The 72,089-nt window shown below is 38.7% G+C and overlaps 3 protein-coding genes across 6 annotated transcripts in view; 2 read left to right on the top strand and 1 right to left on the bottom strand.

Annotated features, from left to right (window-relative positions):
* The window catches only part of LOC113047966 (modulator of macroautophagy TMEM150B-like), a 7,988-nt gene extending 3,840 nt beyond the window's left edge, over positions 1–4,148 (top strand). The window contains exons 2-7 of one of the 2 annotated variants that reach the window (XM_026209430.1): positions 2,230–2,313; positions 2,403–2,462; positions 2,839–2,906; positions 3,315–3,442; positions 3,532–3,706; positions 3,833–4,148. In XM_026209430.1, coding sequence (XP_026065215.1) covers positions 2,249–2,313; positions 2,403–2,462; positions 2,839–2,906; positions 3,315–3,442; positions 3,532–3,706; positions 3,833–4,032 — 696 coding nt within the window. In that variant the 5' untranslated portion in view covers positions 2,230–2,248 and the 3' untranslated portion in view covers positions 4,033–4,148. Of the gene's footprint in view, positions 1–2,033; positions 2,314–2,402; positions 2,463–2,838; positions 2,907–3,314; positions 3,443–3,531; positions 3,707–3,832 lie in introns of those variants that run through there. The other variant, XM_026209438.1, reaches the window with a different exon arrangement.
* Positions 4,149–37,544: 33,396 nt separating this feature from the next.
* On the top strand, positions 37,545–47,428 carry LOC113047958 (uncharacterized). Of its 2 annotated transcripts, none has more exons than XM_026209418.1 (7): positions 37,545–38,431; positions 41,611–41,707; positions 42,440–42,502; positions 43,093–43,286; positions 43,386–44,295; positions 45,445–45,590; positions 45,708–46,332. In XM_026209418.1, exons 1-6 carry the CDS (start codon positions 38,363–38,365, stop codon positions 45,573–45,575), a joined length of 1,464 nt encoding a protein of 487 aa, XP_026065203.1. In that variant the 5' UTR covers positions 37,545–38,362; the 3' UTR covers positions 45,576–45,590; positions 45,708–46,332. The 2 variants fall into 2 exon arrangements, with proteins under 2 accessions (XP_026065203.1, XP_026065194.1); XM_026209409.1 differs by lacking the exon at positions 45,708–46,332 and adding an exon at positions 46,401–47,428 and having other exon boundaries at positions 37,547–38,431.
* Positions 47,429–55,343: 7,915 nt separating this feature from the next.
* Positions 55,344–66,860, bottom strand: LOC113047945 (cytokine receptor common subunit beta-like). 2 transcript variants are annotated; one of them, XM_026209388.1, is made up of 14 exons: positions 66,266–66,860; positions 64,006–64,182; positions 62,940–63,087; positions 62,667–62,836; positions 62,439–62,590; positions 59,977–60,121; positions 59,762–59,888; positions 59,516–59,667; positions 59,304–59,431; positions 59,033–59,207; positions 58,130–58,226; positions 57,860–57,929; positions 57,483–57,580; positions 55,344–57,001 (listed from the first exon to the last, which is right to left on the bottom strand). In XM_026209388.1, exons 2-14 carry the CDS (start codon positions 64,106–64,108, stop codon positions 56,572–56,574), a joined length of 1,995 nt encoding a protein of 664 aa, XP_026065173.1. In that variant the 5' UTR covers positions 64,109–64,182; positions 66,266–66,860; the 3' UTR covers positions 55,344–56,571. The 2 variants fall into 2 exon arrangements, with proteins under 2 accessions (XP_026065173.1, XP_026065181.1); XM_026209396.1 differs by lacking the exon at positions 66,266–66,860 and adding an exon at positions 64,848–65,977.
* Between the last annotated feature and the right edge of the window lie 5,229 nt (positions 66,861–72,089).

Genomic DNA, 72,089 nt, shown 5'->3' with positions numbered 1-72,089 from the left:
TTCCAGGCTGCAGCAAAGTCAGATTGTGCAGAAGAATCATCTGTTTCCTGTGGTCTTGTCCTGATGGTCCTCTGAGACAAGGTCTTTACAGGGGATCTGTATCTGGGGCTCTAGGTGTCCTGGTCTCCGCTGTCTTTCAGGGCTGTAGAGGTCCTTTCTAGGAGCTGATCCACCATCTGGTCTGGATACGTACTGGATCCGGGTGACTGCAGTGATCCTCTGATCTGGACACAGACTGTATCTGGTGGCCACAGTGACCTCGTGAACAAGAGAGAAACAGACAAATATTAGAGTAGATGCAATTCTTCTAATGATGTAGCAAGTACATAGGGTGTTATGTGAAGTGTTTCCGGTTCCGGTTTACCTAATTAATGCAGCCTAAAAATCATTTAACGGATTTGGATATTAAAAGCATATTAGTATGTTATGTGTAAGCCAGGTTAAAGAGATGGGTCTTTAATCTAGATTTAAACTGCAAGAGTGTGTCTGCCTCCCGAACAATGTTAGGTAGGTTATTCCAGAGTTTAGTCGCCAAATAGGAAAAGGATCTGCCGCCTGCAGTTGATTTTGATATTCTAGGTATTATCAAATTGCCTGAGTTTTGAGAACGTAGCGGACGTAGAGGAGTATAATGTAAAAGGAGCTCATTCAAATACTGAGGTGCTAAACCATTCAGGGCTTTATAAGTAATAAGCAATATTTTAAAATCTATACGATGTTTGATAGGGAGCCAGTGCAGTGTGGACAGGACCGGGCTAATATGGTCATACTTCCTGGTTCTAGTAAGAACTCTTGCTGCTGCATTTTGGACTAGCTGTAGTTTGTTTACCAAGCGTGCAGAACAACCACCCAATAAAGCATTACAATAGTCTAACCTTGAAGTCATAAATGCATGGATTAACATTTCTGCATTTTCAACATTTCGGCCAGTAGTGAACCCACGGACACAAACTCATCAGTTCTGAACTTACTCAGAGGATGCAGAGTGGTTATAATACCTTGAGCTACACCCTACATGCTCATAACAAAAACTGGATTTTTCTCTAACCATGAGAGCTACATTGTGTTAAGCCAGTGATAGTCAGAAATCAGAAGATTTCATCCATTGATGCGCTTCAGTATGATCTGTCCTGAATGCACATTTGCGGAAATAACACTACCACATTAATCTGCTTGAAAAAAAGGTTCCAGAAGAGATCAGAATAATGAGTCAAATGTAACAATTTATTAACTGTCAGGTAAATATGTATTATGCCAGTTACATAGTCAATTCAAAGATATCAAATCAATAAAAGACATCAAATTCGCAAAGATAAATCTAAGAGTAAAGGATGCATACCTGATCTCAGGGAAATGCATAGTATAGAGTGTGTGGGCATCCTTCATACTACGGGCTTTCTGGCTACAGAATCGCCAAGTGTTTTGTCACTTCCCTTATATACTCAGACCAGACAACAAAGACATCTTCAAATCAGTTGTACAAACATAAAATAGCTTTTAGTTGTTAGGTTCATGGTCAAGGGTCACACCTGGGTGGAGACAGATAAATAAAGATTCTAACAGACCCCTAAAGGGGAACACACCCCCTCCTCAGCAGAACAAAATTCTACAAAAGTTACAACCTTTCTTATAAGACATGTGACTACTGAAAATGAAAAAGAGGCCAATTTAAGAGATCAAAGCGCAGTGTTTTGTGCCATGGCCTTTTTCATTGCGAGAGTTTTGGCTTTATGAGGAGTTAATTTCATAAGTGAATAATTTCACTCCTTGCAGTTACAACCAGGACAGGTGTGTGGAGAAAAATGAGACACTCCCTCAAACACAATGGGTCTATGATTACTTATGTTGGTGGGGTTGTAAAAATCTGAGCAGATACATGCTAACTCTGTTTATCTAGACTTGAGTTCTGATTCATTTAGGTTCCCTATTTATAATGCATAATATACTATTGCTTCATAAATAAATGTATACAATATGTAATTAAAAAAAATCTAAAAAGTGTTTATTGAAGTATTAATTATTATTAATTTTTATATGTCTTAAGCTCTGTGTCTTGACACTTTTCTATGCCTTATTACATTTCAAACTGACTCACTTAAGATAGTTGAATATCCTGTGAAGACTTTATAGGGTACTGTTCGGTCACTGACATGTTTGTTAGGTAACAGCCAAATTTATACGTTAATAAATGTGCGTTTATATGTAAAGAGACACTAGGTCTTTCTGCAGGTGATCTGATTGGTCCATCATGTGGGCGTGGGCATTACTTCCTGTCACAATGGCAGTGTTTGGGATTATTGGGATGTGGGCTGTGTGAGTATTACTTCACGTTTCTCTTACTCTTTTTCATATATTATTTGGTTTTTATTTAGTTAACTCTTTCTGCATTTGTTTGTGTGCAGGTTTGCCATAGCAGTGTTCAATAACACTGTTAATATAAAGGAAGAATTCCCTTTCATCAGGTATTTATGCATTACATAATTCTGTCCTATCCATAATCATGAACCAAAACTGAATCAAACTGAATCTCATTTTTATACAGAATGAATTGTTCTCAATTAAAAAAAAATAAAAATAACTTTCTATCCAGAGATTCACATCCCTAGATGCCTCCCAACAGAGCACATCATAATTGGACACTATCTAAAATCCCCTGATTAAAATTGTTTAACTAACAGCTTGCTGATATCAGTGGATCTAAGCTTCCTCAAGAAGTGTTTACTGATGATTTTAACAACAGCACCCGTGTGTTTGTAAGACATTCCAGAGCCAGAAATGCATAAATGGATGTGAATTTGAAAACATGACATTGAAAGTCCATGAATATTTTTTCTCCAGCACATGTGGCTCATACAACCCCCAGAGCTGCCTGTTTTCTCAGATCTGCAACATATGCAGTGTGTTGGGTGAGTCCTCTTATCTTAAGTCTGAAGTCAAGGGGAAGTCGTGTCCTAATGGTTAGAGATTCGGATTTGTAATCCAAAGGTTGTGAGTTTGAGTCTCAGGCCGGCAGGAATTGTAGGTGGGGTGAGTGAATGTACAGCGCTCTCAACACCCTCAATACCACGACTGAGGTGCCCTTGAGCAAGGCACTGAACCCCCAACTGCTCCCCAGGTGCTTCAGCATTAAAAAATGGCTGCCCACTGCTCTGGGTGTGTGAGTGTGTGTGTGTGTGTGTGTGTGTGTGTTCACTGCTGTATGTGTTAAATACAGAGTAAAAATTCCAAGTATGGGTCACCATACTTGGCTGTATGTCATGTCACTTTTACTTAATATCTTAACTCGGTCCCCTGTACTGTACCTCTTTCCGTAGCTATGTGGATTGTCACAATTCGATTTCAGCAGGTCCGTGATTTGGGTTCTGGGTCCCGTTTAAACACAGCCAGTTTTGTGCTTGGCTTCATCTCTAGCATTGGGATTTCTATTATAGGAAACTTCCAGGTACAGTATATAGACTACATACAAATGGAAGTGACTTCTTTACTTGCAAATCGTGATGTGCTTATTTGTGGTTGCTTTTGTATTATTAGCAATCCATAGTGATGGGGGCTCATCTGCTCGGAGTGCTCTTAACCTTCTTCCTGGGATTGGCTTATTTCTGGGTCCAGGTGTGGCTTTCGTACTACAGACCGCTCTCACATCGCAAGTGGGTGGTGTCAGTGCGCATCATCCTCTGTTGCCAGTGTACTTTTTTGGTCATCTGCAGTATCCTTCAGCTCCAAGAGATGATACAATTTCATAATAACGGATATGAGTTATATGACGTTAATGCATTTTCACTTCCTATTATTATGTGGTAATTTTGTTGTCCTTAACCTTCTGTCTTCTCAGTTTTTGTTCTCTATACCACAGGGTTTCGCTCTGAAGCTGCCGTATGTGAGTGGATTCTAGTCATGTGTTTTTTTGCACTCTTTGCGATTTTTGCAGCAGAGTTCAGGCACATTGACTGCCACAAGCTCACCGTACAGTGCAAGGAAAGGAAAAGTGCCCGTGATGATTATTGTGTGTGGACGATACAGGAGATTCACTGAGGAGCAGCTGGCAAGTTGTGGCTGTGTGGTACTCGGACAGATACATACAAGTTGAACGAAATCACCATTTAGTGTGGAAAAAATGACCTACAACCTGCACAACTCAGCTAAATGCAGTAGAATATTTTCATGAACAAACAATTATACCTCAGCCTGGATCTCTTCAGTTTGATTTGTAGTGTTAAAAACTTTGTTTGCATAGTGTAATGAAATATGTTAAGTTATAAATATTTAATTTTATCTGACTATTATAAAAAAAAAAAAATTGACAACAATTGCAGATTAACAGTCTACAAGGTGAAAGTTAAAGTAAATAAATACGATGGTATAATGGTCTTTAACATTCAGTAATTCGAATGTAGTAGGCTTTCAGTTTTGATAGATGTTTGCATCACCTGCCCTAATGTAACTTGCTGTTAAGAATTGTGAATCATTTTGACAGATTGACGCCATTTCTGATTCATTTTAGTGTATTGCTATGTGATTGAGGTGGTTGTTCCAGAGAAACAAGTGTGCAGCCATCTTTAGAAACGTGTCTATAGCAGGGGATTCAACCTCAGGCCTTGTCCACACTAATACGTTTACATTTGAAAACGCATCTTTTTCTCTCCGTTTTGGCCTTCCGTCCACACTGAAACTGTGTTTTTGAAAACGGATGCTTTTGAAAGCGATGCCGCAATTATAGTCATGTGGCGTATATTATACCACTAGATATCCGTGTTTATACTGGTATTGTGCATGTTATGTGCTATGCAGTTTCTCACTATTGCTATAGATGTACACTCTTCATATCACAGTCCTGCAAAGGTGGAAGCAAATTTACTCATGAGACAAAACATGAGAGCAGTTGCATTTTAGATCAGACATACAATTGTGAGTGTGTGCGACCTGGACACGTCAGTGAATGATGGGTTCTTTTCATAAAAAAAAAAATCCTGTCAGAAGAACTGCATAAAATCTTATCCTATTTGTTCTGTGTGTATCATCTGCAGTGAGTTTTTTTTGAAGCAAATTTAACATTTTCTTATGTTTCAGTCTGGATGAGACAAGGTATGCAAAACAAAAAATGCTAGTGTGGACAGAGAGCGTTTTAAAATGAAAACACAGTTTTCAAATGCATCTGGATTAATGTAGATGTAGCCTCAATTCCTGGAGGGCCAGAGCCCTGCAGAGTTTAGATTCAACTCTAATTAAACACACCTGGATTTACTTCTTGTGGAGTTAACGAAAGTTATCACGTGCATTCTAAAGTTTGAAGTGAATTGTCAGGAGTCCAGGATGCTTTTAAAACCAACGGTTCATTCATAAATTTGTACGACCTTACCTTATGCTGTGGAAATACAAACCGGAAGACAAAAGACAATCAGCACAATGTTAAAAAGGGACAGGTCTACATAAAGGTCTACTGTACACATGACTCACGTTCCTCTGGTGTAGATAGTCTGAGTATGTCTGAGTGAGTATGTCTCAGGCTAGGCTATATCATTTACAAATGAAATAACTCTCCTCAACTGAACGTCTGAGGTTTGTTTGTAAGCAAGAGATTGCATATATACAAATGCTTATGTGATATATAGAATATTGAATACAAGTTATGTTTATGTGGTACATTTTTCTTTGAATCAATTTGATAAAATTGTTATTTTTCTAATGTTGCTAAAAACTGTTTAAATTCTTATTTGAGCTTAAAAGGTGTTATTCGCATTTATTGATTTATTTTCGCTTGGCATACCTGCGTCATGACGTCATCGTACGCCCCTGATGTGTGCATTCTGAATATCAGTTGACACATGCCTTTTTTTGAGACTATGAGCAGGGGAAATGTATAGAGTTTGTGAAATAACCTGTTGATTGTATTTTCTTATTTCTTTTATTGTAATGGAAAGTGTTTGAAATCACTCATGTTTACATTCAGTCATTACTGGGGAAGAGTAATTCATGTGTTGAGGCTGTAATTTGCTGAGCTTCTGTTATATGCTTTTATTATTCATTCAGAGTAAATACGCCATCATTGAAGCCGTCACTGCAGCGCTCTCTTTTTATTTTTATTTATTTATGTTTATTATACTTCTTTTCATAAGTAGCTACTACACCTAATTAAATTTGCAATTTGCAAAAGTAATAAACAAAAAATTACTACAAAGCAATTAAGCGTGACAGAAACGCCTAATGAAAGTGCTTTTACGTGAAACGAACACTAGAGGGAGCACTGGGTCGGAGGTTATCTTATTGGCTTGACTTGTGTGCAAAAAAAAGTTCATCTCGCAGGTAAATGTAAATTTTTATTTAGAAAGCCTTTATAAAGCCACATTAAAATAGTGTTTAAGTAATTTAGGTTAAATGTGAAAATGAGAAGTACTTCTTACTAATAGACTTACATATGACAACTGCCCAGCTTGTGCCATTCAGCAAATCAGTCCAGTAAGCCTGTGAATTTGGACACAACACAGTCGGACATGATTTTCAGATGGGAAACGGCAGTAGAGAGCAGTGTGTGTGTCTCAAGATGACATTCTTTCACATACACATTGCTCTCAATTGGAGGGGAAAAAACAACAAAAGAGAGAGAGAGAGGGACATGAGGGGGCAAATGAAGGGAACTTAAAGGCACGTTGTCCTGAGAATCTGTTTCTTTTTATTTTCTATTTTAAAATCCTTTCATGATCAGTGTTTTTCTCAAATCTGAGCATCCTTCTTTGGATATCTTTTTATTTTGGTTTTGGTATTTTTTTTTAGGGAACAGGGTCAAATGTAGTAATGCTGTCATCTAAACACTGACATACTCTATATCTATCTATCTATCTATCTATCTATCTATCTATCTATCTATCTATCTATCTATCTATCTATCTATCTATCTATCTATCTATCTATCTATCTATCTATCTATCTATCTTTTTGGTACTAATAATTCAAGTTTGGTGAAGCAAATCTAAATGTTGAAAAGACAATAGATAAGAAGTTAAGCTCAAAGACTATTGCGAGCGCTCCTTTACCCCTCTAGCCATCCTTATATCCACCATGAAATTCACACATGGCATATGTGACCTTTTAACAGACTTGAACAGCTATTTAATAACAGAAGTAAAGTCAAAGGGCTCTGGTGTTAGATATGTGGAAAGCGTGTGTTTGGCTAAAGTGCATCAAGTCTGGCTGGCTCTTATGTAATGCCACCTTGTGTCTGTATCAAGCGTGCGTTTCTTCTATCTTTGTTTTAAAAGTGCAGCAGGCCTCAGCTCCACCGGCCTTTCACCTCAACCGTAATCTCCTTTCACGCCTGCATTATTCCAGATTATTCTTATCCCTTGCACAGCTCCTGCTGGGCAACAATAGCACTACCGTACTATCTGCAAAGCAAATGGCCGGCCTGCCGCCTCATACACACACGGCTTATCAGAAAACAGCCAAATCCTGCCTCGGGAGAGAAAGCAAGCGTGCAGAAGAAAGAAAGCGAGTCGGTTCGTGGAGTTTAAAATGTTCCAGCTATGAGGACGCGAGCACAACAGAGGCATAAAATCTGATTTAGGCCTAAAAACCTTAATCCCCTCGATCCATAATCTAACAGGTCTGGAATTCCCCCAGCTGTTGGGAAAGAGGGAGTAAGGGGGCAGAAGACGAGCCGCTGTTTCCAGCGAGTGGGCATCTCCAGTCATGATCTCATCCCGCAGCGCTGGCACTCTCAAGCAGAGAGCTGCCCTTTCACTCAAAAATGCCAAGCGCACCACATTCCTACACTCTGAAAAGTCCCTAATTGCTGAGATACACATTCAAATGGCCCATTTGCCCTCTTATAGACAACAATCAGACAAGACTTAATTATATAATTATATGCCACCGGACCCCCACACAGACGACACACTTTGGGACGTTTGTGAGCGTGCACAAGGTTTATTTGAGGAGAGGAGAGTGCTGCTCTCATCTGCAACAAAATGATTTTTATCAGAGATCATTAAATGTCTCTGTTTGATCCTCTGTATCTGTGTGATATCACTCTGTACATGTTGCACTATAGCGTGCTGCTGGGATGGCATCATTTTGTCGGCCGATCTAAAAGTTAGCATGACAAAAACCCAATAGGAGATTGCATCGGTTTTTGGATTACTCCAGAAAATACGCTCTGTGACCAAACAAAATTTGGTGAATCTTACATGTTTTTTTTTTTACATCATAACAATACTCACAAATGAACACGTTTTATTAATTTGGAAGCCTTAATACAATCGCCAGTAGGCTACAAATGAACTACACCACTCTCATCTGACTCCACTAAACTTTGACAACTCTTTTAATGCTTATATAAAATCCACAAGTTGAAAAGTTTGAGTTAGACTTGGTGTAATTGTGAGTATAAATATTGGGCTGTAAAATAGGACTAGATGAGTTTTCTTGTTTGGTGTGGTGTTTAATGTCCCTGACAAATAAAGCCTGATAAATAAAGTCCCTGATAAAGCCGAGTTGTGTATTGCTGATGTAGTTTATGTCATAGAATATAAAGCAAAAATGTCTTGACCTAATTTCACGCATTTAATTAAAAACACATTAAAAACCTAAATTGATGGATCTGGGACTGCTAACATGCTACCATTTTCAGGTTTTGTTTCATTCCTAGAGTGCATTATTCATTCCTCTCTGTCTTCACCCTCTCCACTAAATTTTCTTGTGTTTTTTTTTCTCCTTTCTCTAGGCCCCAAAGCTTGTGCCGCCACTTGACCCAAAAAAATGCCCACTTCCCAGTCTAACACAATACCTCTCCTCCCTGAGGACTTCAGTTGAGTTTCTCAGCTCAGCAGATTTGAACTTCTGTTTAGCTGTGCCCAGCTCACCTCAACTGAGCGATGTACATCTGCAGCCCAAGTCAAGTCAACTAAAACAATCTCACCTGAAGTCATATCATTTTGTCAAATCAACTCAAGTCCACTCAGATCACCTGAAGTCAAGTCATCTTGTCTCATTCTCAAGCCTCATTTGTCTCGTTCTTGTCATCTCATCTTGTCAACTCAAATGAAGTGTTCTCAAATACAGTTACTTCATGTGAAATGAGTGGATTTTTGTGGAGTGGGTGAAAAGAGAGTTAGGATGAAATGCACAGAATGACATTATAATTATGATCATTGGCGTATGGGTAAAGATAATCACATATAGGCATGTATGACCTCTGTCACTGATAAAGATCCTTTCTGTTCCCTCACATGCAGATGAGACTGGCACATGCCACTGTTGACTGTTGGCTTGTGTCATATCTCCCAGTGTGAAGCTGGATGGATGTGCCTTTATAGGGCTATTAACAGGACACAGCAAGCTTTTATCATCACTTTTGGACTTCAGAGGAGAGTTGAAAGATTCAGTTCAAACTCAGCTCAAACAAGAGTCTCTTTCTGCTTTTTCTGGTGTTGTTGGCGCGATAAACAATAATTAACCAGAATATGGGAGTATCTGAAAAAGATATTCCTTTTTTAACATCTAAAGATCCATGCTTCTCTGGCTTGGGTGAAGCAGTCATGTGATTGATCAAAGTCCTCTGGGCTCTTGTTTAGTGGTAGACACAGGGTGCATGTGTGCTTTGAAACATCTGGGCCTCAGGCTCTTTGCGTTGATGTTTGATGTGCGGCATGGTGGTGGTCTCACATGGATCTTAGTGGCTTTGAATGAGCACATTTCACTCTCTGGGAAAATGGAACAGTTCACAGAAGTTTTACATTTTGTACTGTCCTGTTATTGAGAATGTGGTTGTGTTACTATCAACAGGTGTGCATGTAGACTGGTATGAAGATGTTGCCATTTGATGCCTTTCTTTTAATCATGTAAAAATACTTTAAGCTCCACACATTGCACACGACAGATGGTTGCGTTGTAAATGGATTTACTCTATAAAATAATACCCACATTGATTAAAAAGGTTACTTAATGAGAACTTTTTATTGGTTAGAATCCAAAACTGTTCATTTGAGTAATTTGATAAACCTGTACCAGGTTACGCGACTCCAAAAACAGTCCAAATGAATGTTCATCCGTTCTCTGATAACCTTTGCAAGATGCCACGCTGTGGTTGAGACCTTTTTCTTGAATACTGTGACCTTTTCCCCAGACCAGATGCCTTAAGGAACAGTTACTGGAAATCTCAAGCAAGGTGGATATTATAATAAGGAGCTATTCCATTATGTAACCATGATGGCATTTCAAAACCTGCTAGTGGGACATCGGCTCAAAAAATTTGACCTTTGTGTTCTGTCTACACAGTTGGTGTGATTAGGGTTAAGTCAGGTACACTTTTTTTTTTAAAAAAGGGGCCAAAAATCCTTTAGGTTAGTGCTTTTTGGGCCTTTTGGAAACATACAGTAGCAACATGCAGCATTAAAATAGGATGCATTTTTAAGTTAATCCTGTGATGATTCACCCTCAAGACATTCAGTCTGAGAACAAACCCCTGGGATTGTTGGAATACATTGCAGTTCTCCCAGGCCACAAACTGCTCACGTCATGTAAGCTTTCCTCCTTGTCCTAAAAAAGACAAGCTCCACTCTTATTAGTCGACTGCAGCTCGCTAAAGGATGATGTTGAGAATAATGAAATCTAGAGGTCTGACCTTTCTGAGCTAAACTTGGCCTGCCGGTGTGAATGTGCTCCTAGGGTCTATTGTGTTCACAGCCGTTATCATTGTATTGCAGTTTCCTCTGTTCAAGAGAGAAAGAAATGAAGATAAAGAGAAAGCCAAAGCTGCTGTGGGATCTTAGACATGCTGAGGTTGTTCGAAATCTGGAAACATAATTGATATTAATGAGATTATTGTAGATTCCTGAGGAAGACAGCAGGTTGGCTGATTTGAGCCAATACTGTCCTATGTAAAGTGACAAACCTGTGTAAGTAAACGGTTCAGATAATTTATGATCATTTAATGAGAAATCGTTAACTTTTGATTCCAGACTTTCCCATGTATCTTGGCAAACCTGAACCCATTTTTCTTAGACATTACGAGGATCTTTTTTTTAAGCCGCGTTTCCACCGCAGGAACTTTACCCAGGAACTAGGGACTTGGTCCGGTACTTGGTGTGTTTCCACCGCAGGAACCAGGAACTAAATAAAAGTTCCGGGTAAAAAAAATGCCCCCCAGAAAGTCCCTGCTGGCGAGGTGGTACTTTTTTAAAGTTCCGGAACTTTCGGGGGCGGGACTGTGGCGCTAAACATCCTGATTGGTTGAGTTCACGCAGCATTGGTTGAGTTCAACCACCATTTATTCGGATCAACATTTTCAAAATATTACTGTTATTGTGTCATGAAATGTAATTTTAAAAGTATTTCAGGCGAGAATGTAGTTGTTTGAAACTCAAATCTGTTGTTTATTTATAAAGACAGCGCCTATTTAAAAATGTGTTTCGCCGATCTCGTAGACGGTGAGCTCCACTCGATCAGCGGGAGCTCAGTCCTCATGTATCCGCAGAGAGCAGCCTCTCCTGGGATAGACCTTCTGATATGTGCCGCTGGCTCTGATGTGTCTTTAGTGGTTAAACATAAAATATAATTCAGCTGCGGGGTAAATCTAACAGGTTTTCTTTGGTCTGTATTCAATTTATCTATATGTTAAAATGAAAATAAAAAGCCAAGTCTATATAATATTTCTTTCATTGTAATGGCTGTATATAACGTTACACTTATCCCTGAACTAAGTAACGTTACATTTCTGCAGCTGTTATTATGTTTAAATGAAAATGAAAGGAGGCAGTGGTATTTTATATCCTATTTCGTTTCATTGTAAATATACTGAGGGGGAAATAACAGTAGCCAAAGCGATCTGAGTTCACGCAGCATTGGTTGAGTTCAACCACCATTTATTCGGATAATATTCAAATATTACTGTTATTGTGTCATGAAATGTAATTTTAAAAGTATTTCAGGCGAGAAGTAGTTGTTTAAAACTCAAATCTATGGTTTATTTATAAAGATCATGCCTATTTAAAAAATGTGTTTCGCCGATCTCTGCGACGGTGAGCTCCACTCGATCAGCGGGAGCTCAGTCCTCATGTATCCGCAGAGAGCAGCCTCTCCTGGGATAGACCTTCTGATATGTGCCGCTGGCTCTGATGTGTCTTTAGTGGTTAAACATAACATATAATTCAGCTGCGGGGTAAATCTAGCAGGTTTTCTTTGGTCTGTATTCAATTTATCTATATGTTAAAATGAAAATAAAAAAGGCAAATTTATATAATATTTCGTTTCATTGTAATGGCTGCATATACACATTTCCCTGAACTAAGTACATTTCTGCAGCTGTTATTATGCTTAAATGAAAACGAAAGGAGGCAGTGGTATTTGATATCATATTTCGTTTTATTGTAAATATACAGTAAGGAAAATTGCAGTAGCCAAGACGAGCTGACTGAAGTTATCAAGTACGCTGCTGTTTATAGATTTACCGGACTTGCGTAATCGCGGACATCACACTCCTGAGACAAATGCACAAAGTCTGAACCAACTACCTAGGATGCACGTTCAAAATCAGCGTACTTTTTTTTTTTTTTTTTATCAGCGGTACTTTGTATTGAGAAACGCGCGCAGACCTACGTCACCAGTCTATTTGCCTAATCTACCCGGTACTTTACACCGCGGTGGAAACACAGAAAGCAACAGGTCTGGGGGGAAAAAAGTTCCTGGGAAAAAAAGTTCCTGGTACAAATGTTCCGGGTAATTTTGGTGGAAAAGCGGCAATAGATTACAAATCTGTATTGGATTCAAAGGGACTCCATTTGTGCTCAATTTAACTGAGGACTAGATGAAATAAAGGTAACACTTTACAGTAAGGTTTATAATGTTTAAATTATGAATTCTTATGCAATTAAACAAATTAATTGTGGAGTTTCTTTGGATTAAAGCATCTGCTAAATGCTTTATTGCTAAATTGTGTGTTATAAACTAACAATGAACTTTTTTTTTAAAGCATTCATTAATGCAGTTTTAATTTCTAGATACACTACCATTCAAAAGTTTAGGGGTCTGTTGAAATAATAATTAAAAATAAATTAATTATTTTATTCAGCATAGATGAATTAAATTGACCAAAAGTAAAATGGAAAAACAGTAAAATGATTTGTAATGTTACAAAAGATTTTTGTTTTTAATAAATGGAATGAATTACATTTTCAAATATGTAATTAAATAGAAAACAGGGATTTCATTTGTAATATTTCTCAATATTTTTTACTTTATTTTTGATTAAATAAATGGAATCTTGGTGAGCATAAGATACTTATTTCAAAAACATTTGAAAAAACTATTCGGACCCAAAACATTTTAATGGCAGGGTATTTTATTGGTCGTTGAAAATTCATAATACGTCAATTTGTAAAGATCTTAAATGTTGAAAATGTTAATAGTATATTAACAAATACTGTAAAGTTTCATTCATCTTTGGCTTAATAAATTAGCTGATATTAATGAATTGTTTATTGCCAATTTCTGTTTATTGCTTCCATCTCTCTTGTGAGATAGAAAGAAACAAGAAACAGAGGCAGTGAGTGAGGAATTTTGGCACTGTGTGAGTCTGTGTCCACCTGCAGATTTGTCTCACAATCTGTTTCATTCACAATACGCCCACAGGCCTGCTCTCTCTGCTCCACCAACAGGGGGCGCACTTGTGCTCAGTGGCATTTGCGTGACTGATTTCACACTCTTTCCTCTGCCCACTCGTCTCTCAGTCAGATGCATGGACAAAAGACACGGTGTCAGAGAGTGGGTGAGATGATGGGACTGTTGCCATTGACATCCTGGATACCAACACAATGATGACCCAGGGAATACCCGGTGTCTAATGGAATAAATGGATGCATTGAGGGAGACAGAGAGAGAGAGTAAGAGGAAGAGAGAGAGAGAGTTTATGTCTGACACATCAGAAAGACTGTGTGAATTGAAGTCCACCATTGTCTGCTCAGAGATGACAAAGATGGACTGCTCTTAGACCTGTGCGAGTGTGTGTGGTCTTATATCTGTCAGCTGATCAAACTGACCTAACGTCGCAGTATTGGGCAGCCAGTTATATTCATTTTAAAGACAATCTTAAAATGACAACATAATTCAAGATGAACCCCATGTATTCAGTATGAGATTGTAGACATTGAAGTGTACGGGAGTTTTCTGAAGTCAAGGGGTGAGATTTACACCCATTCACAGCCAGCTGCCAAAATTACAGATTGTGCTTTTAACTGGAGGTCTTAATGCATTTGGGGGTGTTTAATGGGTTTGTGGCCTTTTTGACGCAGAACAGGAAAATGTAAGGATTTCTTGTCTAAGAACATTTGATGATTATACTTTTGTAGCTCCATACATCTCCATATAGATTTTATTTTTTAGATTTTCTCATTCATCAGAAAAGAGGAGCCTGTAAAGTATGTTGTGGTAATACATCCTCCTGACAGGTATCACAAACTCAGCAGGATGTGCTACCCCAATTTTTTTTTTTTTTTTACTCATTTATCCAAGCGGATGCACACCCTAACATGCATTTTCTGGTCAACCTCTATTCTAAAAGTGGTAGTATATTGTGTTAAGTGTTTCCTGTTGACAAGATGTTGCTACCCAGGTTGTGGCTCATTTTGAGAAAGAAGCCCATTTTGTCAGGCAAAAATGACAGCTTAAGCTATTGTTAGATCATCCTTAAAATTTCAGAACACTTGGAGCTTAATGTTAGGCTAAGAATAGTAAAAATAGGCTAGGAAGCTATTACAGTCAGCAGTAGAGATCACATGAGCTGCCAGAGTGAATTGTATACGTTACCACTGCTTTATCTTACTTTTTAAAAGACACCTTCTTTAAGAGATATCCTTTATGATTTACTTCATTCAGAAATTTACCTGAAAAATGAATGTGTTTTTTGATTCAGGAACACAGACCCTTCTCAATATGCTGCATGTGATTACAGGCTGACATAAAAGCACTCCTACGGCAAATTTGCACACGCCATCAAAGTTATCCTCCTATTGTTCCCCCAACACACAGGAAGCCAGCATGTTGTGTTATTGTTGGATGACAAGACGATAAGTGAGGGAGAGGAACCAAGTAGAATTACAAATGACCTGCTTCTTGCGTCAGACCAAGGCTACATCTCATTTCTAGTCTTACTTGATCTTAGTGCATCGTTCGACACCATAGATCATGACATACTCATAGATAGATTACAAAACTATACAGGTATTCAAGGGCAGGCTCTAAGATGGTTTAGATCCTACCTGTCCGATCGCTACCATTTTGTTTACTTAAATCGGGTGTCATCTCATTTATCATCAGTAAAATATGGAGTTCCACAAGGATCTGTACTAGGTCCTCTTCTATTTTCAATATACATGTTGCCCCTTGGTAATATTGTTAGAAAATACGGAATTAGCTTCCACTGTTATGCTGATGATACTCAGCTATATATCTCAATGAGACCAGATGAAACTTCCCAATTATCTAAGCTAACAGAGTGTGTTAAAAATGTAAAAGATTGGATGACAAATAATTTTCTACAATTAAATTTGGATAAGACAGAGATATTAATTATTGGACCAAAAAACACTACACAGAATCTTGTAGATTACAATTTGCAACTAGACAGATGTACTGTTATTTCCTCTAAAGTCAGAAATCTGGGTGTCATATTAGACAGCAACTTGTCTTTTGAAAATCATATTTCCAATGTTACAAAAACTGCATTCTTCCATCTTAGAAACATTGCCAAGCTACGAAACATGTTATCTGTTTCTGATGCAGATAAGCTAGTTCATGCATTCATGACCTCTAGACTGGACTATTGTAATGCACTTCTAGGTGGTTGTCCTGCTTCATCAATAAACAAGCTACAGGTAGTCCAAAATGCAGCAGCTAGAGTCCTTACCAGGTCAAGAAAATATGATCATATTACCCCAATTCTACAGTCTCTGCACTGGCTACCTATTAAGTTCCGTATCAGTTACAAATTATCATTACTTACCTATAAGGCTCTGAATGATTTAGCTCCTGCGTATCTAACTAGTCTTCTACCACGCTACAACCCATCACGCACCCTAAGGTCACAAAACGCTGGACTTTTGGTAGTTCCTAGGATAGCAAAGTCCACTAAAGGAGGTATAGTTTTTTTACATTTGGCTCCCAAACTCTGGAATAGCCTTCCTGATAATGTTCGGGGTTCAGACACACTATCTCTGTTTAAATCTAGATTGAAAACACATCTCTTTCGCCAAGCATTCGAATAATGTTTCTCTTAAATTGTGAGTGTAGTTGCATCTGATCAAATGTGCATTTTTATCCATTAGCTTGGGTTAAACTAATTTTAGTTAGTTGGAACAGCAGCTACGCTAATGATGTCTCTATTTGTTTCTATGTTTTGCCACGGCTAGGATTTACACAAGCTCCAGTCTGGATCCAGAACACTTGAGAAGAGATGATGCTGATCCTCAGAGGACCTCAGATGATGTTAACCATGAATCAACAACAGAACTAACAAATATTGCTACAAGTGTGACTCCATCATATAAAAATTATGAATTAGTAATATTAATAATGTTCATCGTCTAGCTGACTATGTCTTGTATTAATTTTTTTCTAAAAATCCTGTCAAACATGCACAAACTGACAGTCACCACCATAAGCTACTACTAAATATTGTAGAAACATAATTTTCTGTAAAGTTGCTTTGTAACGATTCGTATTGTAAAAAGCACTATACAAACAAACTTGAATTGAATTGAAAAGTAAAGAAGAAAGTAAGATTTGGGATGCAAGAGAGAGAAATTGGATCGATTCTGGCATCTGCTTCTGCAGTCGAACCAGCTCTTTGCAACTGAACCAGAGAGGACACTGATTCATAGCTGAACAGGAAGGTGCAAAGAATGATGGGAAAACCAGCGGCAGGGATAATGGCGAGGAGAGTGCCAAATATTGGCTGGTGTCAGACTTTTTGGATTGGTTGGAGGTTTTGATATTTCGTTACAATATTTAATTTGAGCCACCCTAAAGAAATCATAACGGATGTAAACCCAGGTGGAAGAAACACAAGATCACAGTGTGTTCTTTTTGTACTGTAGGCCTATGCACCTAAAGTTTAGCCCAAAAAAAGTAAAGTTACAGATATAATGCAATCAGTTGTAACACAACTTTCATCCTAATTCTCAACCTACTTGGATTCTTAGAATACTGTTTTGTAGTGGATTTGGAAAGGAAAGGCAAAATCTAGTGTATGTGTGTGTGTGTGAACCCAAGTTTGAGTCAAAGCCTCATCACAATCAAGTAGATCCTCAGTTATCAGAGGTCTTTCATACCCTGTTCCAGGAGACCAATGCTGCATCCAAAACCAAATACTTCCCTACTTTATAGTATACAAAAATCAGTGTGCCAAAAGAGTAGTATATTCAAATTCACAGTACTCAAAAAACAGTAGGCGAAAAGATGACCCAATACCTCAACCACATTCTGCTTAGCTCTAACCCGTACACATGCAAATCTCAGTAGAAATGTTGAAATGTATGAAAGACAAACAAATGTTGATCTCTTAGCCTGACATGTTTTACAACAAGGGAGTCCAATCCTGTTCTTGGAGGTCTACCTTCCTGTAAAATGCATCTCCAGCCCAGTCCAGCACATCTGTCTAGAAGATTTGAAGAGTACTGAACCTTGTTTACCTGGTTAATGTGATAAAAAAAAATTAGGACTAGAGCTAATATTGCTAGGAGCAAATTAGGACATTTTTGGGCAATGTTAACTTCAATAGTCCTGAAGATCTTGTCTGCATTTGATATTGCATACTTCCCTACTGTATATTAGGCAAAAAAATAGTAGGCATATGTGAAAAAGTAGTATGTCCAATTTCACAGTAGTCATACTAGTAGACCTACGAGATTCTGAAGTGCGCATCCAGTAGACAATTTATTATCCCATGAGGCCACGGGAGAGGATTTGTGAATGGCAGAAAAGTGATGCAAGATGTTGATAGGTCATGTGTCAATGGCAATGACACACATTCATACTACATACACCACACTTTTTCAAAAGAAGCAGCTACTCAGAGAGGGAGCAATTTCAGTCGTAGCCCTTGATTACTTGGTTCAGATAAGCACTGAATAATGAGGACTGGAGCTAAACTCTGCAGAAAGTTGAACCTCTAGGAGCAGGATTTGATGTCCATGGGGATTATTTCCTTTAGTCTTTTGTTCAAGGCCAGATCTTGAGTTTAGAAATGACAGAGAGAGGCTTGACCAACACAATGCCAAGGTTTCTTCTAGAACACCGGCCGGAAGGTGGACATGTCCAATGTGAGCACTTCCATGCTGCGCCACTTTGGAATTGTGAGTTTTTAAACCCATATCTAAGATGTCTGGAGATTATATTGTATATTATATTGAACTGTATTTTGCTCTATTGAAAACCATTGTCTGGCCATCTCAGGGTTGTCTCAGAGCTAAACTAGGCCAGTCAAGGCTTCTTGGCCCACCCTCCCTGAGACGGTCAGACAGCTAGCATTGTTTTCACTACAATTTGCTTTGTGTTTGAGTGTGAGACACCTCTGCAACCCCACCATGGAAAGCCTCAGAGAGAGCCCTGGCTTCAAGCTTCAAGTGAGCCCTTCCCTGCTGCTGGAAACCTCCGAGCGAGACCTGCTCTGTCTCCAGCTGACTCCGCTCTTTACTTCAGTCTACTTCCTATTAATCACCTATTCCTTTATCTCTAATTTCTTATATCCTGCCATTTTAAGCCAACGTGAATTCCATGCTAAACCCAGCTTTATGTGGCTTAGAGCTGGTTTAATGTTGGTCAAAACATAGTTGATCTGTTAGTAGTCAGTTAGTGATGATTGACCAAGAAATTCACGCTAATGTAGATAACAAAACCAGAGGGGACAATTAGCATACAAAACACAATGTAACAGGTCATTTGTATGTACTTGGACAAATAAAGTGTTAAGGTTGTACTAAACAGGAGAAACCATGAGGCAAGCGCACAAGACCATGCTATCCATCAACAGAACCGGACAAGTCACAGGAAGTTGTTGTGCAAACAGGAAGGACAGAATCAAGAGCGGGAGATGACGTCCACATCAGAGGAAATACAATGCACCTGTACAACACACACACACTTACTTGATGGACATTTTGATTTTGTCAAGTGTTGCAGAGCTGTTTTTGATATTTGATACCTGTTTGATATTTTGCAGTGGGCATCATGTGCAATCCAGAATCCAGTTATCATCGTCAAGCTAGGAACTGTATGTATGTGCATGTGTGTACAGTATACATCAGTGTGGAAGACGCGGGGCTCTTCAGGAGGTGTGCTGAGGTCATGTGTTTCCTGGCAGAGGAGTAACCCTGCAGGCATGGAGGCATGAGGATATTAATACCGCACAGTGTGGAAGTCCCCCTCCCACAAACACACACACACAGGAGAAAAGATGAAGATCACACATCCTCATTCGGTTTTGCACCACTGAAGTTGGTGCTAAACAAAGTCAAAGGTCACAGAGGTAAATGTGAGGTTTATGATAAACCTCACATTTTTATGTCAAGCAATGATGTATATAATTATTTTCACAAGCAAACCAACCATACATGCCTCCAGAGAGGCATTACCAATGTCCTAAAGTGAACACAATTTTCACTTCACGATTCGAGTGATAGATATGCATTTAGTTTACTGCAGCATTTTAGAAGCAGGCATGAAGATTGCAGTCTGTCTGAGGCAGTAGACAAACACACAATGGTTTTCAGAATATCTTTTGAAATGTTTCCTATTGTGTCAGTCGAGCGTTAGATTTTATCCACGTCACAATGATGGGAAACGCACAACAATGCACTGTAACTGGGTCGACGTAGACAGCTTAAAATAAGGATAGATTGCAAGACAGCACGTCTACAATTCTGGCCAACTTACAAAACTGAAATGAATTGGTTTGATTTAACAATCGACAATTAAGCAAACTCGGCTCTCACGTTTGTGTTACAGATATGAGTAACAGCTCAGACTTAAACTGAATTGAGCTGAATAAAGTACACTGTTGCCTTCTGCTTTATTAATAGATTAATAAACTGATTAATAGCAGAATTTGGCTTTGCCTCATTTTTGTAGTTTGCATGATTGATTCTGTTACTGTCCTTTTTAATTCTGCGAAGCTGCTTTGAAAACCTCTACTGTATAAGTGCTATACAAATAAAATTGACTTGACCTCAAATCATGCGGCATGTGAGGAAAAGTGTGCTATTACTTTTGTAAGTTCTCAGAATTGACTAGAATAGAATATCACAGAGACTTAGGATGTTATAGCCTCTTTTGACTTAAGCCAGTAATCAACCACCCTGAATACCCCAGAAACTGCATAGCAACATGATTGAACACACTCCAAAAGGCCTTAGGAACTGCATAGAAATGCAATTGCAACCATAACTTAGCCTTGTGGGAAAGCACTCATACTGTGTGATGTATAAATCCTGTGCTATGTATGCAGTTGTTGTTTTTATGTGTATTGTGTTGTTTAGAATTCAGAGCACTTCAAGAAAATATAAAGAGTGTGAGAAATCCCAAGAAGTATTAAACCATCAAACACATCTATATCTGCAATAGACACCAAAATCGAGGCCTGAGGGGTGGCTTTCGGGAATATTACTCTGAAAGCTTCTCAGTTACTGTGGTAAAATAATTTTTAATTTCACAGGGAGATAAAGCCACATTCCTCACATTAACAGAACCTGAGACGTGATAAAAAGAGAGCTAGTGATGAAGGGAGGAAAACAGCTTGTCATCCATTCTCTCAGATCAACTAATAACAGAGAGCACGTGCTGCAGGAAGCCTATAGCCAGAACTAATGGAAGCAGATAACTGAAAACCAGATCAAGTATGACATTTCTTTATTATCCTGTTTTGGGATAGTGTGATACAAAATACTGTTATGGAAACACCAATATGCTAAATAAAATGTAATGCAAAAAATGCATGCACTCGTCTTTAAGAAGATGTGCATATAAACAACAGTGGAAATACAGACTGAATTCAGAATAGAATACCAGGACTCTGAAAGATACGACTTAAAAGATATTCTGGATTAAAAAATAAATAAATGCACTTTTGGTTTCATCGTCCAGAAGTCAATGGTTTTCATGAATGGGTTTTGGTTAAATGGCTGAAATAAGGTCTGTGGTCAACACACATTCAAGATATATTTATGGTTTATTCAACAATGCAAAATGCATCAGTAATGTCTCATTTTGTTTTTTAAAGCTTTTACTTCACTGCAGCACCTATTACCTGTTAGAACTGCATGGCATACAGTTAGGGCATTTTTTTCTGCATTTTGCAGAATGTAAAAGACTTTATATTCTCTGTGTGTGCACGATAGGTAAGTGTAGTATTGTACATCATTCTATTGTGTATTGTCGCAGGCTGAAGAATCACATGACAGGCTGCAGTGAAAATGTAAAGCTCCGGAGGGTGTATTTTATTAGTGGTTGTGACCGTGAGGGTGCCAGGGGTGTCCGGTGCTCGTCCTCGGTGCTGCGTGATCCTGTTCGCCGGCCGGCTGAGTGTAAGGGGAATCGGTGTCTGGTGCTCAGGTGGCGGGCTGGTCAGTCAATCGCTTTCTGGAGAGACAAGAGACACAACATTAACTGGCTGTCTTCTGGAGAACTTTCTCACCCGTGTCTTCTCGGGTGCAGCTTTTGTAGTCCTCTCTTCAGCGTCTTCAGCTGGGACCGATCAGCCCGCGGTGATTGTGTGCAGGTCGATCTCTTCCGTTGCCAGGGCGACGCTGATAGGTGCCCGGGACACGGCGTTGGTGGTTCCAGCTCGATGTCGCACGTCGAAGTGGAAGTCCTGGAGCGCCATGAACCACCGCGTCACCCGGGCATTGGTATCTTTAGCCTGGGCCATCCATTGCAAAGGGGCGTGATCGGTGATGAGGGTGAACTTCCGTCCCAGTAGATAGTACTTCAGCTCCAGGACTGCCCACTTGATGGCCAGCGCCTCCTTCTCCACCGCCGCGTACCGTTGTTCCGTTGTGGACAGCTTTTGGCTGATGTAGACCACCGGGTGTTCCTCACCATCTTGTACTTGGGATAGCACGGCTCCCAACCCGGTGTCGGATGCGTCCGTCTGCAACAAGAAGGGACAGTTAAAATTGGGTGCGCGCAATACCGGCCAGACGTGAGCGCCGCTTTTATCCTCTTGAACGCCTTTTCTTCCTGGGTTCCCCTCCTCACTTTCTCCAGCTGTCCCTTCTTGGTGAGGTCTGTCAGGGTTGTCGCTAGGGAGGAGAAGTTAGGTATGAAGCACCTATAGTACCCAGTCAATCCCAAAAAGGCCCGTACCTGCTTCTTGGAGATGGGCCTTGGGGCCGAGAGAATGGCTGCCACTTTTCCCTCCTGCGGACGGATCAGACCCAGGCCCACCCGGAAACTGAGGTAGTTTGCTTCAGGTAGGGCAAGGTGGCATTTCTTGGGATTGGCGGTGAGCCCTGCCCGCCGCAGTTCAAGAAGCACCCTCCGGAGCTGCTCCAGGTGGTCCTCCCAGGTCTCCGAGTGGATGACGACATCATCGATGTAGGCCGCTGCATAAGCCTGATGGGGTGTCAGCACGAAGTCCATCATCCGTTGAAAGGTGGCTGGAACCCAGTGCAGCCCGAAGGGGAGAACACGGTACTGCCAGTGGCCACTGGGGGTGGAGAAGGTGGTCTTTGCTTTGGTGGATTCTGTTAACAGCACCTGCCAGTAGCCTTTGGTGAGGTCGAGCGTGGAAACGAACCGGGCTCTCCCCAGCCACTCCAGCAGCTCGTCAACATGGGGCATCGGGTATCCATCGAACTCGGAGACCTCGTTGAGGCGGCGAAAGTCGTTGAAGAACCAGAGGGTGCCATCCGGTTTTGGGACCATGACTATGGGACTGGACCAGAGACTGCCGGAGGGCTCGATGATCCCCAACTTCAGCATCTCCCGAACCTCCCCTTCGACTGCGTGTCGCCAGGCCTCGGTAGGGCCGCTGTCGCACGATGGTCCCTGGAGGTGTGCGTACGTCATGCTGAAGTATGCGGGTCCGCCCGGGACGTGGGGAGAACACATCAGAGAATTGACCAACCAGATGTTGGAGCTCCGTCCTCTGGGCGGCCGACAGTTGGGGGCTGATGTCAACAACCATGGGAAGGGTGGCGGCGAGCGAGGCGACTAGAGTCCTCATTCCCTCCCAGCGTTTCAGGAGATTAATGTGGTATAGTTGACTTTCCTTCCTCCGTCCAGGCTGGTGTACTCTGTAAGTCACGGGCCCCACTTTCTCCGTGACGATATACGGGCCTTGCCATTTAGCGAGGAATTTACATGCTGCCGTTGGGACTAGGACTAAAATGTAATCCCCTGGCTGGAATTCCCGTGGTTGGGCCACCCGGTCGTATCGTCGACGTTGGGCTTCTTGGGCTGCTGTCAGGTGTTCCCGAATGAGGGGCATGACGCAGGATCCTTTCCCTCGTCTCCCTCACGTATTCTATCGTGGTCCGATGGGTGGTCGGCTGCTGCTCCCAGGCCTCTTTGGCGACATCGAGCAGGCCACGGGGCTGCCGCCAAAACAGAAGCTCGAACGGTGTAAATCTTGTGGAAGCCTGGGGGACTTACCGGATGCCGAATAGGATGTACGGCAGCATTTGGTCCCAATCCCGTCGGTTGTCCGCAGCCACGCGATGGAGCATCTGCTTCGAACGTCTGATTGAACCTTTCGACCAGCTCATCGGTCTGAGGGTGGTAGACGGTGGTACAAAGCTGCTTTTCCTTGAGGAGGCTGCAGAGGTCAGCCATCGTCCGGGACATGAAGGGGGTGCCCTGGTCGGTCAATATCTATCGGGGAATGCCGACCCGGCTACACAGCAGGAAGAGCTCCTGGGCGATGGCTTTGGATGTAGCTTTGCGCAATGGAATGGCTTTGGGGTACCGGGTCGCATAGTCCACGATGACTAATATATGTTCTAATATATGTTCGTGTCCCCGGGCAGACTTTGGCAGCGGCCCTACTAAATCCATTCCTATTTGCTCAAAGGGCACCTCGATGATGGGCAGCGGAATTGGCGGAGCTGGGGGAGGTGTATGTGGCGATGTCCGTTGGCAGTCCGGACAAGCCTGACAAAATCGTTTGATCTCCGCCTCCTTGCCGGGCCAGTGGAATCTGTCTCGGATCCATTGGGTAGTATTCTGCGCCCCCAGGTGGCCAGCCATCAGATGGGAATGGGTGAGCTCAATGACCATCTGTGTCCTTGTATCTGGGACTACCAGCAGTTTCACCTCCTCCCCTCTCCGCTGCACGACACAGTACAGCAGGCCATTCTGGACCACGAAGTGTGGGGTCGGGTGCGGTGGTGGTTGGACCTCTTTTCCCTCAACCCCCCTTACTTGCTTCCAGCAGTGCTTCAGCAGATCGTCCCCGAGTTGCTCCTCCACAAATTTCCCCCCACCCCTAACCTGCTGAAAGACATCATAAAGGTTAGAATTTTTTGGGGTGGGGGGCTCACCATCTCGGGCGCTGTCCGATGCTAGGAGGGTAGGGCACCGTCGGGGAGCTTGGCTGAGGTTTTTTTTCTTCGGGTGGTTCCCGGCAGGGCTGGCAGGCTGGGTAACTCAGGTGAGTAGTTGGTCAAAGCTTGGCCAGTCTATCCCCAGCAGCACAGGTACCGGCAGGTCCTTGACCACGCCCATTTCCAGGGGCTAGGTGCCGGTTTTCGCGGAGATGGTCAACAGTCAGGTAGGTACGCTCTGGGTGTCACCGTGGACGCATGTGATGGATAGGTGGGCCTAGGTTCCCACCCGTGAGGGAAACATAGAGGACTGGACCAAAAAACATGATGCAGATGATTGAGTTAAAATGTGGAGTTAAAACAAGATATCATGGCCACAAATTAAGCATTTGTTTCAATGATTTACTAGTTTCTTTGATTATAATTAAAATGAAAATTTATAAAACATGAAAACACATTTTTTTTGTGCCCACAATAATTTAATTTAATTTAATTTAAATGTAATAAAAACAATTCTGCAGGTTAAGTTAAAACTATGCTAGTTACCACACAGGCAAATACACATTTGTAGTACAGTACTGTTTCATACAGTGTGCGTTGATGATCTTTTGCTCTTCAAGACAGAGCCAGCTTTAGCTGTGGCTGAATGTGAACTGCGGTCGCTGAAATATTTGAGATCTTTTAAGAGACTCAGAAGAGGTCAAAGGTTTTTTGGCTCTAACTTGCTATGGCACGAGTGAGTCACTTTTCAAACGCTGTTCCCAACAGAATCTAAAAACATCCTTGAAAACATCCAGCCACAAATAAAATATCTGTGTATAATTCAGATGTAAAAAAATGCAAACAGAAGATTTAATGTAATATTATTTCTTTGCGGTTGTGATGTTAAAGATCATAATATAAAACTGAAGCCAAGTTTGGCTTGGTTATATTTCTTTCCCATCCGTTTGTTTACAGGCGCATCATCAGAAGAGAAAGAAAAGGGGAATAAAGAGGAATGAAGGGGAAAGAAAATCATCGAGTCCCATGAACCTTGAATTAGGAGGTGAATCAGAGTGATTCTTGTGGCCAATTTTGGTGTCACAATAGTTCACCCCAAAAATGTTTAGCCTCCTGTGAAAAAGTGGTCTCATCTGAATCAGGAGAGAAATATGCACAGATGAAGCAGTGTAAGTGAAAACAGACCAAACAGTTTTAAATATATAGATATGGATTTTGATGTGAGAGCACAACAGAGGATGGACTTTTTTCACTGCAGGATATGGATTGCATTTTAGCTATAAGTGACAGTTTAGAATTATAATGCCTTAATGGATTTGTTCCTTACAAACACAACTTTTCTCTTCACAACACATTAATTGATGGATTGAGTCGTATGGACTACTTGTGGATTATTGTGAAGTTTTTATCAGCTGTTTGAACTCTTATTCTGATGGCTCCCTGTCACTGCAGAGCATTTGTTGGTGACTAATGGCTCGTTTCCACTGAGCGGGGGGTTTCAGTACAGTACAGTATGATGAACATCATTCTCACACAAATAAGAAAGTGCAACATTGTCTGTGAAAATATAAAATGCTGAAACACTGTATTATATTTGATTATATTATAATAGTTCCCTATTTTGGTACCATTGACAACTTCTGACAATGGAAACAGTAAATTAATTGCACACCGTAATCTAATGAACCATAGCGTTCAGTGGAAATGAGCCATCTGTAATCTAAGTATTTTTAAATTCACTATGAAATGTCAAATTATGGAAATAAAATGAGTTATGAATGGCGAGATCACTGTAATATTTATAAGTATGTTTAACATTTAGATAATATAAGTTAAAATAATAAAATGGAAATGGTGCACAAGTTAAAAATAATTTGCTATTATAATAAATAATTAATTATGGTGTTATGTGTTTTTTTTTTTGTATGCTTACTGTATTGCATCATTAGCTTAGCAACGTGTTGTGAGTCGAGTCTTCCTTGCACTATTTCTGTTCTGAAACACAAATGGTTTTGGGGACACATTGTCTGTTAAGAAGTAGAGCAACTAATGTGCTATTATTTCAGACAGGTTATGAGGAGGGTGTAGTCTTCAGGGTGTAATGTGGAAAGATTCCAGTGACACTGCAGTACTGTATGGCTTGAGGAAGCACAGTTCAGGTTAGGCTATGGAAAACTCAAGAGCTTGTTTGGTTTAAGAGGAGATGCACAAAACGTCACCAATTCGGCCGGAAGAGGACAACAGTAGCATGTTGTTTGATGAGAGCAAATCGATGAATAATCCAGAGGTCCAGTAGAAGCCTCTTCATCACAGCAGAGATGATGACAAATGGCCCATTTAAAATGCTCTGAAGCGAAAGGTTCAATGCAGAGGAGTGACCATTTGTCATAACTCATTACTTCATTGTGTTATCAGTGAATAGTATGATTTATTTCATCTCTCTCATTCTCAGTCTCAATCTTTGTTCTCTCATTTTAGAGTCTTTCTTTTGTGGTTTGTTTGATTTGTTAAATCTATAAAACATACAAGAAATTATGACTTAAAAATGTTTTTTTTTTTAAATCAGCTCTTCAGAGATTAAAATAACATTAGAGAAATTAACGTTCTTACCAACCTCATAAACCGTGGTTTATTAGCTCTAACACAATTGATTCTTTTTTTTAATACACCACATAATTAAATGCACAGTAATGTAGTTGATAAAACTTCTATTTTGGTTTTAAAAGGTTTCAAACTTTTATTCATAGATACATTTTATTCTAGTACATTTATTTATTCCTTCATTCATTTAACAACTGAAGTCTCAAAATAAGTTACTTAGCTATACTTTGTGAGACTGTTTCCCCCTTTAATATTAATTGCTTAACATTATTGTAAATTATTAGAAAAATATAATTTGTGACAATAGTCACTGTACAGTTAAATGACATCTAGTACAGCAGTATTGTAAAAAGTAGCCTATTTCTAGTTTGGTGTTGCTGCAGGGTCACTGGAGCTGTAGTGATGGGGCTGTGGAGAAACACTGATCAGACTTAAGTGCACCATGTTCACCAGACTAGACTGCATTTCTAACTGATCTGCTACACTCTCAGTGTGAGTGAACACACCCGTGAGTCCCAACAGCTGGATTTGTGCTGTATGGCTCTGCAGTTCTGAACAATAGTGTTCCTCTCCGGTCTTTATCCGGTTCATTGAGCCCTGCTGTTACTCGTGTTGTACAGCATCCTGTCCAGGAGCAAAGATGGTTATGACGTCACAGCAAGACAGAGCTCCAATCACAGTTATTACAGTGCTAAATAATTTTAGCACAATCCTAAAAGTAAGTTATATTTCTTGATAATTAAGCTTTTTATCCAAATCGACCTGGCCACAGACTTTTGCATCTCAAATCATTCTGCTTGTTGTTGTGAAAAACAAGCAAAGAGAATTGGAGATGGCCTCGTGCATTTCATTCAGTTAAAAAACAAAAACATGCTCAAAAGAATAGTTTACCAAAATAAATTTTCCTGACAATTTACTCACCTTCAAGCCATTCTAGATGTGGAGAGATTGGTTCTTCATCAGAACAGATTTGGAGAAATTCAGTACTACATCACTTGCTCACCAATGGATCCTCTGCAGTGAATGGGTGCCGTCAGAACGAGAGTCCAAACAGCAGATGAAAACATCACAGTAATCCACAAATAATCCACATGACTCCAGACCATCAATTGACATCTTGTGAAGGGATGCATATTTGTAAGAAACAAATCCATCATTAAGATATTTGAACTTTAAACTATCACTTCTGGCCAAAATACCATTTCAAAATCTATAATAACACTACCTCCAGTGAAAAAGTCCATCCCCTGTTGTCTAATATCAAAATCCACAGACATATTTGTTTAGAACTGTTTTGGCTTGGAATCTTGATCTGTGCATATTTCTATCTTGATTCAGACGAGACAACTTTTTCACTGGAGAAGGCAATATTTTGATTAGAGGACAATTGTTTTGCCAAAAGCACCAATTTAAATGTAAAAGCGTATTCATGATGGATTTGTTTATTATCTGATTTTTGTTACACAAGACATTCATGGACTGGAGTTATATGGATTAGTGTGATGTTTTTATCAGCTGTTTGGACTCTCGTTCTGACGGCACCCATTCACTGCAGAGGATCCATTGGTGAGCAAGTGATGTAATGCTAAATTTTTCCAAATCTGTTCTGATGAAGGAAAAAAAACACACATCTTCATCTTGGATGACCTGAGAGTGAGTACGTTTTCAGCAAATTTTAATTTTTGACTCTCAGAACACTTTAAGAACCATTTAAATGGCTGTTTATGTGAGTAATTTCTGCTGCACTAGCATCGCCAATTGGAAATCCAAAAATAATGATGTAAAATAATGTGCAAAATGATCTAAATGAGTAGAAAGTGTAGTTTCAGAAGTTCCAGAAGTCTGAGTTCCAGAAGTCTTTCTGGCAGAAAAAACTTGCCATGTACAGAGAGAAGTACATAATCATGAACAGACTTGAACAATGGGTACATATTTCAGATGAAAACAAACAAGGAATAGTGTAATATCAAAAGGATGAGAGGGGCAGTGAGAAGGAGAGAGGAAGTGGGAGACAAAGAAATGGAAGGAGAAAGAGGGAGCGTGGGAGTGAGATGAATGGAGAATATAAAGATGAACATTGCACAAGCAGAGATCTTAATGAGAACTTGGATCATAGTTGTGAGAGGTTGTCCAGCCAGCCTTTGTACACACTTGCCCTCTTGACCTGTCCTTTTTTTCAGAATAAGACAGATCATATCTGCTCACGCACGCGTGTCACTGATAATTCTGTGCCAGTGCTCATCGTGATGTGACATGGCCACAGAGCTCTTTTGTTTGAGGCCACTGGCAGCTGCCCACACATTTTTCTAGTAGACTTTCATCATACATGTGGTTCATTAACATCTTTTAAAGTGCAAGTTCTTTTAAATATACAGTACCATAGAACACAATCTGCAGTTGATAAAAGTGCTGATTTGGTTTTAAAGGTATTAAATCTTTTCAGTTTATGGACTTTTTTTGCCTCCTGTCTTTCCTCTGCATTATTTGACATATATGTATGAATGTCTTGGTGGATATGATATTGATCACAGATCAGCATGAGCATAAACCACTTTCTGCACTTTTTTTTTATTAATCTCTTCTTAAACCTGGACCTTAATACAAAAGATACATTTGCTTGTTCTAATGCATTTTCACATTAAACTGAACTATAAGCAATATGACTTCAAGATCCTCATCTAAAGATATTTGTACCACACTCTTAAAAATAAATGTTCTTTACTGGCATTGATGTTTTCATGAAGAACCTTAAACATCCATGGAACCCTTCCATTTCACAAATGGTTCTTTAGAACGTAAAAACATTATTTAGAACACATTTATATATATTTTTTTTTTCCTCACTAAAAAGGCTATTTTTTAATGAGCAATGCCTATGTGGCAAAGAAACATTACAGTATATTGTGAGCCGGATTTGTAATAGATTTAAAATCAGTTACCTTTATATTACAGTGTTTAATAAAGATCTGTTTAGTTTAATCTAATGCATGAACATTTGAAAGCTATTTCTGTCCCTTCATTTTAGGCTACCAACCTCTTGGTTTCATAACTTGGACACCCATTGTGCAAATCTGAAAGGTCGTAAGATTTAGTTTTGGTATTAAGACACAACTTTAGATTCCATTACCTTGGGCAATGCTATGAAAACATTTCAAAGAGCCTTGGCTAAAGAGAATATGTCAGCCACCATCCCATTCATTCTATGCCAATGAAACATTAACTTTTTATGTTATTTGTTTATTATTTGTATTATTATTATTATTATTATTTCTCTAATTTTTATGCATTGTTTGACCTTTTTTCCTCAAATATGTGAATTGCCTCATTTGCCATACAATTGTATAAAGAGCATGCCAACTGAAAAGAGAGCTTCACTATTTAAAAGCATTGCACTAAATCTGTTCCAATGAAGTAACAAATTCGTCTAAATCATTAATCCCAATTTTCAAAACAGATAAAGGACAAAAAATACTGTATTACAGTAATACAGTATTACATCACTTATATTATGTATTTGTAAGATTTGAACTTTTAATTTAGTGCAATATTTTGTCATTGCAACATTTTAGTTCAGCTTTCACTAACAACTACAATTTGATTTATATTGTAATGTATAACTAAATTCACTGACATCCCACCGGTCATTATTGTGACCATCAACATATTTACTCATTCTATGACAACACTCAAAGTGATGGAAGTTAAGTTTGGGGATGTAGTGATTTCTTAATTGTTGGATACAGGATCAATGGTTACCACCACAACTGAGAGTTGTTATAATAAACACTTTAAACACCTTGAGAATGTGCCACTTCATGATTGTTCATGGTTAGATCTTAGAGCGGGAAATGGTTTAAAATTGCCTTATTTGGGCTATTTAGAGTTGGACATCACAGTTCTTGGAAATTGCATGCCATCTATGGGTATCCTTGTAGTGAAATATCCCAGGAACCCTCAAATGAAGTATAACAATTTTTAAACCCCTGCTGTCTTAGGTATGAATATCATTAAAGGGTTTTATCAAGAGTTATCTCAACAACATGGCGCCAGTCTTTTTGATATCCCTTCTGTGCAGGATTCTGCCCCAGGATGGAGGCAAGCCCTGAGGCATTGCCAAGTTGAGGAAGCTATAATGAATTAATTGGAGTCTCATAAGGTAAAAGTGTGGGGTGGGTCTTCAGTGTGTGTTGCTGCAGCAGCTTTAACATTTGTTCCAGTCACATGTCCTAAGGTCCCCTCACAAGAACAAATTTTTAGTTGAACCACTAGACTTTGATGAGGGTGTTTTGCAAGAGGGGCTGTTGGTATCTGCGGCTTTTATTTCATCTGAGAGGGGAATTGCTTATGTACCTGTAACCAATGTCAGTTATTCTGATGTTTGGTTGACCCCACGTAGGGTTATAGCAACTGTTTCTGTGGCTAATGTGGTGGCTGAGCAGGATCCACAAGCTGAGTTTTCTGAGAAGGTTGGTGGTAATGAATGTATGGCTTATGTTACCTCTCAGCAAGTTGATAACTTGGAGGAAGAGTGGATGGATTTTCCATCTTTTGATGGTTTAGATGAGACTGAGCAATTGAAAGCTAAAGCTTTATTAATTAAATATTGCTCCTAGTCAGTGATGGGAATAACGGCGTTATAAATAACGGCGTTACTAACGGCATTACTTTTTCCAGTAACGAGTAATCTAATTGATTACTCTTCTCATCTTAATAACGCCGTTACCGTTACTGCCAAAAAATGCGGCGCGTTACTATAACTGATGATGAAGCTGTTTTTTTTTTTCATCAGACCAACTAGATCTCTGAGCGAGAGGCAAATACTTTTTTTTACTGTTCTTCCTTGGTTAGTGGGCAGAGCACGAGACAAGCGCATAAATGCTGACGATTGGCTGAGGTAGAGTAAAATTTCATTGTAAGCCAATCAGAGGTAGAGTTGGGCGGGTTTTCGAAAGCACGCATAGTAGTGATGGGAATTCGGCTCTTTTGACTCAGCTCACTGAAAAGAGCCGGCTCTTTGGCTCACAAACGGCTCTTTAAATGACTTTGACTATAATATTTCAATTTTTATTACATAATTATTTAATTTCTATAGGCTAAATTTGAAAAAATAGAGTTGGCTCTTCAGATATGCGAGCCAGCTCCCGAAGTTCAACTAAAAAAGCCGGCTCTTAGAGTCGGCTCATTCGCGAATCGCGAACGACTCCTCAAAAGCTCATTCGCGAACGAGTCGATCCATCATCACTAACGCTCATTCGCGAACGACCCATCATCGGACAGGACAGGACACACAACGAACAACACAAGCCAGTCAGTCAACGAGAGACAGGTATGGCGACGAGCCCAAATAATCCAAAAGTAGCCTTCTCTAAATAGAAGTATATACATTACTTTTTCCTTCAAGAAATTAAAGAAACAATAAAAGGAAATATCAAAAGTTCCCAAAAATCTATCGTGTTATTTGCATTGATCCACTATATAAACATAATATCTACATACATGCCATTTGATTGGAGGCTAGTCTCACTTTGACCCACAGCAACTTTTTTTTTTAGATGTGTGTACAATGTTTCATGTTTCTGTTAATAATGTATTGTATTAAGTGTCCATTTCATTATAATATTCAGATTTATCATAAATAATTGAACATGCACATGTATTTTAAGTTCCTTTAAAGAGGGGTAGAGGTGGGGTCACGTTTGAGCATTTAAAATTTAATTTTACTTGAAAGTAACGCAATAGTTACTTTCTTAAGTAACTAGTTACTTTAAAAATTTGTAACTGAGTTACTAATTTAGTTACTTTTTGGAAGAAGTAACTAGTAACTGTAACTAATTACTTTTTAAAAGTAACTTGCCCAACACTGCTCCTAGTACTTTTCAGCGCCTCATGGAGCGTATGTTTGGTGACTGCCGGTATCAATCAGTTTTGTTATACTTGGAAGATTTAATTGTGTTTTCTTCCTCTGATCAACAGCATTTGGAACGGTTGGAGGAGGTGTTGTGTCTACAGAAACAGAGTTTAAAGGTCAAATTGTCCAAGTGTCATTTTTTTCAGACTCGGGTTAGGTACCTTGGTCTTGTGGTCTCGGCGGAAGGAGTTACTACAGACCCAGATAAGGTGGCAGCAGTACGGGATTGGAAAACTCCAAGTAATTTTGTAGAACTGCGATCTTTCCTTGGTTTACGCCAGTTACTATCGTACGTTTGTTGCAGGTTTTGCAAAGATGGCAGCACCATTGCATCGAGTGGTGGCCCAGTTAATTGTAGCAGGAAAAAGAGGTAAGACTCCAAGGAAACCACTTGGCTTATATTGGAATGTAGAGTGTGATGATTCTTTCCATCAGTTGAAACAAGCTCTGATATCTGCTCCAGTTTTGGCTTATACCGATTTTCAGAAGCCGTTTGTTTTAGAAATAGATGCTAGCCATTCGGGTCTTGGAGCCGTGTTGTCACAGGAGCATGATGGCAAGTTACGACCAGTTGCTTTTGCCAGTAGGGGGCTAAGCCCATCTGAAAAAAAAAACATGCAGAACTATAGCTCCATGAAGTTAGAGTTCCTTGCCCTTAAGTGGGCAATCTCCGAAAAGTTTAGGGAGTACTTGCTGGGTACATCTTGTACAGTATATACTGACAACAATCCATTGCAATATCTGGATACTGCCAAACTTGGTGCGGTAGAGCAGAGATGGGCTGCTCAGTTAGCTGCATTTAATTTGACTTTGAAGTATCGTCCAGGGTCTCGAAATGGGAACGCATACGCATTATCCCGAGAGGTATATGGAGCCCAAGTTGTCTGAAGTTCATAGTGGAGGGAATACTGTGGAGAGAATATCTTTGTGTGTTTAGTCTGAGATTGAGACTCTTCCAGGTTGTTCAGGGGTAGCTCTTGCTTTGCTGCAGAAGCAGGATCCAGTTATCAGACCTTTTTTGGTTCATTGGATGGAAGATAGATTTCCGGGTTCAAAGGAGCGAGCTACATTTGGGCCAGGTACTAAGGAGCTTGTTCGACAGTGGGACCGGCTTAAGGAGAAAGATTCAGTGCTATATCGGTGCATTTATGCTCCAGACGGAGGTAAGGAGGTCTTTCAGCTGGTTCTGCCTCAGTGTTTGCAGCAGAATGTGCTTTCCAGTCTTCATGATAACCATGGACATCAAGGCGTGGAACGCACTTTACAGTTGGTGTGATCGCGCTGTTATTGGCCTTGTATGGCAAAAGACATCGAGAAATGGTGTCATGAGTGTGGAAGGTGCATTCTTGCTAAGGCTGTGCAACCTAAAGTTAGGCACTTCATGGGGAGTATTTAGGCCAGTCGTCCACACGAGGTAGTGGCAATAGTCTTGGAGCCAGCATCGGATGGCAGGGAAAATATATTGGTATTAACAGATGTTTTCTCCAAATATACTCAGGCTATTCCCACAAAGGACCAGCGAGCTAGTACTGTAGCTGATGTGTTGGTGAAGCATTGGTTTAATTTGTTTGGCCTCCCTAGTAGGATACATTCAGATCAGGGCATGAGTTTTGAACGTACTCTGATACAGCAGCTCTGCAAGGTTTATAATATTCAAAAAAGCAGCACAACACCATATCATCCACAGGGCAACGGTCAGTGTGAACAGTTTAACCGTACACTGCATGATCTGTTGCGTACTTTACCCCCTGGCCAGAAGAGGCATTGGCCACGGTATCTCTCCCAGTTAGTTTATGCCTATAATACTACAGTTCATCAGTCAACTGGTAGGTCTCCATATTACCTGATGTTTGGTCAATAGCCTCGGCTACCTATTGATTTTGCATTGGGTGCTGAAGCAGAAGAGGTAGGAGGAAGTTCTGTGGAAGAATGGGTGAAAGAGCACCAGGAGTTATTGGAAGGGGCCTATGATCATGTGAGGCGGCGGCTGGAGTCTAGGAGGCAGCTAAGAGATTAAAGTTTTGAGTCCAAAGTAACAGATTTGGGTATTGGAGAAGGTGCTCTTGTTTATACATGTAATCATGCAGTGAGGGGTCGTAACAAGATTCAGGACATGTGGGACTCTACTTTGTATAAGGTAGTGCGACAGCCTAAAGAACGGGGGGCTCCTTACTCAATTATTCCAGTAGATCAAGATGGCCCAATGTGACAGGTATATAGAACTGAGCTTAGAAGTGTGCCAATGCCCACAGTTGGAGTAGATGAGATTCCTAGGGCTGTTATGCACAAACGAGGGAAAGCTGCAACAGATGATGATGGGGTAGAATTTTATCCTTTGGGAACGGTGCAATTTGAGTCTCCTGAAGATGTTGGCCCTCCCTCTGAACATTTAGGGTCGTCAGTAGTGGAGGATCAAGGTCATGTGATTGAAATGGCTCTCAGTTAATAGAGGGAGGTACTCGGAGATCCTCTAGAAGGACAGCAGGTCGACATTTTAATCCCTATCATTTGCCAAGATCAGTAGTGGAAGAAGAAGCTTGAATTGTAGTCTGTCTTTAACATCGTCGGGTCGTCGATGCATTTTGAGGGGGTGGAATGTAGCAAGTGATGTCAAGGCCATATAGTTGTGAATCAAGGGGGTGTGGTTAGCCAAGTATAAATGTCAGGGGTAGGAACGAAAATAGTAGGTGCTTTTGTTTCTGGCCGGCGGAAATAAAATCAACACTCGTGGTGTTCGTATGCGAGAGGTTCGCATGTGGACTTGTTTGGATCTTGGAGACAGGTATGAGTTGATTTTGAAGTATTAAATTGTTTTTAACATAGGATGATTGTTTTAAAATGAATAATAAAGGTGTTTTGATGTTTGTATTTTCAGCTCTATGGAGCCCATTTGTTGCTCTTGTTGTATTTGATTTTTTTGGTTTGTTTGTTTTTGTTTTTTGGGTATATTGTCTAGTCCGCCCGAGTGCTTGAGATGGTAATCGGGACCAAAAGAAATGGGAAAGGCCTTTGGGGCGGACTAGTTTTCTTTTCCCTTTTTTTTTTTTTTTTGTTTGTATATTGTTTGTTCCCCCGCTATTTATTACTGCAGCACGAGGATGCTACAGGTCTAGTGTTTGAACAGAGGAGCTATTTCTTTGCATGTATTTTACTTTGAACTAACTGAGTGATTCACAAGGTTTTGTTTCATGAATTTAACTTATGGGTTTATTTTGATAAGATTTGCTGTGATTTCTTTTTGCTTTGTGGTGGAAAGGCTCCTTCTGTTTGGGTAGCTTTTGATGAAAGCATCCTCGTGTGTGTAATATATCTTTGCGTAAGCCAGAAATAAATCTTGGGTATTTTTCTATATAATGAACCTGAGTTGTGCTTTGTTTATTCAAGGGTGGGTCATGTAACATATTTATGATGTATTGAAACAATTTTTTTAATGATTTTCAACAGTGTCCAGTGTACTAGACTGCAGTGTACTAACTGCTGTAGCTCAGACACGGTGTTACTCACCTTTCGAGAAGAAACAAAGCAACCACTGTGTCCGATTGCAGGCCTTCCGCTCCTTGAGTTCCCTCCAGCGCTGGAAAGCAAGACGATATTTACAAGGGTCCTACTTCTTGCCTTAACACTTTTTTTTGCTCCGCAGACATTTTCCTCTTTTGTTTTTTATACGCCATTTCTATCATTTGGCTCCATCCTGTGCACTGAATGCTCTCTCCTCTGCATAATGAGTAGACACGCCCCTTACAGCTGATGGCTACCAGTTTGTTTTGCTTCTTGGCCCGAATTATTTTCTTAAGCTTTTAACATACTTTACTTTACATACGTTAACATACTTTACTAGCCTTTTGTTTTGGAACTTCGATGTAGCTAGCCATCATCTCCTCATGGTGCAAACTGGAATTAATCTGCTCTGGACATGTGACAGTTTGCACTAACCATGTGACACTGCACATATTTAATTGTTACCCTTAATTTTTTTACACCATATTTTAAGGAAATGCCCTAAAACGGTTTTCAGAGCTTTAGAAAACCTTTTTTTACGGTCACTATTGTGACCGGTAGGATTAAATGGGTTTTAATAGTTTCATTTTGGAGTGAACTATTCCATTAAAGCTTCTTCTGACATGCAAGAAGTAGTTACATATTTGAATACATTGTAAATATGCAAACGAGATTTGAGCTAGCTGTCACATTTGGAATACAGTAAATGAATAGCTGAATGTTTTTTTTATTTTGTAGCTCTAGTGAAAAGCAGCATGAACATTTAAAAATAAATGAAGCCAAAGGAACAACATGAGGGTGAGTAACTGATAATATATTGGGTTGTACATTCTATTTTCAGTTTTATCAAAAAACATCATAATGTTCTATTTGTTCCAATGTAGCCTACAGTACATCATGCAGGCATTCACACTGCAGCAACATGACTTCAGCACCTCCTCACCCTCTCTTTCTCTTTCTCCTGAGTTCAGCCCTGCCTTTAAGGGGAGGGTAAGATAAGACTCCACATACAGACCCCTGAAAACCTCCTCAGAGCCACAGTCACATAATCAACACAGGACAGACGGCTCGCGCGGGGCCGTGCACGCGAGCACATTGATAAGAAAACCGCAAGAACACGAGTTAGATTTAGGCTAATTTACATTAATGTCGCTTTTATTACAGACAATGTACCCTCGCGTAGCCTACTACACATGGACCATCTGAAATCGGAAAGGCTTTTTAATATATAACAGTTTTTATGCTTTATCAACGGTGGAGTGGAGTTAATAAGTGAGGAGTTCATACCAAAACAAAAGGACCGCACGCGCATCACTTTATTTTAAAATTACTCTTAAATTTGTATTTTTTATATAAAGCATGTTTGACTTTTAAGACATTTTATGTAATCTGAATTTCTTTTTTTTTTTTAATTGCCATGCCTGAACAGGTACTTTAGATTACCGTTCTTTCAGACAGGCTAATATTAAGAGAATTCTTTATTGGTCTGAACCATGCAAATGAATGATTAAATAAGCGCCATCTGAGGAATCCGGGATTTCTGTGCTTCGCCTGGAAACAAACCTCTTCGCTTTAATCCGCGAACTGCCTTTCAAAGGACTTCAAATGGGCCACTTGCTCCTCAGAATAGAGACTCATTCTGCCGTGGAGGGCAATTTGAATGTTTGCGCACTGAGAGGAATGTCGAGCCTGCAGAGCCGCTGAGGGACTCAAACTGCTGCTTAATTAACCCGATATTTACTCGCGACTCGGAGCCCAGTGGTGAGGGTCTGCTGCGCGTCTCTCTAAATGCGCGCTGCCCCGTGGAGCCCCGCAGCGGCACGGCAGCAAGATGAGATCGCGGATCCCGCTTCTTCTCGCGGTACTTGCGGCGACGTGTCTGCGGTTTGGCAATGCGGAGGTAAGAGCGACGCATGACGCGTTAATGAATCTCAACTTTCTGTTTTGAAAAGTTAATTGGTCCCTGTTGCATTCTTATAGGCTAATTCTTTTTCATTAAGAATTGATTGAATTATCATTGCTTTATAGAGTGAATAATATCTACACGAATTAATTATTACTAGCTGATTAATGAATCTACAATAATTAATCAGTTATTTATTTATTCTCCAAATTGTCCTCCATAAATAAGTAGATACATCATCTATCAAGCCACAAAAAGGACAAAAGCACGGAAAATAGGTCTATACTCATACAGTATATTCCTCTGAAGCCATATGAGAGTCTTGTTTACAAACGAGCCAAAATGTAACCCCCCCCCCAAGGAAATATTTCCCTCTTCTGTAGATCTTAAATCACATTTTCATAGACATGGCATTTCTAAAACAAGCGGGATGTGCTTAAATTGTAATGTTTGTTGGAAGGGAAATACAAGATCTAAACTCATTTAAAAGCTGTGATTATGGTCCCTCTCAGCTTTAAGGTGTACGTTTTGGAAGTTCCTCATGTAAAAATATCATTATTCATCTGTTTATGATGTGTGATTTGGATGTGAATCATGCTTGGTGAAAAATAGGCAAGACAGACATATTAACTTGGTTATGTTTCCATTTACAGATAAAAATGAAAAACATGCAATATTGTTTCTTGCAGCTATACAAACTGATGATTGTGCATATTTGCATATGTTAGTAAATGATATGGGCATGTGTGTGAGAGAGAGCATTGTCAGCAGATGTGTAATTATGTATCATTACTCCCTTACATGGGCTGTGCATTCCACCACTCCTCCACAATCCCAGAATGCTCTGGGCCTGTCCTTCATTTTCTGATGATATTAGTAGCAGGGTTCAGGGGTTGTGTGGGTCAGCACTGGTAATCAACCAAGGCACACACCACCCTCCCATTGGTTTGCTTGGATGAGGCAAGCTGCAAGTGTCAGTATAGCTTAACTTGCACATTTTTGCAACATTCAGATTTAGATTTTTCTGAAGAGATATCAATAATGTCCCAACCTGTGCTTAGATATTCTAAATCACCAAACTAAAGTCTGCAAACCAAAATCAGATATCTATAAAGCTCCATTAAATCTCCTGAGCGTTGAAACAGCAACTCCTTAGCAATACAAATGTTGTTCTATTCTGTTCTATTCTATTCTATTATATTATATTATATTCAATCTGCGAGGTCTTTGTGTGTTCCATCTGTATGTGTATTGTTTTGTTTTGTTTTTTGTAAAAGTACGATGCTATATATTTACGTTGGGTAGCCATGAAGTAATTTAGTGTGTATAATATATTATAAAAGTTAATGAATCATAAACATGTGAAATAGAGTGTGTTGGTGTGTATATCCAAACATACACTAGCACTGAAACATTTGAGAACAAATTAATCAAAATCCACAGTAAAGACTTTTACATGATTACAAAAGTTTTGTTTCAAATGAATGCTGAACAAGAATTTTCTGAGCAAAAAAAACAAAAATAAAAAAAGTTTCACAGAAATATTAAGCAGTTTTCAGTATTAATAATAGTAAGGAATGTTTCTTGAGCAGCGAATGAGCAAATTGTAATGACTGTAAATCCAACTCACAAGGGAAAAAAGCATTTGAAAGTATATTCAAATAGAAAACAGCTATTTTGAATTGTAGTCATATTCATAATATTACTGTTGTTTCTGTATTTTTGATCAAATAAACGCAGCTTTGGTAAGCATATATGCTCTTCTTTCAAAAACATTAAACAAAATATTACTGACCCCAAATTTACTGTTTTCATTCTATCCATCTGAGCTGTTATAATTTCAGTATCAAAAAATCACAATGACAACATTTAATCAATATTCATACAACGTTTATCTGCATATGAACCCATCCTGGTGCACTATAGATCTGAACTGAAACCTTGCTGTGGTTTTGGCAGTTCTTTATGGATGCACAAACAGATGATAGAACGTTTAAGGATGTGATGGAGAAATTAAAAATGAAAAACTGATGGTTAACAAGACTTGGACAAACCAAGACCAGTGTGCTTCTCAAAGCTCCCAAGAGTTTAAGATACACCAGTGGTTCACCATGAATTATTTGTGTTTGATTATATGTGCATACCGCAAGAGGTGTGGCAAATTTAGGATGTTTCTTAACTTTTGGCACGCTTGAATTCCTGCATTTGTTCGGCTCATGCAAAACCGTCTGCATCACCAGCCAGTAATGTGACTGATTTCCCTTATCACGCCGATTACTGAAGTACTCCATCCTTCCGGCAGCCTCCCTCCCTCATCCATCTCTCTCTTTCTTCTCCTCAAACTCACCTTTTCTCCATCCCCCACTTCCTCTCTGCCCTCTTTCCTGTGTCCTGCATAAATGCTGCCAGATGAGACGAGGGTCAGTGGCCCCTGTCTGGACATGCTGTATGAACAGGGCTATTGTGTCCCCAAGACCTGCATTGACACCCTGAGACAAACCAGCATCCATTGCGCTCTGTCTCACTGTCACACACTCAAACACAGATCAACACATACACATTATTCTATTCATGTGCTCTTTGGAATTTTTGTTTATAATTGGTCATTCAGAACTCTGAGCCCAAATGTTGTGTTAAACTGTACAATTGACCGTTATTAAATTTAACTTATTAAAATCCCAATAAGAAAATTCTTAAATATTTTATTGTAACTTATTATATTTTTAATTTACTTTTAAAGAAGCTTTGTATAATTTTTGATAGATTAAAAATAAATAAATGATGCATTCAGTGTTGCATGTACATTTATTTATTTTGAATGTATCAAGGAGGATAACAAAAATGTATTAGGTCTTCATGACAAAATAATGCATTGTGTCAGTGTCTGCATCAGTCTATCTGGGTCTATTTTTGGCAATCTTGACTAACTTATGGCACATTATATATATATATATATATATATATATATCATTACTCCAGTCTTCAGTGTCACATGATCCTTCCGAATCTTTCTAATATTGCTGAATTTCTGCTTAAGAAATATTTCTTATTATTAGCAATTTTAAAAACAGATGTGTTGCTTCATACATTTGTAAAAACCACGATACGAAGTTTGTTTCTTCTTCAGTATTCTGTGTTGAATTGAACCTGAATGTCATTGTGTTTCTTCCCTCGAGGCTGATCCTCTTCCGGCCGCTGTGGTGGAGTTGGTGAAGGGTGGCTCTGTGTCTTCTATTCAGGACTTGCAGTTTTTGCTGTTCTCTGAATCTATAGGTAAATAATCTCTCTTTACATAATTAAAATATTGTTAGATCTCACAGAAACGCACCTCTCATGCAGGATTATGGATCATCTTTTGTGGAGCAAGGGATCAGGGCAAACAAATTAAATAAATGCTGCAAAAAGTGACAAAGTGCCCTTTTAATGGGTTAGGCGGCTTATAAAGAAAATAGACACCTGGAGGCTAATATAAGCCTACTCTTTCATAAATATGTTAACTATGACTTTGGGCTACAGCATCCCAATTGTAATATAGATTGTCTTTATTAATACTTTTTTTATGAAACAACTTTTTGACCTTGATCTATGTAAGCCAGGGATAGGCAAGTATGGTCCTAGAAGGTCACTGTCCTGCAGAATTTAGCTCCAACTCTTATCAAACACACCATAACAAGCTCATCAATGTCATCCAGATCAATAGAAAGCTACAGGCAGGTGAGTTTGATTAGGGTTGGAGCTAAACTTTGAAGGACAGTGGCCCTCCAGGACTGAAGTTGTCCATCCCTGATGTAAGCTGTCCTAATTTATATTAAAAGCATGTACAGAAGCAGAAACTCTTATCTGTATTAACTAAGTGAATAAGCATTTGAAAATGCCAGTCCTCTTCTACTGTAACTTTCATTTCTGGGAAAGCAGAAACAAGTTGCGATTTCCTACAAGGGTCTGCATCTCACGCATTTCTATCACTCCCTGATGATTCAACGTTGCTGTCATTTTCTTCTCCAGAGATTGAGCCAGACAGTCACAATGACAACGACACCAGCAACCGTCTGCCACGCAGTCTTCTGGGTAAGTCCGACCTACTTTGTTCTTATTCTCGTTTCTTGCTTGTTTCTATATTGTTTTATTCTCTTTCATGTCACCATTATTTGTTAAATATGTATTTAACAAATACCTTCCTATGCATAATACAACATTAGGTAGGTTCATTCACCACAAAAGTTTAAACACAGTCTCTCGGTGGATTTTTCAAAAAGGGGTTACTTGATAGACTAAGTGCACAGAAATGTCAAATTTCAGATATATTCCAAAACATACTTTATTTTATTTTAACTAAGTTATATCTAAAATTGTTTAGATTTGTTGCGTGCATGACTGCAGCTTTCAAATAATGCACATAACAAATAGTTTCAAATAATGGTCAAAGTCAATGCTAAATTATTACAATACCCCTGGTTATTATCATGTAGCCAGTTTTGTTTAGTCATGAGCTGCATGGGAAGCCAAATGATTAGCTCCCACCTAGCAACACTATGTCAACCACACACAGCACCTTAAAATAACGGAGGAGCATTTCGCACGAGCAAGCGCCTTTACAAATGAAGTTAGTCTAATTGCTGTTTAGCACGTAGTTAATGTGCCTGCATCTTCGTCTGCAGACGCTCAGCCTGCTCAGCAAGCCATCTGTAAGCTCAGGACAGAGGTCATTGAGGTCACTCGCTCCATGTTGGACCGTAGCAATGCAGATTTCCTGTTGTGGCCTCCGTGCGTGGAGGTGCAGAGGTGCTCGGGCTGCTGTAACACCAAGAGCCTGCAGTGTGTGCCTGTACTTACACACACACGATACCTACAGGTACACACACACACACACACACACTCTCTCTTTTCAAGTGCATGCTCACAATATACTCAAACAAGCCATTTTTTACTTTGCTCTCCTCTTCATCCTCAGGTGATGAAGATACAGTACGTGAACAAGCGGCCGCTCTATGATAAGGCTGTCGTCTCCGTTCTCGACCACGTAGAGTGCCGCTGTCAGCCGGCTCCTCGGCCCCCTCAACGCCGGAAGTCATCCGGCCACAGACAAGAAGGACGGGAACGCTCAGGGAAACCTCGACCCAAAGATGAGCTCCACCGCAGGGATGAACTCAAACACAACCAGAGGATAAGCCTGGAGGACCTGCTCAGCCACAGCTGGTTGCCCAAAGAGAGGTTCTCTGAATCAGGATTCGGCCGGGACGGCTGGGGTCTGAACGAGACGCAGTATGGAGGGGGCAAAGGTCATAACCGTCACCCTGGGGATGGAAGGAGACAAGGCAAAATTAATGACACTGCAACACAGGGAACGACGGCTTCTCTGCCAAATCATACCGAGCAGGAAGAAACTGATTTATCATTGCACAACGTTACGCAATTCGAATCGCAGAGTAATGCTAACCGAAGTATAACAAATCAGACATCAGATTATAACATCAGTACATTGGAATTGATCAATCATACTTTTATGCACCAATCTAATCTAACGCAAGAAAACAAACATTTGCAAACAACCAATCAGACAGACCAAATCACCTCTAAGGCCACTGGGACAGCCAATCAGAATCGAGGAGAAGTGTTTCAGTCTGTAGAGGATAATGGTCAGAATGTGAAAGGTGAGACAGCGGACGTAGAGGTGAAAAGGGAAGAGCTAGAGCAGAGACAAATGGGCAAAAAGGACAAGGAGGAGAAAATGGAAGAACTGCTGGAAATGCACAAAATCCTGGATGAAGAAAAACACAATCATCACCTCAAAGCTCAACAGAAGAATACACAGCAGCTCCATCACAAACAAGAACACACTTATACAACCGCACAACGCACAGGTAAAATAACAGGTTTTTCTATTCACTTGTTACGTGTCTGGAAAGAATTTATTCATAGTTATGGACAGAATACAGTGTTATTAAAGTAATAAGTCAACTTATGTTTTAGACAACAAAAATACGTAAGGTAAGTTTGATTGGCTGTTCATTACGATCTTTTAGAATTTTCACTTTTATGTCCGTAGCTTTCTAAATGAACATCTCAGCTCTGTGCCACTGTAATCTCTGCTTAAAACTTGCATTAAAAACACAGTTCATCTAAAAGTGAAAATTCTGTCATTTACTCACCTTCAAGTTGTTCCAAAGTAGAAGTAGAAGATATTTAAAAAAAAATGACCAAATAGTTGACGTAGCCACTGACTTCCATAGAATGAAAAAATATATATATATAATAATACTATAGTCTTCTTTTGTGCTCAACATAAGAAAGAAACTGATATAAAATTTTAGGGTGATCAAATGATGATAGAAATTTTATTTTTAGGTGAATAAATCTTTTAAGAAAGCAAAAGCACCCTAAGTTTACTTTATATTGTCATTTATGTAAATTCAAATATTTTTAGCTGTATTTCTCAAATCGATATACAAACTCAAATCAAGATACAAAAAATTACTGGATTGCGGTTTCTATGTGAGATGCAAAGTAAATTTTTCTTCTAGACAAACCTTAGGCAAAACTTCAGGGGATTTACTCTGCAGTATTCTGGGTGTTTTACTGTGTATTTGCTAGGGTGTTCTGGGTGGGTGTTAGAATGCATTACAGACACAAACAGATAGATGGATAGATAAAAAATGAACTACTGTATCTTCCACTATGAACAGGTCAGAGGGTAATTATTCTGTGCTCATTTTTTACTGTGCTTTTGTCTGTCTGGGGCATATTTGTACCATGTTCAGTTTGATTCTTTCAACCAGTGTCTATGAATATCTCAGCTGATTTTAAATAAACACTACCAGACACACCAGGAAGAGGAAGTAACACTTGCATACGCCTACATTAACTTGTGCATTGCAGTGTTGACAGCATTATAAAAATGCATGACTTTTTATCGTGCTAATGTGATTGGATTCAACATAGCACAACAATACCGCACAACACTGCAAGATCAGAATAGCTCGATTAAAAGTTGATTTTGTTGTTACAAACAGGTACTGCATCTCCTCCTGTGCAACAACTCCCTCCACACAACGCCCCCAGACCAGCTCCTCACCCCCCGAAAAGGAGGAGAAAACAGCGCAATCGCATCAGCAAGTCTGCCATGAGAGCCCTGCTCATGTAATACAAACATACACAGGTATAAGCTGCTCAAATATTATTAGGAATAGTTCAGCCAAAAATATCAATTTCCTGAAAATGTACTCACCCTCAGGCTATCCAAGATGGAGATGTTTATGTATTTTTTATTTTTTAGTTTATTTCTTCATTGGAAACAATTTTTGGATTTGGAGTCATTTACATCACTTGCTCACCAATAAATCCTCTGCAGTGAATGGGTGCCGTCAGAAGGACAGAATGATAAGTAATCCACACAATTACAGTCCATCAATTCATGTCTTGTGGATCAAAAAGCTATGTGTTTGAAATAAACAAGCTTATCATTAAGACGTTTTTAACCTCAAACCATTGCTTTGAGCTAAAATACAAGTCCTCTATCCATAATATACTTTTCTCAAGTGAGAAGTCATCTTATCTGAATGAAGAGAAAAATATGCAGAGATCAAGCACCGTTGGTCAAAGAATTTTGATGTGAGAGGACAACAGGGAATAGACTTTTTCACTGGAGGAAGCATAAATATGGATAATGGATTGGCATTTTGGCTAGAAATTACAGTTCAAGTGTGTTAATGATGAATTTGTTTCTTTCAAACACTTTCAAACAGTTTGTTTATTATTAGATTTTCACTTCACACGACATTCATTGATGGCCTAGAGCAGTGTGGATCATTGTGATGTTTTTATCAGCTGTTCGGACTGATTCTGATTCTGACGGCACCCATTCACTGCAGAGGATCTATTGGTGATTAAGTGATACCTTTAATATACAGTAAAACTAATAATGCTAACAATATTGCTGACTATGTCTCTTTCTATCATTCTTTCACAGATAATCAGATGAATGCAATCTCTCCCAAATGAGTTCTTATTTATGAAGCAGCGTGTCCTGGGACATTAAGAGATATGGCACTATTCACTTTTCAAAAACAAACAAACAAAAACACTTCTAATTTTGTTGTCTGCTCAAAGTCATGAGGAAAAAGACAATTCTGACACAGAAGATGTTCGGATGGAGGATTGTTTGAGACTCTCTTCTGGGTTCATGCGTTGGATTTGGGAATATTTTAAATCTAGACGTTCAAAACATCAGAAGCATGAAACACTATTTGAACCCTGGACAGAAGAAGTGAGCAAGAGCACAGAACTAGAAAAAGGTGGAAAAGATTTTTATGATCACTCACCTTAAGAGACAAACTGGTAGTTGCTCCTGTGCAGAATCTCACCTATTATTCTGAATCACCAAAAAAAGCGGTTGCCATTTGTTCGAGGCTTGAATTTTGTGAACCAATTTATAAATGAACCCTTTTCCCTGATCCAGTATTATGAAAAAGAAATCTTTTGAAAAGCACACTATTTCCAGGGATGCGATCAAAACATGTTATTTTATGTTCTTTTTCAAACTACATGTTTTTACAAACACAGAAAACGCTTGAACAGCTTTGTATTTTAATGTATTACCAGTCAAAAACACAAAGTACCATTGCTATAAGTTGTTTTAAGTAGAATTTGTTATTATTTAAGTGATTTTTAACACTGGAAAAATTCACACAGGATAAAGCAAGGGAATGCATTTCTGTCTCAATTAATTACTCATACCTCTAAAAGTGCAAAGGTGCTACATTATAACACACAAAGTAAGATTATTCATTAATATTATTTATTCTTTTGTAAGTCCATTCTGTTCACAGCAGGGCCGGTGTTTTATCATAATCTTACAAAACATTTTCCAGAAGACCAAAATGCAGAATTTTTTGTATGTTCATGTACAGATGGTCTGTTTTGGGTCTTTACTAAAAATTCCAGATTGTGCAGAATTTGCACTCTTTTTTTATACATAGAATAAAATTTTAACACTAACCATAAAGGTGTAATTCATCATCTGTTTTGTGTCCAATTTTTGATTTAATGTTGTTAACTTTTAACAGTTTGTTCATAGCTCACCCAAAAATAGAAATTTGCTGAACTCTCTGACCATCTAAGATGATGAGTTTGTTTCTTCATCAGAACAGAGTTGGAGAAATTTAGCATTACATCACTTGCTCACCAGTGGATCCTCTGCAGTGAATGGGTGCCGTCAGAACGAGAGTCTAAACAGCTGAGGACAGAGGGTTCTCATCCCAATTCTGCCCATTTTACACAATTACACTAAAGTTTTGGGTCAGTACTTTTTGTTATTTATTAAAAATATTCAGAAAGGTACCAGCAATTCAAATGGACAGTACAGTCATTAATATATCAGCATTTTAAAATGATTTCTGAATGATCAGGTGACACTGAAGACTGGAGTAATGATGCTGAAAATTCAGCTTCATATCAAATAAATAAATTACCTCTTAAAATAGAAAACAGTTACTGTTTGTTTGATATGCAAATAAATGCAGCCTTGGTGAGCATAAGAGACTACTTTCAAAACTATATAGACTATATAGATTTGGGGGTCTGTAAAAATCTTACAGACCCCCAAATCTACAAAAAATAAGGCCAGGCCAGCCTGGTTTAGTCCCACGGCCCTGCAAATGCTAAAGTGGGACGTCCCAGAAGTCCATTTATTCCCTATCACCATATTAAGTTCCACTGCCTGAAATGAGAGGAAAGTTTATTGCGTCGTTACTCTCGGGAGTCGAGTTGTTTATATTTGTTTTTTATGGGGAAGGTGACAAATATGTTCCTGGACTAAAGGATCCTGATTAAAATTCCAATGTTCATTGAGCATAAAGCGGCCAAGAGGCTTTTTCTCAAGGGCACTGACAGATCTACACTCTTCAGCTGAATTTTCTGGAACCAGACCGTGAATCTCGGAAGATCTGTTTTAAAAACAAGATTGAATTTGGTTTGAACTTTGACCTCCAGCTATGATAAATAATCCATTAATGTTTATTGCCGTATATTGTGCTTGATCAACATTTATGCAATGACAAAACAGGCCTATCGTGCAGTTTGTTTTGTTTGGTCTGTGTGTGAATGAATTGTTGAGAGGGTGCCCTGCTCTGCTGTGGCCCACACTCCCTCACTTCATATCTGACTCGCTCCCTGGATAACTGAAATTTATGTGCTGAATTAATGCAATTAATTATGTGGCCCTGCATTCCTGTGTGAGGAGAGAGACAGTCAGTGAGAGTCGGTAAAGTGGACCAGTTCATTACTGACATTGCACATCATGACCTTAGATGAGCTTGGCATTTTGATGTATGAAGATTCAACTCAGTACTGGAATAAACTTCACTCTAAGTTGCCGTTTTACAGCTATTTTAAGTACCTTACTCAGTATTTTAAATGTTTATGTACTTTTACTGTATTGAAACCACTGATACATCTGCGTTTTTGCATTTCATTACAGCCTTTTACACATATGTACATATTCTAGAAGTATCTAACATCTAGACGATGATGGAAACAACCTGATTGTCTTTTTCCAACCATGATATTCAGTGTTATTTTTGTTTTAGTTTTCAATTATTATGGTATTTCATATTTTGAATTAACTTTTATTTTTATATTTTGAGTTTTTTTTAATGTTGGCTTAGTTTTTTTATACATTTATTAAAAATTATCTTCGATTTTTATCTCAGTTTTAGTTTTAGTGCTTAAACATTTCATAGTTTTTTTTTTTAAATTTAGTTAGTTAGTTTTCCAAGGCATTTCATTTTTTTCCTTCATTTTCATCTAATATTTATTTTTTATTATTATTATTTCACATGACATATACCATTGACATACAATATTTTTGTGTTTTTATTAGTTATGTGTGAAAACGAACTATTAGTTAGTTAGCAATAACAACACTCGCTGTTTTGTTGCCAGTATGATATTGCACATGGTTTTTCCACCCCCCCCCCCCCCCCCCTCCCCCAGTGTTTTACTTCTACTGCTTAGGCAGTAGAGATGTTACCATGGAAATGATAAATTATTTCACTCATTTCATTCATACATTTTTATTACTCCAAGAGCAAGATGTATTTTCTCTGAAAGAGCAAAACAGTCACTGAAATATTATGTGTTTCAGTATTACTCTAGCAATAATTACTGAAATATATTTGCTAATAAAAATCACTCTAAAATGCATCAACCATGAAAGGCCACATACTGAAAAATACCCTAATGACAGAGAGGATGAGAAGGCATATTCCTCTCTGCTAGTGCACTCACTTTCCACCTAGTACACTTAAGTAAAGGTGCTATAAAGGCAAAAGCATGATGTACAGGCACTCTGCGTCCATATTTGAAAGAGTTTAAGCGCTAAGAGCAGATAAATCTCACAGATGCTAACAGAGAGAAGAGTTTGCACCCTCCCTCTTCATGATTTAGCCTCCATTCGCCTGCTAGCATAACATACATAAACACATGCACACAGGTTGTCCACAGAACCACAGCACTTTTCAGTGGGAGTAAGGCCACATTCTGGATAGTGTCATGCTCTGCCCAGACTTGTTGATGTTAAAAACGGGTGTGAAATTAAAAGAATTGATGAAAGGAATTGATCATGCTAAAAGGAAAGAAAAATCATGCTAACAACTAAGAAAAGGTTGTAAAAACAAGTGTGTGAAGCAATACTTAGATCAAAATGCAAACAGTACAAAATGTGCATCTATAACTGTATTATATAAGATTTATATTATATTTAAATGATAGAAAATATTTAAATCATATTGAAAAAATTCCGTTAATTTCGAACTTCCGTTCTGTTTGAGCTTTCATGTGGTTTCATAAGACTTGAAATATAGAGTAGAGTCACATGGTGCATTTTAGAGGAGGGTGACAAAGATTTGTAAGATTAAAAACATAAAATGTAATCTACATTACAGGTGAGAACTGGAAGAAGTCTCAGGAAATATACTGCTTTTCAGTGCAGACAAACTCTTCAGTGTTGAAAAAGCAAACCAGATACTTTAAAGGGATACTCCACCTTAAAATGAAAATGTTGTCATTAATCACTTATCCCACATGTCGTTCCAAACCCTTAAAAGCTCAGTTCATCTTCGGAACACAATTTAAGATATTTTGGATGAAAACCTGGAGACTTGAGACTGTCCCATAGACATATAACCCAGATTGCACGTCTGATGGCAGATGGAGTATTCTGACAACAACCTTTCATACATTTTATGGACCTTGACACTGTTATTTACTTGGCAGTCTATGGGACAGTCTCAAGCCTCAAGGTTTTCATCCAAAATATCTTAAATTGTGTTCCGAAGATGAACGGAGCTTTTATGGGTTTGGAACGACATAGGGTTAAGTGATTAATGACAAAATGTTGGGGTGGAGTAACCCATTAAATGATCACCCTTTTAAACTGGTTTCAGAGAATGTGGATGAAAAACATCTAAATGCTAGACCTGTACAGTCAGACACAGCTCAAACCATTTAATCAAGCTTATACAAACAGTTTCACACACAAACGCATGAGCGCACACCACAGGACCTTAAATAAGATAACAGGAAGACGGTGTGTGCTGCCGGTACAGATAAAGATCTGATCTACTGTGTGTGAGCTTGTGCCTTGTTTGGGTGTGTGAATATGTGCGTTCTTCCGCAAATGTGTGTGTGTGTGAGAGAGAGAACCATATCTTTATCTCTGTACATATTTATGTGACACCAAGCCACAAATAACCTCCTGCCACATCCCTTCTGAGACTGAAGATATTTGTCTCGTATCCTCTCACAGACTGTACAGCTGTTACCCTGATGTGCATCTCAACTGACATTCTGCTGTCCATCACTTATGATTCAGGTATTGTGTGATCAGCAAGCACATTGTCACCATGTTACATTGCAAGTATAGTGTAAATTGCAGTACAAAGTTTAAAAACTTTGCAAACTCACATTTGCAATATTGTTAGTTTGTTTATCTTGACTCAGTCACTTCTGACTTCTTTACTGCAACATCTGAAAAGTGCTTTTCTTTAAACATCTGCTTTTGTAAAAAAAAAAAAAAAAAACGTGATAAGTCTGATACAAATATGTGTATAGAATCGAACTGAAAATATGTCTTCATTATTTATAACACTTTTGTATTAAAAAAAAGTGACCTGGAAATGTTGTAAACAGACCTGGTGGGTTTTCGTAGAGTAGCCTTAATCTGTAATGGTCAAAACTAGTCAAGGAGGCAAACAGGCAGATTTAGACAAGCAGGGGAGTTTATTAAAAGGTAATGGAGGAGAAGCTTCCAACATAGAATCAAATCTATGTGATCAATGGAAGTAGCCAAAACAGTCTTATCTGAGCTGAAACTTCTAGTTCTTCAATAGGTAGCAGAGGCTTCCAGGATTGAGAGGCTGACAAGTAGGGATCCGCTTGAGAAGCTTGTAACCTTGAGACTAGCCGACGAGTGACTGTGTTGAGTGTTTGAATGGTGTGGCAAGCGAATGCAGGTGTCAGTGATTCATAATCAGGTGATTGTGAATGGGTGTAGGAGGCTGGTTTGGCTGGCGAAGCAGGGGATTCCGTGACATTACCCCCTCCCCCACGGGCATCTCCTGATGAGATGGACAGCAAGGATGACCATGCCCCCTGGGAGCGGGGCGGTCATGATGGGCCTGGTGGAAGTCATTGAGGAGGATTAGATCCAGTATGTCATCTGTCTGCCCACGATCTCTACTCAGGACCAGGGACGTGGGATTAATTTGCAGGGTTTGGAGAACAGGTCAAAGACTATTAGGATGGTTGTGAACCCATTCAAAGGAGGGAGGTTGGTGGCGAAGTCCACCCCCAGGTGGGAGTAGGGCCAGCGAGGCATGGTTAATGGGACCAGTTTATCCTCATGCAGACACTGTGGTGTGGTGGAGATGGCACAGACCAAACATCCCTTGATGAATCGGGTGACATCTTGGAGGAGCGAGAGGGTTCAGTAGCTGCCTAGGTGCCTGGATCCTGGAGAGGTGTGGACAGTCCAGAAGAGCCAGATGCAGGGTGGATGGGGACGCAACTATTCCCTTCTGGACCTCCCAGTGGAGCAGGTTCCGTGAGAGTAGCAGCATGGGTTTGGTCATCAAGTGCCCACTGGACGGGAGACTTGAAGATTGAAGGTGGTAGGATGGACTCTGGTTCCTCTGGGATTGGATAAGGCTGGTGTAGGCAGGAAAGTTTTTCCACTTTGACCTTCTTACTGACCGGACAGTAAGAAAATACAAAGTGGAAGCGGGTAAAGAATAGAGGGTGACAGTGTAAGCTGTTAGGTGTTGAGAGATGAGTTCCCTTTTGGAGGAAGCTTTTGAGCCCCACGGTGCCCTCGTAGATGGACATCTGTTGACATAGGATGGGGAAGGCAGAGAGCAGAGCAACCTCATTCCAGCCGCTGCTGGCAGCAAGAGTGTGGAAGCAAAGAGTGATAAATCCGCTTGCCACAGTTGGAACAGTTCATCATGCACAGTGATCTCCATAGTCGACTAGCCGTATACCTCCTGGAAGTGTTGAACAAAGCTATCCAGCATGTGAACCTGAGGGTCCTGTGAATTCCACATGGTTTCCACCTACTGCAAGGCTTTTCCAGACAGCAACGAGATGAATGCCACCTTCACACGTTCAGTCACAAACAGGTGGGGTTGCAACTCAAAAAGAGGGAACATTGCAACAAAAACCCACTGCAGTAGGCTGCCTCACCAAAAAAGAAGGTCACTGGCCGGGCCATGGGAAAGGCTGTTGGTGTGGTGGTGACGGTCGGCAGGAGGTGTGGTTCAGATGAGGATGTTGTCTGAGGATCCATGTGAGTTTTACTGATTATACTGTTATCTGGGCTGGTCTGCTGTCACTACTGGTCGAGGAGGCAAACAGGCAGATTCAAACAAGCAGGTGAGTTTATTAACTGAGGAGAAGCATCCAACATAGGAGAATGAAACTGAAGTGATCAGTGGAAGCCGAGAAAACTGTGATGTTCGGTTGATGTTCTGGGAGCCTGTTGATCGATTTAATAAATAAACTTTGATTAGAACATTTGATACTGAATTTTATTTTGTTAATATTTCCTTTCTTCCAAATGTTGAATGTCTGTTCATTTTAAGGACTTAAGTTAGCAAGCCTTGGGAAACGTGGAAATGACTCTGAGGAAGCTTTATATTTATAAACTATAAGATAAACTGAAACTTTTTTTTAGTAAACAATCTGCCAAGTTTCTCTCTCTAGTCACTAGAAGTATAGTGTTTTTTTCCTCTCTCTCTCTCTCTCTCTCTCTCTCTCTCTCTTACTCATAATAAGAATTTAAATGAGAATTCAGGGACTTTTGGATGAGAGAGTTTTGTTCTGACTCACTGGTTCACATCAGTCCTGCTATTGAATGGGTCTTCCATGAGCAGATCATGAAAGGTCAAAGGTCAGATCAAAAGGCAGGATTACTGAGCTAAACAGATTAGCCTAAATTTAGTTTTTATAGAAAGCTGTGGGACAATTGACCTGTTGATTATGTGTGAGAGTGTGTTAGGATTACAAACAGAGGCAATATTTTTCTCTTGGTCCCTTAGGTACAGTAGGATTCCAAGTTGTTGCTTTGGATAAAATCATATTCATTGGTTTTTCTGTTAAACGTGATTTGATTTTTCCCCTTCAAATAAATACTTACCAGAACAATTTAACTTCATCATGACCTTTGACCTTGTCACCTTTTCAAAGCTAGTCTTTGGACAGGTTTGTATTGATGATGTCAGATGTGGCTGATGTGCTCTGTTGGGATTTTTTTCTGTCTCGGATGTTTTTAGTGAACATGAAATTAAAGTTCTGTATTCTGTGTGATATACAGATCGCATGACTGTAAATAGGTCTGATTGGCTATTTATGCTGCAAAGCACGTGCTATTTAGTTCTCACCCTCATGTGGAAGTGTAGTGCATTTAGTCATAGTTTGGTAAATTTCTATAGTGATGAATGAAATTTTCCAAAAGAGGAAAGATATTAAGAAACTGATTGTTGTTTAGAAAAGACAAAATGTTGCATTTGACATAACTACATCAGCTTTTGATATTATTTTGTTTTTATAATGAATTTTAATGCTTCTGTCTGTATAGAATCAATGACTTTATTATAATTTAAAAATGTGAAAAATATTAACTGTTTTGATGTGGTTTTTTTTTATTATTATTATTTTACTTCCACATCCTCCAGGCCTGTAACTGATTGTTTTGCATTTCAGGAAGCTTTAATAAACCAGTGAAGGTATTTGAAGCTGTATTATTGCAGTACTCCTATGGAGACCCCGAGATTGCATAATGGTCTCATATCGCCATCTTGAAGGCTTTCCTGTTTATTTACAACAAAGCAAACGGGACATGTTGTCCAACAAGAACTCCACCTCTCTCTTCATGCCTCCGTATCTCTGTCTGTCTTGGTTTTGCTCTTCTCATTTGTTCTTGAACAATAGATCTTAAAGCTTTTGTGTGGAATGTATCTGCTTTCAGAAGCATGGTCAGAATTTAACAGGAATTTTGGTGGGAAAACAGTAACTGTGCATTCTGTCGTCACGGTCAAGGCCATGTTAGTGGGGAGAAAATATGACATTAACTATTAGAAACTCTTTAGTGACTCATGTTGGTGTAATTAAAACATATTCACAGACACTGTCGCACACACACACACACACACACACAAGGCCAACATGAGGTGCTGAGTGGAGTAGATTAGGCTGCGGTAAATCACATCTGCTCTGTGTGAAACCGATGATACAGAAATACTCCATAAACTCCAGCATGCCAAAAAACACACATGTGAAACACTGAGAGAGACGGAGATAAACACACATAAACAGACACTAAAGTCACATGTAGAAGAAGAGTACAAGGAGGCACTCGAACTTTAGCTAAATCTTTAATACCATGTGCTTGAGTACATATCGTTTACAATCACAGCTCAAGAAAATAAACACTTTTAATACTTTCTCTTAAACCAGAGACAGCTAGAAGAAAGCCTTTTTGTTTTTTTGTTAGGTTGGGCATGCTCATGATCAACCTGAGACTGCCTTTAGCTCAGCACATAAATAGCTTTAATGTTTTAGATGACACATAACAACATTCGCAATTTTAACACGATGCAAGTTAAGGAGATATATATTTTTTAAAACTTTCATTTTAAATGTCTTAAAAAGTATAAAGTTTGCAAAAATCCAAAAACAGCACTACTTATATACAAAAATGCGCCCCATTCACTAAGTCAGTGTACTTCTCATTCAACATACGGTGTATTTTACATAAGATCGTGCGATTGAGCAGTATGTTATTAGTGTGAATCAAATATTACCATTCTATTTTTATATCAGCCTATATATAGTAAATGCGGCCTCTCAGAAATTTTTATTTGTTCATTCCCAAAATATTTCTAACATTTTTAGAATCAGTCTGTTTGTTTTCTATTACAGTTTAAAATTGCCTTCCATTTCTTCACACAGTCATTTATTTAACCTTACTGATGGCATGTGATTTATTTGTGAAAACGTTCCTAATCACACAAATGCCAGCGTACACAGTTAGTGAATGAGGCCGCCAGTGTCTGTCAAGCTGAATTAACTGCAAAAACTTGAGAAGAATACATTCAATGCAGCGGGATATGTGAGACACTGTGGAAAAAAACAGTCATTTCGACTAATGCCTTGTTTGCTTTCCACAGTTTGCACTGAGGAAATGAGAATTTTTGGCCTTATCATACATTCATTTAAAGCAACACTTCCATCTGTTGGTGAGACTTTCACGGTACAACTCAAAGTCCTATTGAAGCTCCAATGATTCTTTCACCCCCTTTCATTATGAGCATGCGAAACATTCATCTGTCTTTAGACCATTGCTCGTAAAGTTTAAATAAAGCAAAGATCTGAACTACATTCACTGTGATCCACTGATTGTGCTTAGCTCTGATCGTCCATCTCTTATTCCTTCTTTGAGCCTGTAGGTCCCCTCATGGTTTTTATTATTTTTATTATTATTTGTTCTTTTTTTCTTCATTTAAAAAGTACCAAACTAACAGTCATTGAGTCCTTGGTCATTACGTTCCTGAATGTGCAATCTTCACGCATCCTTTCGGCTCGGATTAGTCTGTGACGACACATGGCATTGTGAAGTAGCCGGATGGATGAGGGAGGACCATACACCCCTGATCTGGGCCGGGGGTGTACGCAGGGGGTTCGTCTGAAGGGTTATTGGTCGGGCTGTCAACAGTGACCGGGTTTTGAGTTGCTGGCATAGTGGTGGGAAGATTAATAACGTAGCCTCCATTTACAGGAGCAAAATTCTCAGACTTTCCCGACGCACATGTGTGATCTTTGTCTATAGAGCTGTCAGGAAATTTGAACTGGGTGCAGGATTGCTCACAGCACATAATATAAGGTCCGCTGAAGTTCATGCCTGATTTTTCCTTGCGCATGCTTTCACTCACATAGGCGTGCATGTGGTCTGATCCACCTGACTGTGCCATTTTAACAGCCTCCTCACTGTGTGACAAACACGGCTCCGAAGAGACACTGTAACACAGTTAAGTGTTAAAGAAAAACATTGTCAGACACAGAGACATTGTCACCCGTTTCCATAATGTGACTTACAATAAGTCTGAGGGTTTGAAAAGAAAAGAGGCACTGGTGGAATTATGCGAAATGTTTCATTTCCCTTTTAGAGAGTTTTGCTATTATTAACTAAAACTTAAATCAAAACTAAAACTATTAAACACAATTTTTCAGTAATAGTGCTGCAAAACTTTTAAGTACTGAAATGACTAAATCTAAAACTGAAATAAAAATATTTAACATATAAAGAAGCATTAACAGTCAATAGTAAAGCTTTAGAATTTAAAAACTTAGAAAAACGTAAAAAATAGTTAAACAAAAAGACATAAAGATGACTAAAACTCAAACGACAACTGAAATTAAAACTGAAAATCTAAAAATAAAAGCTAATTTGAAATATTGATGTTTACTGCAAAATATTATAATTTGATTCTTAGCTTACCTGCTTTTGCAGAGACTGACGTTGTCTGCCGCCAGTAGAACACAAATGGAGGTTGACTCGTTCTCGCTCTGGAGATTTGGCCATCCACTCTGAGACTTCTGAAGAAGAGAAAGATGGAAAAAAAATGTATACTGTACATGTGACCAGGTGTAATTTGGAAGGGTGGATTACTAGTTATTAAACTTAGACCGTACTTAGAAGGCCATATTTGCCATCCTTAGCTGTTACCAGAAACAGTGAAATTAAATAATTAAAGCAGAGTAAAAAAAAAATTGAAATGAAAACAAATTGAAGATGCGATATTAATTATATTGTGCATCAAACTCCAGATTCACCTTAAACATTTACTGTTCCAAGATCAGTTAGTAAAGGCTCACCTTCACCATCCCCTCCAGCACTTTGCTCTTTATGGGCGATGGAATTGATCCCTTCCACAATGTGATTCTTCTATTATAGAATTACACACATGAATAAACAAACACAAATAAAACCATATGAACGACCGTTCCTGTAACAGTACCAGTGTAACGAGACGGAACTGATTTCAAGGGAATTAATACATTTATTACATTTATATATTGATTTTATTGTCTGACATTTTGGAAGGATGCATAAAAGCATAAATGAAAGAGTATAGCTGGTTTTACCTGTGTAAGACTGGAAGGGTGTTGTACAAGATGATGAAAAGCATAGCCACGAACACAGGAGTCAAAATGTAGATTACAAAGCTGATGGGCGATGAAACTACACACACACACAAAGAGGTTTTCTCATGCATCACATATCCAGTTATGTCCTGCGGGTATCAACTACTTCAAAGATTTCATTTTAAAAGAAGCTATTTATGACTACTTTACACATGTATAAAGTTGAGTTCTTTCATGTAAAAAAGACAGAAAGGCACAGGACAAAGCACTTTTTATTTATTTATTTTTTTATTATTTCTATCATAAAGTCCTGAAACATTCTGTAATTAATATGTATATTTGAATAGATGAATGAATGAATACTTTTCAATTTTAACAGACTGAATATATTAAAATGTTCATTAATTAATCCATTCATCCATTCAGATATGCAGAAAAGATATTGCTTATTGTTAGTTAGTGCATTAAATTATGTTAACCAATGGAACCTTATTGCAAGTGTCAGAAAAACAAAAAAACAAGCAAATAGACATGCAGGTTGAATTTGCATGTACACACCAATTTTAAAGAGTCATCTCATTATATCTCAATGTAATCCCAAAATAAACAATTAACACAATCTACCCAAATCCAATTTATATATCAATATTAATAATCTTCTTTTATTTTCTTAAAAAAACTGAACTAATTGCTGCTGTAGTGATTCATTTCTGCTTTAATTATACAATTACTAAATGAACAATTCATTATTTAAAACACCATTTTAAAAGTGAGATTGGTGTTCCAAAGCACATCTCAGTTCTGAACTGGCAACTTACCCCAAATCTCTCTAAAAGTAAATGAAATAAATCAACATTAAACTAGCATGTGATCAGAAGTGCACAGTTGAAATCAAGGTGTTACCCGGGTTAGTTTTGAACGCTGCTGGCTCGGACCATTCTGATGGCTGAACGTCATAAACACCATCAGTTACATGCAGTAATCTGATCTGGGCCTGGTATTCAGTTGAAGGATCTAGAAACTCAGATGAAATATTCAAATAGTTTTGCCCCATAGGAAGGATCTCGCTTTCTGAGGTCTACAAAGAGAAAGTGAAATCATGCATGCGATCAGTTACAGCTACAGTGAATCATTTAGTAAACGCGACACAGATGCTGAAAGATAACTAACGCACCTTGAAGGGTGAGATTTTTATCTGGATGGAGTATTTAATATATTCGGACACAGCTGGTTCAGTCCAGTTCAGTATGAAACCACCATCTACTTCCTCTACATGGATCGGGCCAGGTTGTGAAAGTTTAACTTGAAGAGAAGACGAACTAACATTAGTGTTCTTCCTAAACTCAGACGGCAGACTCCACTAAATAACATTTCAAAGAAGCTCACTGTGTTTTTCAGTATAGAACGTCCTAGTGTAGTACACTGGTCTCAGCTCCACTGTTAACAGGGAAGGGTCAGAGGTATTTACAGAACACACAAACTCAGAAAGGTCAGCGCCGCTCGACTGAAGCTGTGGATCTTTGCAACAAGCTGAGAGTCTGAGGGAGAGAAAGAGAACGAGTTCTCAGTATACAGGATGTGACATTAGATCAACTGATAGTCACACAAGCCTTCGATGGATGGAGAACTCACTCAGCGTTATCATTATCACTGCACCAGAGATGATAAGACATAAACTGATAATATTCTGTCTTCATTTGCCAGGTACACGTCACCGTTGTTTCTTCCATTATCACACACTTCAGGTTAAAGGGTCCATCTGTGAGAGGTAATGCACTATATTAAAACAGATGTTTGCAGTATACCGATTTTAGACTATTAGCAAAAAACAAACACAAAAATAATACCATTGTGAGTCTTCCAGGACAGCAGGGGGCTCCAGTCACTCCAGAGTCCTACAGGGCCTCGCGCCCTCACTCTGGCTTGATAATGGTAACCCGAAAGTGACTCCTTGTCAATCATATACTCGGAAGCACTGATGTTATCCACAATCTGTTCCAGTAAAAGAGAACGAGAAAAATTCATTCACAAACAAAAGAAGTGTGGCGGAAATCGCGTATTCTCTGTGGAGGTACTTTTTTCGACTAAGCAATTACTCAGAGAGTGTTTAAAAAGCATGTTTTACTGTGAATGTGTCTAGTATGAATGTAAACTGGGCTGTGTTTTACTTCCCTATGCACTTCCCAACAGGGGAATCCCCTCTGCCATTTTGAAGTGTGTTCTACTTAGTTAAGTGGATGGGGCAAGTTCATATGGACAGATCCTCAGGCCCTGAATTTTGACCGAGAGAGTGAGTCTACTTCATATTTACACTTCAGGTATCTCCATATGCCACAATATAGCATGGTTGTGAAGTCAGCACAGATCGCACTGAATTTACTCCAACCCAAAACGGCGATATATGAATTATTTTTAAAGATTTAGAACAGCTCCTTATATACCTACTGTATACACATACAAAATGCTGCATCAAACAGATTAGTAAGGCAAAAATAAAATAATAATAATAATAAAGATAAGATAAAGACTCCATAGTGGATTCCAAGTGATCAAGGGCTTAGGACGTTCCACTTCAGCCCCTTGCAAGGGTTTCATTAGTAGTGGGCACTTGTGCAACATAATCATAAAACGAGTCAAAATTTGGCCTGGGATGTCCCAACACCTACAGCTGCGGTCTTGACCACTTGTCTACTTACATGACGTACTTCCTATATGGCCCAAGTGTTCAACTGGGTGTGAAGACAGCAAGTCTGTGTAGAACTTTTGATTATCCGATGGGAAACACTTACAATGTATTGTTAAAATACAAGTAAAGTTTTTACAGAACTTTATTTACACAGTCTGTATTACTTTACACTTTAAAATAAAATTTCGAATTGTATGTTCAATAGTTGCAAACTTTTATTCATCTGGGTACTTTTTGCCTAATCTTTTATGAATACTGTGAGTTTTTTGTTTACTATGTAGGAACAAAACCTTCTGACTGCCTATTCGTGCGAGTCATTGAATCATTCACTCAACCGATTCGTTCGTACACTAATTCATTCAGGAAGTAAATGTCGCTTTGTTGCACTGACCAGTCGATTTTATGTCTTTGCTAATATTGTCAACATTGCCTCAAAAGTGTAAGTTACTACGAAATACAAACACTTAGTTTGTTGAACTGTTGTGTAAAAACTATTTCACATTTATTTATTAATTCTATAAAAAAATTTAACTTCCGGTTTCATATATATTTAATTAACAAAAACAGTCCGTCATGCTCCTTGACACTGCAAACTAGTATTTGTTTTCATATTAGTGTCATTTATTATGTAAACACTGGTTTGCGGCGCAAATTTCTAACAAGCCATTAGTGGCTAATCAGTCGGAAGTCTCAGAAAGTAACTTCCTCCCACTTTGGAAAACAAGGTGAGACTTATATCAGTAACACATTGTGCGCCTATGTGAAAGCACATTCATCAGTAAACAAACAATGTTCAGTTTCACGACAAATACATATAAACATGCTCAGCATTTCCCCATGTAAATATCCAAATCTTGAGAGTGGATCTGTCTCCAGTTTCGTAACTCTAGCATCACTCTTTCATGTGGAGGCTTTATCTTAGGTGGGAATCGTGTGAAGTTTGAGGTTATGCTGACGTGTCCGTACATTGGCAGATTGTGGTGTTGATATTATAGTGAAACAGAGATGCAAACTGCACAGTTGTAGACAGGATATCCACAATATATCCTATCAGGTGATATTTTGAGTGTGTCAGAACGTTTGGAGCCTATACTGACATTTTATTAATTTAAAACAATTATTCAGTTTCAAATATAAATATATACAGTAGGATACACTATCGTTCAAAAGTTCAGAGTTGGCAAGATTCAGATTCTCTTTTCTAATTATAATTTTTTTTATTGAAAATAGAGTAAACAGTAATATTGTGAAATATTATTACTAAAAATATTAATATTACATGATCCTTCTGAAATCATTCTAATATGCTGATTTGGTGGAATATTTTTGTGGAAACCGTGACTTTTTTTTCAAGATTCTTTAATGAATGGTGTGTGGGTGTGTGTGTGTAGTTTGACTTTTTATGTAGTTATATATAAAATATTATAGCATATATATTATATATTAATCAGCACAATTAGTGTGAAACATTTAATTGAATTAAAATGTGTTAAATTATCTAAACCTAAGGGTGCATCTTAGTACGTAAACAATATATCAAATTGCTAATATGCATTTGTGGTAGATACTTTTGTTTTTCTGACAGTGTACTGTGTGTGTGTGTGTGTGTGTGTGTGTACTCACAGTCCAGTTATCCATGTCTTTGCGATACTGAAGCTGGTACACAAGAGTTCCTGTGATTTTTGAGGATGCAGGATACTGGCTTCTCCAGGACAGCAGACGACCTCCGTTATCAGTCATCGTCTCCGTCAAGTCAATTGGGGCCCTAACTTTTCCTGATATCACAGAAATGCTACGGTGAAAGGCTTTTCCATGCCAGAGATGCTTTAGAAGTTAAATGCACACACTCACCTTCGTCTGCAATTCTGAGAGTGGTGGCTTTGGGTACACAGGGCACTTTGAAGTAGAGAACGTGATCTGCTCCTATAGCAAACCTGTCAGTGTTATAGCGACACGTGTGAGAGATCTTCCCACTGGGTAAAAGCACACTGGATCTATTTGAGACGCAAGGTGTTTCTTCTCTACAGACAGGGAGAGAGAGTTTACAAAAGTTAATTTTCCATATTGTAGTCTTTCTTTCTTTCAGTGTTTGTTTGCATTAGTTTTTAGTTTTTTTCCACTTACTCTAAAACTGTGTCATCGTAGTCCCCATAGTACAATTTAGGCATGTTTTCTGTATCTTGTGAATGAACATGTGGATCGACCTCCCATGTGCACTGCACATAGGTCATGTAGTCATTGTGGCACTGCAAGGACTCCATCACTGCAGATTCTGAAAAAAAAAAAAGAGTTCAAAGGTCAGTATTAAGTGTAATGACATCGGTTAATTCAGTTATGGGTTGCGCTCTCTTTGCCCTCAAAACCTCGACGGAGGCGACACCCTTGTGTTTACGATGTGTGTGTGTTCACTTCTGTATGTGTGCACATGGATGAGTTGAATGCAGAGCAAATTTTTTTTACTTGTTTTTTTTCACTTTTCACTTTCGCTATATTTATTTTATTTCAGCTGGTTGCCATGGCAAGATTTTTCATTTTAATGAAATCTTTTTTTTTTTTTTTTTTTTTTTTTTACATTTTTGCTAATTTATATATATATAAAAAAAAAATGATTCCATTGCATAAGTATTCATACCCTTATCGAGGACAGTTGAAATTTAGCTCTGGAGCATTCATAACTTTTTTTTTTTCAGTGCTGTCTTTTCTCTCTCTCTCTCTCTCTCTCCCCAGACATTTGGCCACAAACAGGAACTTCGAGTGACTTACTAGTCTGACAAAGCTCTAGGTGATGTAAGTTTTGCATTGCTAAACCTAAAGGGATTTTTTTTTTAATTAATATTTTTAGATTCTGCAAGGCTCTCGAGAATAGTTAGAAGAGAACTTCTAAAATCAGACCTTCAGAGCTGGTTTATACTGGCTAGTCAAAGTCACATCCTGAATTACAAGTGTCTGCAAAGGAAAATCTCTATTGATGTTTATAGATTGGTCTAAGATAAGGATTCATGTCGGATGGGATAATAACATTTATATGTATGAGTCCAGAACGGTAATAGAGGCCACTTGAAGATTAGAGAAACCACTGATAAGGGTTTATCTTGTGGACACAGCCCTGAACTTAACAGGTTAAAAAAAAAGAAAAAGAAAAAAAGATTTGAATGCAATAATGTCTGAGAGTGTTATCTTTCTCTCTCACCTTCCACAGGTGTGACTTCATGAGGAGGACACTGTTCATCACTGATGTCTCCTCTGACCAGCAGAGTGAATCCAACCATATGCAGAATCCACGTGGAGAACATTGTAGCTGAGATCCTAGATCACAAAGCCAGGCGCTTTTCACAGCAGGTGGTTCTGCCGGTTACTTTCAAGATATCTGGATATTTAGAAACCAGCGCTGATTATTAGAGCCATTCAGTTTTAATTGTACAGTTCAACCTACCTCATGTCATCTTAGCAGCATTTCACCCTTACTGACTTCAAAATAGCTTATCTTGTGTTCCTGTTTTAGGTGAGCTATCACTTTAAGAACAAATGTGACAACACACATCATGTTGTTATAAAAGCAAACACAGCCTTATAGGTCTAAAAACACAGCACAGACATGCTTCTGAGAATTCTCATTGTTTAAAGCAGAAAACTTACTTTCTTTTTCGTCTCACGTGTGCGCTGACAAAAACAACACACACATGCGCTTTTTTCCCCCCTCTTTAAAAAACATTTGTAACTGAAAGCATTTCCATGATGCAAACTAAGCAACCTTTAAAGGTGAAGTGTGTCTCAAGTAATTTCTGTGCCACCAAACAAAACTGTAAAAATAATGAGTTTTCAAGCATGTGTCCTGAACGCTCCTCCCGTCTACCATTGGTCCGACAAACAGATTGTTTCCCATCAAACACTTATCATGGGTTGTGTCTAGAGGTAGAAGTGTTTTAACACAGAAAATTACACGAAAGTGAAAACTTTTGAAAGTTTGACAAGGCATCTACAAAATCAAAGAAACACACATTTACACATTGTTGCATATATTATATTGCTTACTGTTTGTGACAAAAGCATGGTGACCTCCAAATCCATCTTTCAATGAAGAATTCAAAATCCATCTTTTAATGAATGGAGCGCTTCAGGAAACAGGTGCACATCTTAAAAAATACAGTAGATCTCCATGCAGCAGGTTTCGTTCAATAGCGGTACATAAAACCACACCGCTGGCGTGAATCTGATCATGTACCCGTAACCCACTAATAGAGCTATGCAGCGTAAAAACAGACGTAGTACTGTACGTCGCAATACATTTCTCGCAACTGCCAGGAAACGAAAGAGAGGGATTTCCCTAAGCTTAAAAGAGGGTGAGGGGCGTCGGGGGAAAGAGATGTGGTCACACAGAACACGTTCTGTTGGGTGACTTTAAAACCTTTTTAGTTTGTAAAAGTTAGTTCAGTTTCTTATGTTTTTATGTTGTTATTAATTTTCTGCTTTCATTTAGAGGCGTACGGCGTATGGTAGGTGTGCTATATTTAGCTGTGGTAAAGTACATGCCTGAACGTAGGTGAGTGAACTCACTGAAAGAGTGGAAAAACAACTAAAACAAGTTTTACCTCACTCCTTGTTCCTACAGTGACATAAACTGTGTTTTCCACATGAAGAACCTTGGAGGTCTTGACTGCATGCGCTGGTAGCTTGTTTTTGTGAAATGTATCTTTATTTTTTATTTTTGTGTTAAGCACAATACACTAAATATAGCCATATTCATGCTTAAAAGCAACATTAGGTTTTTTGTTTTGTTTTATTATTTTAGATAAAAATGTTGAACATTTCCAGAGAATCTTAGGGATTAAGATTGTAATTGTCTTTATTTTTTGGGGGGGGGTTTCTGATAATCAGTTAATAATCTGGGTAGGCCTATTGATCAACATAGCATAGCAAGGTTTTTCTTTTCTTGGATTTTAAGATCCCAAACCAGACGTTTCCTAGTATAAATGTATCTATGATTGCTTCCCTTTTCCAGTTTTCAACCCGTTTTCTGCTTTAAACATAAATTATTTAGATGCTCTTTGATCCACATAAAGATCATGATAAAGATTATTTATACAACACCCACAACATTTTGTCTATTCATAGGTCATTTTATCTCATTTTATTTTTATTATTATTATTACTTCATTAACACACTTAAATTATAATAAATATTAGTGTATCATATTTTACACTTCCTAAGTGTAACTTACTGTTACTTAAGTGTAACCTACCGTTAATATCAGAAGCTCAAAACTTATTATTGTATTTAATACTCTTACTCATTTCATACCATACATATATATTAACTTCAGTCAGTGACTATATATAATTTCAATAGCTCAAAGCCTAAACTAAAAAAAAAAAAAAAACCTTGAAAACTCAGTGTATTATTGAGTTTCATACTCCTCTAAACATATATACATGTTTTACAAAGTCCTTACCTGTTTCTCTGTCATCAAGAAAGGCTTGTAAATGTTCCATTCATCAGCGCTTAGATAAAAGAGTTGGTCCGTTACAGTCAACTTCAAATCAGTATGCTTGCCTAGTGCGTGTTTGAGGCTGTGCTCTCGTTACTGAAGTGCATATACACACATGAGATCATTTACTTGAAAAACCTCAAAGCCAATAGTTCCTTTTTTTTCTTGGTTTGGTAAAAACATGAGTTGCTGGGTCATCAGAAACAGTCTTTCCACAGGAACAGAGTTTACATGCAGCTAAATATGATCCAGAAACAGAATAAAGTCTGGATTAATACATTATAATGACAGTATTCACATTTAAAGCATGAACACCAGACATGGAGAGTCACAGCTCCCAGAAGCATGGAAGAACACATCTACACGTATTCACACCGATATACACAATTTCACACTTAAACACCCACACTGACTCGCTTACATGCTAAGAAACACTCTTGAACCACATATGCAGACTCAAACGCTGTAACAAGCTCTTTAATAAAAAGCAGGATATATTGGAAGTGCCAGAAAATTCTCTCTCTTTCTCTTTCTCTTCCTCTTCCTCTTTCTGTCAGTGCTCCAAAACCAAAAATGCTTAAATCTCTAACACTCATTTTGAGCAATGCTAGTTATTCTGTTCGCATTAGAAAGTGACACTTGATTGTATTTTTGGCCTTTTTAATTCACGGCTTGCCATGGTATAAACTGGGGTTGGACAAAATAAAGTGAACACCCTTTATTAAAAGGGTTAATAACAGTGTAGTATGAATTGTGTAACATTGTTAAGGGCAAATCAGGGGAACCTTGGGCCTACATAAAACTGGGTGGGCAAAGTGTAGCATATGAAAACTGCATATTAGATTGCCAGCAGAAAATATAGCACAAAGATTAGATACACAATGCTACTAAAGCACTGAATTTTTTTTTTTTAATTTCAACATTTACTAATAAGTTATTAAAATTTTTCAATTTGTCGATATCGATAATTATCAGGATAAATGTCAAATTTGTTAAGTTTAAAGGCAGATTTATGCTCCAAAGGTAAAGTTGTAGAAACCATTTACTCTTGGTTTTAAACTTCTCTTTATGATCAGAACATGACAAACACTTCATGTTTTGGAATTGTCTACACCTTTCCAGTCATTTTTCCTTCACAAAATAAATATCTTACTAGAAAAAAAATTTAATTATTAGTTTGTGAATGTTCTAATTAAGTTCTAATAATGTTTCAAATTAAGAAACAGGGTTGTGTTGCTTGTGTTTTATGAAAACCAGTATTCGAAATAGGCTACAGTTAGTATAAATGCACAAACTGTAATTATGTTCTATTACTCCTTTAATACATTCAGTACATGTCTACATAAAAAATATAATAAAATTCAATATGAATTCCCATAATTCTGACAAAATGCTATGGCGTTTTGGTGTTACTATAGTAAATGATGGCCAATTTATAGATTGAAAAGCCTTCACACAGTGTTTCTCATGTTTGTCCGCGCTGTTTCACCTGCCTTTAAACTTTAAGTCGTTTAAATCAGCGAGTCATTTTTGTTGTTTACTGAATTACAGTGCTTTACACATCAGGTTTATAACACAGCCTTTGCAGGACGCAGCCTTTAAATTGGGACAGCCTTCTGGACCACCATGATGCAATCTGCCATCAAATGCACACTTCGAAAGACGTAACCTATGAATTGGGAGCAGCTTCTGGGAGTGGCTCGGAAGAGAGGGGCGGGGTCAGCAGAGCTCATTAAAACTTAAAGTAAAATGCTACAAAATGGCTTGCTCTTCTGAAAAGAGCTGTTTTTGACGGGGTAAAAAAAAGGTTCAAAATGACGGAAACAAAATTTTTTTTTTAGCTCAAATATTCGAATATGATATTGGTGGAGAACGCCCATCCTGTGCCGCTACTAGCCATTTTGGTGCCCTAAGCATAATTACTTTATGATTCCCCCCACTGCGACCAAAAAAACCCGGAACGGACCATCCTGCAGGGGGGGGGGGTACTTTCAAGACTAGACTGGAGCAATTATTAAATATCTTTCTTGTTCCCCCTTTTTTGTTACATATACATGGCTAAAAGGTGGCTAATATTTCTATAGGCTACTGAAATAATACTGGCATTTAAAAAAAAAAAATTCATTAGGCTATTTTTGGTGCCCCCTCAGCACTTGGTGCCCTACGCACAGTGCGTGATGCGCGTGGTGGGAGCGGCGGCTCTGCGCCCATCCCTAGTTCTGACATCTCTTTGTCTAAGGTGGTTCTCAGTGTCCCACACCTGCTCCCATTCTACAATTGGTCACCATTTGCAGAATGTGATCATAATGAATTTATGCATTTAGCAGACGCTTTTGTCCAAAGCGACTTACATTGCATTCAGTCTAACAATTTTCTCCTAACATGTGTTCCCCCGGGATTCGAACCCCCAGCATCGCGCTTGCTAACGCAATGCTCTACCACTTGAGCACCAGGAACACTAAATGTTCAGAATCATCCCAAATGGTCTACAAACAACATAGCTGATGAATTTCTTCTTATCTATAATAATTAATCCATTTTGGGAAATGAGCATGATCAAACATATTGGGTAGTGGAATCTGGACTGAGGCACTTTGACTTCTCATTGCCCACATAAGTGCCAAAGCTCAATGCATTACTCAATGCATGTATTAACCACAAGACTGTGGCCACAGAGGGCATGATTTCAACTGATTAAAAGCTGTCTTCATTATAAAACATAACTCCATCAAGAAAGTATGAATGAAATTTCAGCCATAAAATTCACTTAAAAAAGCTGAAACCTTTTATGTACTGTACAGTGATGTGAAACTTCAATGCTTCCTGACCACAAGGGACTGGCCATAAATGAGATACTAATATCCCCGCCACAAAAATAGTTCGTATAGAGCACCAGGTTGGATGACAAATGGCAGTCTTCATGAAATTTGCATCTACATGAATGCTGTACCAACATTTCATCAGCGTGCTTCAACTGAACCTTTCCAGTGCCTTATTGTGAGAATTGTTTTTTGGGACAAATATTTTTAGTGTTCCCCAGCTGCACTGATCAGATTTTTCATCATTAAAGTGCACTGTTGGTCTTTAAGACTTCTGTGGAAATCTCAAGGCAGGAAACACTGTTGTATGGGGAAAAAAATGAAAAAAGAAACAAAGATAGATAGAGAAAGATTGTGTGAAGATATGACAATACTGTACTTTGTGGTGGAAAATGCTAACTGTTTCTTTACAGATAATCAGATCAAGCATCTATACAGTAGATCACAATGTTGTCATGAGTGAAAGCATATCTTAATGTTTGATTCATATCGTGAAAACGTGTCATTGTTTTGTATTGTTTTTGTTTTATATTTCATTCGTAGAAGAGATCTCGATAAGCATTAATTCTATGTATAGCAGTATCTTCACTGATGACGAGAGTGTGAATATTTTATGTACACAATGCAGTAAAACGGTACGTCATTTTACACAGTACTGCACTTGCCATTCGTCTCATTTTGAGGAACACTTTGAAAAAAAACCCCGTAATATAACACTTGACTCGGTTATACAGAAAAGAGGTAAACATTTTGGAAAATGTGTGAAGATTTGATAAGAAATTCTGTCTCTCTGGAAAATAATGAGTGCGGACAGGAAGAGAACATTGTAAAATATACATATTTGCTTTGCTTGGATATACAGTTTACTTTACTTTACAAAGAGCTTATAATATGAGCTCAGTACCTGTTAAACATCAGTTTGTGTCCATGCAGACTTTTAAACAAAGTCCTGGCCACCTGATCCTCCAGAATTTTTATGAAAAACCAACAACAACGCAACATCTTAATTGCAGCCAACCATTGATATTTTTTGCATGCAGTATGCATCAGATGAACTGTCGATGTTCTGTGGCCATCATCTGATGCTGAAATTAGCATGCAAACTATGTACCCGAAAGTATTTGAGCATTATTTGTGTAAATGGATGCATATTTTTTAAATCTATAAAAAATAGTTTTGGCATACTATATTCAATCAGCTATATGTTGTAAAAAATAGTATTCAGTTTGTGAATATGTGTGAATTGTGAACGATCATTATCCATTGTCTGACCACTTTTTATTTTTATTTATACACAGTGTTTTTTCTTTTTGTGTTTTGTGACTTAGTGTAGTGTACTATATATGTCATCAGGTTTTTTTTTCTTTTTTTTATAAATTCAGTCCTTTCCCACTCTCTAGATTGTATTCATTTGCAGAGCAGTTTTACCTTCTCAGAATCATGTGTATGTGTTTGTGTGTGTGTGTGTGTGTGTGTGTGTGTGTGTGTGTGTGTGTGTGTGTGAGTGTGAGTGTGTGTCTATGTATGAAAGTTTGCATATTCATGCATGACTGATATGTGGTTCCCCTATATCTAATTTAATGTTCGTTCGACTTCACACCTTCACGCTTTGATGTGTGTTTTATTTTAGGACAGAGAATATTATCAAACCCCCTTTATCCTTATTCTTCTTTGAAAGAATGTAATTGTAGGATGCAAGCATTTGAATGTATTTTTGGTTTCTGAGTTCAATAACTTAGCAATTTAATAAAAAGTCATTGTCTTTCATTCATAAGGTCAATTAGACATTTATAGCACTTGTTAGTCATTTAGCTGCTGACACTACACGTCAGTGGAGAACTTTTGAATCATTGACTGAATTCAGACGAACATGTGTTGAAGTCACATGCCCTTGAATATAAATGTCTCTTATTGGACTCTCACAAACTACCCCAAATATCACTCTGTTAAACTCTGTGCCCTGTGATTACCTTTTTCCCCCCAGAGCCTTGAGTGATTCTCTCAGACATTTCTCTGAAAGGTTTGCGCACTCAAGTCTTCTTAACACGGCTCCCTGCTGACAAGTGTTGCATCTTTTTTTCAGTGTGAACTCAAAAAGCAACACTAAAGTTATACCTTCCTTATTTTAACGTTTTCAGGACCTTTTTTTCCACTGTTAAACCTTCATATAGTTGATTTTAAGTTGTGCTACTCTAAAACCAGACAGTGACTCATAACGAACAGGTAGGATGGTTGTGTGGCCAAAAATTACTTTCACTTCATGTTAGGTGTTTTACAGGAATTGTTTTTTTGAAGTAACTTTGTGTTTGTTGTAGACTGAACCCTAAAAATGTCACATTAAAGCATTCTACGCCACAGAAATGGAGGGTTTAAGGTCTTTTATAAATCAACTCACTTGATTTATGAGGTGTAATGTGATTTAGTGTGTTGTTTTAGGATATATACACTGTAGTATAATACCTTGAGGAGTTTAATGTTTACATTTAGCTGACACTTATCCAAAGCGACTTACACTTGTTGAGGTCGCATGCCTCTGGAGCAACTAGGGGTTAAGTGTCTTGCTCAGGGACACATTGGTGTCTCACAGTGGATTCGAACTTGGGTCTCTCACACAAACAGCATGTGTCTTATCCACTGTGCCAACACCACCCCTATATCTCTGTTTAATAATATGAGAAAGCTCTAACAATCTGATAGCCAAGTATGAAACAAGGAGAACATTTAAAACAGGTGGGCACTGTAAAATGTCCACAGCTAGTGGATATTATCTGTTTCACCAGGAATTGTAGATGTCCTTGTGCTTACAAGACAAATCCTGAACATTTTAATAAAAGTGACTGGTCGAGTGTTATTAGTACTGTAAATGAGTTTGCCCCTATAGTGCCACCTACCGTTTTTACTTGACATATCTGTTAATATTTTAACTTCAGATTACTAAATAAAGATGTTCTGTGTGGAAAAAAAAGTGT

The sequence above is a fragment of the Carassius auratus genome, chromosome 3 (assembly GCF_003368295.1).
Source record: "Carassius auratus strain Wakin chromosome 3, ASM336829v1, whole genome shotgun sequence".
NCBI classification, from domain to species: domain Eukaryota; kingdom Metazoa; phylum Chordata; class Actinopteri; order Cypriniformes; family Cyprinidae; genus Carassius; species Carassius auratus.
This window is presented reverse-complemented; position numbering and strand designations above follow the sequence as displayed.

What these genes read in the sequence shown, in the direction of transcription:
- LOC113047958 (XM_026209409.1), top strand. Translation starts at nt 38,363, where the DNA reads ATGAGATCGCGGATCCCGCTTCTTCTCGCGGTACTTGCGGCGACGTGT. An exon ending in TCTGCCACGCAGTCTTCTGG is followed by an intron (nt 42,503 to 43,092) that starts GTAAGTCCGACC and finishes CTTCGTCTGCAG; the next exon opens with ACGCTCAGCCTGCTCAGCAA. An exon ending in CACACACACGATACCTACAG is followed by an intron (nt 43,287 to 43,385) that starts GTACACACACAC and finishes CTTCATCCTCAG; the next exon opens with GTGATGAAGATACAGTACGT.
- LOC113047945 (XM_026209388.1), bottom strand. Translation starts at nt 64,108, where the DNA reads ATGTTCTCCACGTGGATTCTGCATATGGTTGGATTCACTCTGCTGGTC. An exon ending in TGAAGTCACACCTGTGGAAG is followed by an intron (nt 63,088 to 64,005) that starts GTGAGAGAGAAA and finishes TTTTTTTTTCAG; the next exon opens with AATCTGCAGTGATGGAGTCC. An exon ending in GTTCTATACTGAAAAACACA is followed by an intron (nt 59,432 to 59,515) that starts GTGAGCTTCTTT and finishes CTTCTCTTCAAG; the next exon opens with TTAAACTTTCACAACCTGGC.